Here is a 72,089-nt window from a genome sequence, read left to right as displayed (position 1 = left end):
GAGCATACAGGTCGCAGTGGTGGGTAGTATATGGGGCTTTGGTGACAAAATGGATGGCACTGTGATAGACTGCATCCAATTTACTGAGTAGAGAGTTGGAGGCTATTTTGTAAATGACATCGCTGAAGACAAGAATCGGTAGGATAGTCAGTTGTACGAGGGTATGTTTGACAGATTGAGTGAAGGATGCTTTGTTGCGAAGTAGGAAGCCAATTCTAGATGTAATTTTGGATTGGAGATGCTTAATATGAGTCTGGAAGGAGAGTTTACAGTCTAACCAGACACCTAGGTATTTGTAGTTGTCCACATATTCTAAGTCAGAACCGTCCAGAGTAGTGATGCTGGACGGGTGGTCGGGCAGGTGTGTGTAGCGATCGGTAGAATGGCATGCATTTATTTTTACTAGCATTTAAGAGCAGTTGGAGGCCACGGAAGGAGAGTTGTATGGCATTGAAGCTCGTTAGGAAACACAGAGTCCAAAGAAGGGCCAGAAGTATACAGAATGGTGTCGTCTGCGTAGAGGTGGATCAGATAATCCCCAGCAGCGAAAGCAACATCATTAATGATATTCAGAGAAGAGAGTCGGCCCGAGAATTGAACCCTGTGGCACCCCCATAGAGACTGCCAGAGGTCCCGACAACACACCCTCCGATTTGACACACTGAACTCTGTCTGAGAAGTAGTTGGTGAACCTGGGGAGGCAGTCATTTGAGAAACCAAGGCTGTTGAGTCTGCCTATAAGAATGTGGTGATTGACAGAGTCGAAAGCCTTGGCCAGGCCGATGAATACAGCTGCACAGTATTATCTCTTATCGATGGAGGTTATGATATCGTTTAGGACCTTGAGCGTGGCTGAGGTGCACCCATGACCAGCTCGGAAACCAGATTGCATAGCGGAGAAGGTACGGTGGGATTCAAAATGGTCATTGATCTGTTTGTTAACTTGGCTTTTGAAGACCTTAGAAAGGCAGGGTAGGATGGATATAGGTCTGTAGCAGTTTGGTTCTAGAGTGTCTCCCCCTTTGAAGTATGGACCATATCCTGGTGGCTCTGTGTGTCCTGACTAGCTACTCTATTATGATGGCTAGCTTCGTGATCTACGAGGTCCATGAGCACCACAGCGGCATCAAGAGACAACAGCACATATCTGGGATAGGAGAACCCTTCCACTGAGCTATCAACTTCTTCAACGACATGGTAGGACTACGCTAACACATCATGCACAGTTAGCTGATACAATACATTTCCTCTAGCTTTGCTACATTGTCCAAAAATTGATAGCCAGGAGGATTTCTACGTTGCTCATCCTGCACCTCCTTTATACAGTCAATGACAGAACTATGAAAATTTAGCACATAACCCTAATTGCTCCTGTAAGTCACTCTGGGTAAGAGTGTCTGTTAGATCACTAAAATGTAAATGTTAACTGAAACCATGTTCAAAAGATATTTCCCCTGAAAATATATGTTGTTCAGACTGTTGTTCTGATTGCCTTTTTATATTGAAGAGGTTTCTGATTCCATTACTCTTTAGGCTTGATAAACATTGCACTTCTTAGGTAAACAATGAAGTGTTTTGAAAGGCAACTTCCTTTCAATATTGTTCAATAATTAGACTATTTCGTTGTTTACCTATTTGACATCCCATGGATTGAGACATACTGTAGATATTTAAACTCCTGCATGAAGTGCTGACCCCTCTCTTTCTCTCTCTCAAAAAACACAAATACATTTTTTTTGATGAAACATTGAATTTGGCCTTACTGCTATTAGGCCATAGAAATGCTTTTAATAACATATTTATACATGGAAGAACAGATAGTCAAAAATGTAATCAAAAGGAAGTATGTCTGACAGATAGAAGAAAGCTCAGAAAAAAATATATAAGAATTCTCTATACACTTACACTACATTACCAAAAGTTTGTGGAAACCTGCTCATCAAACATCTCATTCCAAAATCATGCGCATTAATATGAAATTGGTCTCCCTTTGCTGCTATAACAGCCACCACTCTTCTGGGAAGGCTTTCCACTAGATGTTGGAACATTGCTGCAGGCACTTCCTTCGATTCAGCCACAAGAGCATTAGTGAGATCGGGCTCTGATGTTGGGCGACTAGGCCTGGCTCACAGTTGGCTTTTCCCCTTCCTCCCAAAGAAGTTTGATGGGGTTGAAGTCAGGGCTTCCACACCGATCTGGACAAACCATTTCTGTATGGACCTTGCTTGGTGCGCGGGGGCATTGTCGCGCTGAAACAGGAATGTACCTTCCCCAAACTGTTGCCACAAATTTGAAAGCACAGATTCATCTACAATGTTATCGTATGCCGTAGCGGTAAGATTTCCCTTCACTGGAACTAAGGGGGACTAGTCCTAACCATGAAAAACAGCCCCAGACTATTATTTATCCTCTATCAAACTTTACAGTTGGTACTATGCATTGGGGCAGGTATTGTTCTCCTGGCATCCGGCAAACCCAGATTAGTTCTTCGGACTGCCAGATGGTGAAGCTTGATTCATCACTCCAGAGAAAGCGTGTTATTGCAAATGGTGATATTAGGCTTGTGTGCGGCTGCTCGGTCATGGAAACCCATTTCATGAAGCTCCCGACAAATAGTTATTGTGCTAACATTGCTTCCAGAGGCAGTGTTGCAAGTGAGGACAGATGATTTTTACACGCTTCAGCACAGTGGCATCCTATGATGGTGCCACGTTGAAAGTCACTGGGCTCTTCGGCAAGGCCATTCTACTGCCAATGTTTGTCTATGGATATTGCATGGCTGTATGCTCGATTTTATACACCTGCCAGAAATGGGTATGGCTGAAATAGCCAAATCCACTCATTTGAAGGGGTGTCCAGATACTTTTGCATATATAGTGTGTGTGTGTATTGTCGTATATACTGTAGATTATGATACCTAAGGATCCATTTTCCCTCTATAACCTCTACTGTGTGTGTTGCAGTATGAAGGAATGTGAGGCTCTGTGTACACTCTGGTCATCACGGCGATGGGCCAGTTCAGGTGTCTGGGCTCCCTGCAGCACATCAAGAACCTGACAGTGGATTCTCCCACCTCCCCCCTCTCCTCCCTCTCCCATTCCCCTCACCATCTCCTTCCCCTCCCACTCTCATTCCCTTTCAGCTAGTCATTAGTCAGTCTGGGATGCTTGAAGATTTGTTTGTGCTGCTTTTCCAACTCCTATGATGGTTGTTGTTTGGCATGACAATGGCCAAATGAGATCTGAAACCAGACTATTTCTATTGTTCTCTGACTCACCTTTTGTTCCATGTACCCTATGCCTATACATACAATTCTCCAGTGTTAATAACATTTAAAAAATGAACACAGAGTTTTAAATCATATAGACACCGGAACAGTGTTAAATTAACACAATGCGTAGTGTAAAGCGTTTTTCAGTTGTGCAAGTTCTCCCACTTAAAAAGATGAGAGAGGCCTGTAATTTTCATAATAGGTACACTTCAACTATGACAGACAAAATGAGAAAAACATCCAGAAAATCACATTGTAGGATTTTTTTTCCTACCAAATACTTATTTTCCACCGTATTTGCAATTAAATTCAATAAAAATCCTACAATGTGATTTTCTGGATTTTCTTTTCTCATTTTGTCTGTCATAGTTGAAGTGTACCTATGAAGAAAATTACAGGCCTCTCTCATCTCTTTAAGTTGGAGAACTTGCACAATTTGTGGCTGACTAAATACTTTTTTGCCCCACTGTATTTCTCAGAGTGCCTTGCTTTTCAAGTATACTGAACAAAAATATAAACACAACATCCAGCAATTTCAACTATTTTAATGAGTTGCAGTTCATATAAGGAAATCAATCAATTGAAATAAATTCATTAGGCCCTAATCTATGGATTTCCCATGACTGAGAAGGCATTTGTTTGTCACAGATAATAAAAGATAGGGGCTTTGATCAGAAAACCAGTAAGTATCTGGTGTGACCATCATTTGCCTCATGCAGTGCGATATGGCAGGTAGCCTAGTGGTTGTGGTTAGAGCTTTGGACGAGTAACCTAAAGGTTGCTAAATCGAATCCCCAAGCTGACAAGGTAAAAATATGTTGTTCTTCTCCTGATCAAGGCAGTTAATCCACTTTTCCTAGGCCGTCATTGAAAGTAAGAATTTGTTCTTAACTGACTTGCTTAGGGCTAGGGTGTATTTTTCTGAAATTCAGCCTGACTGATGTGTCCAGTGCAAACTGCCTGTTACTCAGGCCCAGAAGCCAGGATATGCATATAATTGGTAGTGTTGGATAGAAAACACTTTGAAATTTTAGAAATGTTAAAATAATGTATGAGACTATAACACAATTTATATGGTAGGCAAAAATCCAAAGAAAAACCAAACAGAATTAGTAATTGTTTTGAGATCCCAGGCTCTTATAATGGAAAACTATGGGTTCTATGCAAGTCTAGCTCCCATATTGCAATTCCTATGGCTTCCACTAGATGTCAACAGTCTTTGTTCAAGGTTTCAGGCTTGTTTCTTCCAAAATGAGGAAGAATTTGGAGTTTTGGTACAAAGAGTCACAGTGGAAAATCAGTCTGTTGGCGGGCCTGCATTTTTGTTTCTATTGAACATACTTCTTTCCATATGAAATATTATAGTTGAATTACATTTTAGGGTACCTGAGGCTTAAATAGAAACGTAGTTTGACTTGTCTGACCAGAGTTTAGCGGTAGCTTTTTGGATTCCTTTGTCTGCACGTTGAACGAGTGGAACTAAACTGACTTTTTCGGAGCATTGAAGGTGACTTCCGGGTTGGAGCGAGCGGTCGCATCTGCACTCGGTCCGCAGGTAGTATTACATTTCATTACATTTCATTATAGTACAACGGTTTGATTTGTCTAATGTTAGCAATTTCTTCTTAGCTAGCTACATAGCCGTCTTTGTATCATAGATAATTGCGTAATTATCGTATTTCGTCGTCCTAACGCAGTCTACACTGCCCTGCAGCTAGCCAGCTAGCTAACGTCCACCATTAGCTAGTCCACCGTCTACCGATTAGCAACGGTTTGATTTGTCTAATCTTAGCAATTTCTTCTTAGCTAGCTACATAGCCGTCTTTGTATCATAGATAATTGCGTAATTATCGTATTTCGTCGTCCTAACGCAGTCTACACTGCCCTGCAGCTAGCCAGCTAGCTAAAGTCCACCGTTAGCTAGTCCACCGTCTACCGATTAGCAGCACAACTATTACACTCAACTGAACGACTTGATTAGTGTAGTGTTAGCTAGCTACATAGTTGTCTTTGCTGTCTTCGTATCCAAGATAATTGTGTAGTTTAGAGTGTGTAGTTTTAGAGTGATTATCTTAATTTACCGAGGTTAGCTAGCCAGCTATTTGAAGTCCTTAACGTAGGAGACACTGCTAGCTAGCCAACAGCTAGCCAACGTCTACCGAACAGAACTTCCGCACTCAACAATCCGGTCGCATTTCGCTTCGCTCCACAGGTAGTATCACATTTTTCATTTCATTTCATTACAGTACAACGGCTTGATTTGTTTGATCGTAGCTAGCTACATAGCTAGCTACATAGCCGTCTTTGTACCAAAGATAATTGTGTAGTCTTGAGCGATTTCCTAGGTTAGCTAGCCAGCTATTGTCGTTCTTTTAACGCAACGTAACGTAATCAACACTGCTAGCTAGCCAGCTAGCCCAGAATAGCAGCACAGTAGCACAGTAGAAACTATTACACTCAACGGAACGACTTGATTAGTGTAGTGTCAACAACGCAGACACTGCCAGCTAGCCTACTTCAGCAGTACTGTATCATTTTAATCATTTTAGTCAATAAGATTCTTGCTACGTAAGCTTAACTTTCTGAACACTCGAGACGTGTAGTCCACTTGTCATTCCAATCTCCTTTGCATTAGCGTAGCCTCTTGTTTGGCCTGTCAACTATGTGTCTGTCTATCCCTGTTCTCTCCTCTCTGCACAGACCATACAAACGCTCCACACCGCGTGGCCGCGGCCACCCTAATCTGGTGGTCCCAGCGCGCACGACCCACGTGGAGTTCCAGGTCTCCGGTAGCCTCTGGAACTGCCGATCTGCGGCCAACAAGGCAGAGTTCATCTCAGCCTATGCCTCCCTCCAGTCCCTCGACTTCTTGGCACTGACGGAAACATGGATCACCACAGACAACACTGCTACTCCTACTGCTCTCTCTTCGTCTGCCCACGTGTTCTCGCACACCCCGAGAGCTTCTGGTCAGCGGGGTGGTGGCACCGGGATCCTCATCTCTCCCAAGTGGTCATTCTCTCTTTCTCCCCTTACCCATCTGTCTATCGCCTCCTTTGAATTCCATGCTGTCACAGTTACCAGCCCTTTCAAGCTTAACATCCTTATCATTTATCGCCCTCCAGGTTCCCTCGGAGAGTTCATCAATGAGCTTGATGCCTTGATAAGCTCCTTTCCTGAGGACGGCTCACCTCTCACAGTTCTGGGCGACTTTAACCTCCCCACGTCTACCTTTGACTCATTCCTCTCTGCCTCCTTCTTTCCACTCCTCTCCTCTTTTGACCTCACCCTCTCACCTTCCCCCTACTCACAAGGCAGGAAATACGCTCGACCTCATCTTTACTAGATGCTGTTCTTCCACTAACCTCATTGCAACTCCCCTCCAAGTCTCCGACCACTACCTTGTATCCTTTTCCCTCTCGCTCTCATCCAACATTTCCCACACTGCCCCTACTCGGATGGTATCGCGCCGTCCCAACCTTCGCTCTCTCTCCCCGCTACTCTCTCCTCTTCCATCCTATCATCTCTTCCCTCTGCTCAAACCTTCTCCAACCTATCTCCTGATTCTGCCTCCTCAACCCTCCTCTCCTCCCTTTCTGCATCCTTTGACTCTCTATGTCCCCTATCCTCCAGGCCGGCTCGGTCCTCCCCTCCCGCTCCGTGGCTCGACGACTCATTGCGAGCTCACAGAACAGGGCTCCGGGCAGCCGAGCGGAAATGGAGGAAAACTCGCCTCCTGCGGACCTGACATCCTTTCACTCCCTCCTCTCTACATTTTCCTCTTCTCTCTCTGCTGCTAAAGCCACTTTCTACCACTCTAAATTCCAAGCATCTGCCTCTAACCCTAGGAAGCTCTTTGCAACCTTCTCCTCCCTCCTGAATCCTCCTCCCCTCCCCCTCCTCCCTCTCTGCAGATGACTTCGTCAACCATTTTGAAAAGAAGGTCGACGACATCCGATCCTCGTCAAACGACACCGCTGGTTCTGCTCACACTGCCCTACCCTGTGCTCTGACCTCTTTCTCCCCTCTCTCTCCAGATGAAATCTCGCGTCTTGTGACGGCCGGCCGCCCAACAACCTGCCCGCTTGACCCTATCCCCTCCTCTCTTCTCCAGACCATTTCCGGAGACCTTCTCCCTTACCTCACCTCGCTCATCAACTCATCCCTGACCGCTGGCTACGTCCCTTCCGTCTTCAAGAGAGCGAGAGTTGCACCCCTTCTGAAAAAACCTACACTCGATCCCTCCGATGTCAACAACTACAGACCAGTATCCCTTCTTTCTTTTCTCTCCAAAACTCTTGAACGTGCCGTCCTTGGCCAGCTCTCCCGCTATCTCTCTCAGAATGACCTTCTTGATCCAAATCAGTCAGGTTTCAAGACTAGTCATTCAACTGAGACTGCTCTTCTCTGTATCACGGAGGCGCTCCGCACTGCTAAAGCTAACTCTCTCTCCTCTGCTCTCATCCTTCTAGACCTATCGGCTGCCTTCGATACTGTGAACCATCAGATCCTCCTCTCCACCCTCTCCGAGTTGGGCATCTCCGGCGCGGCCCACGCTTGGATTGCGTCCTACCTGACAGGTCGCTCCTACCAGGTGGCGTGGCGAGAATCCGTCTCCACACCACGTGCTCTCACCACTGGTGTCCCCCAGGGCTCTGTTCTAGGCCCTCTCCTATTCTCGCTATACTCCAAGTCACTTGGCTCTGTCATAACCTCACATGGTCTCTCCTATCATTGCTATGCAGACGACACACAATTAATCTTCTCCTTTCCCCCTTCTGATGACCAGGTGGCGAATCGCATCTCTGCATGTCTGGCAGACATATCAGTGTGGATGACGGATCACCACCTCAAGCTGAACCTCGGCAAGACGGAGCTGCTCTTCCTCCCGGGGAAGGACTGCCCGTTCCATGATCTCGCCATCACGGTTGACAACTCCATTGTGTCCTCCTCCCAGAGCGCTAAGAACCTTGGCGTGATCCTGGACAACACCCTGTCGTTCTCAACTAACATCAAGGCGGTGGCCCGTTCCTGTAGGTTCATGCTCTACAACATCCGCAGAGTACGACCCTGCCTCACACAGGAAGCGGCGCAGGTCCTAATCCAGGCACTTGTCATCTCCCGTCTGGATTACTGCAACTCGCTGTTGGCTGGGCTCCCTGCCTGTGCCATTAAACCCCTACAACTCATCCAGAACGCCGCAGCCCGTCTGGTGTTCAACCTTCCCAAGTTCTCTCACGTCACCCCGCTCCTCCGCTCTCTCTACTGGCTTCCAGTTGAAGCTCGCATCCGCTACAAGACCATGGTGCTTGCCTACGGAGCTGTGAGGGGAACGGCACCTCAGTACCTCCAGGCTCTGATCAGGCCCTACATCCAAACAAGGGCACTGCGTTCATCCACCTCTGGCCTGCTCGCCTCCCTACCACTGAGGAAGTACAGTTCCCGCTCAGCCCAGTCAAAACTGTTCGCTGCTCTGGCCCCCCAATGGTGGAACAAACTCCCTCACGACGCCAGGACAGCGGAGTCAATCACCACCTTCCGGAGACACCTGAAACCCCACCTCTTTAAGGAATACCTAGGATAGGATAAAGTAATCCCTCTCATCCCCCCCCCCCCCCTAAAAATATTTAGATGCACTACTGTTCCACTGGATGTCATAAGGTGAATGCACCAATTTGTAAGTCGCTCTGGATAAGAGCGTCTGCTAAATGACTTAAATGTAAATATAATCGAACAAAACGACCATTCATGTTGTAGCTGGGACCCTTGGGATTGCAAACAGAGGAAGATTTTCAAAAGTAAGTGATTTATTTAATCACTATTTGTGATTTTATGTAGCCTGTGCTGGTTGAAAAATATGTTGATGTGGGGCGCCGTCAAACAGTTGCATGGTATGCTTTCGCTGTAACAATAATTAAGCTTTTAATCGATTTAAGCTACTTGTATGTTCATAAATGTTTAATATAACGATTATTTATTTGAATTGCGCACCCTCCAATTTCACCAGATGATTCGACAGGTGTCCCGCTGATGGGACGTCTATCCCTATTCAAAAAAATAAAAATACATTTCATTCACATTGAGTTGATCAGGCTGTTGATTGTGGCTGTCGTACACGCTGATCCAGAGCATTCGAAACATGCTCACTGGGTGGCATGTCTGGTGAGTATACAGGCCATGGAAAAACTGGGACATTTTCAGCTTCCAGGAATTGTGTACAGACCCTTGCAACATGGGGCTGTGCATTCTCATACTGAAACATGAGGTGATGGCAGTGGATGAATGGCACGACAATGGCCTCACTATCTCATCACGGTATCTCTGTGCATTCAAATTGCCATTGAGAAAATGCAATTGTGTTTGTTGTTCATAGCTTTTGCCTGCCCATACCATAATCACCTTCACCATGGGGCACTCTGTTTACAATGTTTACATCAGCAAATCACTCACCCACATGACACCATACACATGGTCTGCAATTGTGTGGCTGGTTGGACGTACTGCCAGATTCTGGAGACGGCTTATGGTAGAGAAATTAACATTCAATTATCTGGCAACAGCTCTGGTGGACATTCCTGCAGTCAGCATGCCAATTGCACGCTCCCTCAAAACTTGCGACATCTGTGGCATTGTGTTGTGTGACAAAACGGCACATTTTATTGTCCCCAGCACAAGGTGCACCTGTGTAATTATCATGCTGTTTAATCAGCTTCTTGCTATGCCACACATGTCAGGTGGATGGATTGTCTTGGCAAAGGAGAAATGCTCACTAACAGGGATGTCAACAAATTGATGGCCAAAATTGGAGAGAAATTAGCTTTTTGTGTGAATAAGAAATTTCAGGGATCTTTTATTTCAGCTCATGAAACATGGGACCAACACGTAACATGTTGCATATATTTTTGTTCAATGTAAATTGAAGTGACCACCCATGACTGAATTTGTTAGTGATAGAGACATGGTTGTTGCTGTCATGCCTTTTATTTTTATTTAGTTTTTTTTAAACAATATATAACATACACATACAAAGAACAACAACATCATCACACAAACATCAACTACTTCATACCTGCCCAGACCTACGTGCTCACACCCCCATCTCCAGCGCCCCGTCACTCTTCGCCACCTGGCCTAAAACTGCACCATTTTGTTTCTCTCCGTCGCCCACGGAGAGATAATAAAGAATCTTAACTTTCCATTGTGCTAATGAGTACAGACGTGTAAAATGATAAAGATGTGTAAAAATGGTGCCGATAGAGATGGTCTCCTCGCTTCGCGTTCTAAGGACACTATGCAGTATTTTTTAAATGTATTATTTACAAGCATTTCGCTACAATCGCATTAACATCTGCTAACCATGTGTATGTGACCAATAGCATTTGATTTGATGACGGATGATTGGTTGATTTCCAGTTTTTAATAAGTATACGTTTTTGCACGATGATTGACGAGAGAAGCATCGTCCAACCCATAGGATATCTAACTGTACCCTCACTTGCCATGTCCTGAAATATGCAGGCAGATAAATGTACAGAAATGTACATTGTAATACTTCTGACCGGCAACTTTCTAACTCTGCTCCAAAACTTTAGGACTTTGCAACATTCCCAGAGGACATGCATTATTGAGTCATTGTTAGTTTTAGACTTAAGACATGACTCTGCCGTTGTGCTGTAGAATTTGTGAATTTAGTCTCTTGTATAATAAATTATATACATTTGTTTATACTGGATTAAGTGTACATTTGTTCCAACATTCCCTCCATCTTGTGCCAATATCAGTTATTTTTAGGTCTTGGATCCAATAGTTGATCTTTTTTTCTTAGATAGGCTCTCTGCAAGGTTTACTAGAAAGGAATATGAATATCCTTTCCTGACTCAAATAGGATTCCCTCAAGATTGCTCTGATGCCCAAAACATTTCAAAAAAACATTTCGTAATATAAAACTTTTAAGTTGCATGTATTTGAAAATATCTACGTTGGTCAATCTCCCAGAATGCCTTGCCTTTCTAGTAAATTGTAGAGTTACCACCGATGACTGAATTTGCTAGTGACAGAGACATGGTTGTTGCGTTCATTCATTGTAAGTCACTGAGATCTTAAGTGAATGTGTCATTGTGAAAGAGGAAAATATATTTAAAGTTTCTGAACAGTTAAAATCATGTTTTTCATGAAATGGGATGATGTTTGAAGGACACCAGATCAAGGTATGATGATTAAAGTATGACAAATGACTGTGGCGTCTACATTGATAAAGTTTGGTCATAATGTCAAGCACTTGGATTCCGTATTAAGGGGACAAGGTGACATCACTTTAACTCTCATTTTAATACACCAATGGTGACGTGATATTCTCTTGCCTGATTTAAATAAGTACCGCCTTGTAACCAACTTTGGAGAAATTGTGTGTTTGCAGAGGGGCGTGGTTAATATAGCTAGATAGCTACTCTACTTTATCTATTGCAAAGATACTTATATGTTTCCAGTATTGCGGCGTAACTGACTAAGTTACCAGCAAAAATATTGGAATCAGAATAGATGATCACTTCGAGGACATTTAGATTCAGGAAGAATGTTTGCAAAAAAAACTTTGACACTTCTCTGTTTTCTCAATGACATTCAAATCAGCATTTAAAAAAAAGCTCAAGTTTAAGTTTGTCTGACCATAAGTCAGAGATCACTATGATCTCTAAAACAACAAGAATAAGCTTTCATAGACTCAAATCATCAAATCTAATTTTATTGGTTACATACAAGTGTTTAGCAGATGTTAATGTGGGTGTAGCGAAATGCTTGTAAAACTACAGTCCAAACTATGTCTTCCAATGGTTCGACTGCTGTCGACATCCAACGATTATCCAATTTGAATAAACGCTTGGAGGTAAGGATGACAGCAGTGGTGTAGTCTACGGCGATATAGATATCACTTATTGTTGATATCTACATAGCGCATTGTTGTGAATCACACTGTGGTTGTTGTGGATGGCTGTTCACAAGTGTAAATGAGTATTTGAACTCCTCTGTCAGGAGGAATGGGCCAAAATTCACCCAACTTCTTGTGGGAAGCTTGTGGAAGGCTACCCGAAACGTTTGACCCAAGTTAAACAATGTTAAAGGCAATACCACCAAATACTAATTGAGTGTATGTAAAATTATGACCCACTGGGAATGTGATGAAAGAAATAAAAGCTCAAATAAATCATTCTCTCTACTATTATTCTGACATTTCACATTCTTAAAATAAAGTGGTGATCCTAACTGACCTAAGACAGGACAGGGAATTTTTACTAGGATTAAATGTCAGGAATTGTGAAAAACTGAGTTGAAATGTATTTGGCTAAGGTGAATGTAAACTTCCGACTTCAACTTTGTCCAGTATGACTCAAACGTTTGGACACATCTACTCATTCAAGGGTTTTTCTTTATTTTACTATTTTCTACATTGTATAATAATAGTGAAGACATCAAAACTATGAAATGACACATATTATTCGAGCTATTCTTTTAACAAATAGGGCTATCTTCTGTATACCAACCCTACCGTATCACAACACAACGCATTAAGATTGAAAGAAATTCTGCAAATGATCTTTTAACAAGGCACACCTGTTAATTAAAATGCACTCATGGAGCTGATTGAGAGAATGCAAAATGTGTGCAAATTTGTCATCAAGGCAAAGGGTGGCTACTTTGAAGAATCTCAAATGTAAAATATATTTAGATTTGTTTAACACTTTTTGGCTAACTACATGATTCCATATGTGTTATTTATTAGTTGTGATATCTTCACAATTATTCTACAATGTAGAAAATATTAAAAATATTAAAAACCCTGGAATGAGTAGGGGTGTTTAAACATTTTACTGGCACATTGATTCTTGAAGAATATGAATAATACATGCCTCACTGTCACACTCCATGAGAACCCAAAATATAAGATTATTTTTATCTGTCACGCCTTGGTCATTGTATTTTGTGTTTTGTTAATAGTTTGGGTAGGCCAGGGTGTGACATGGGTATATATGTTGTGTTTCGTATTGGGGTTTGTATTATTTGGGATTGCGGCTGATTAGGGGTGTGGTATAGGTTTGGCTGCCTGAGGCGGTTCTCAATGAGAGTCAGGTGCTTCTCTTTGTCTCTGATTGGGAACCGTATTTAGGTAGCTTGAGTTCGCGTTGTATTTCGTGGGTGATTGTACCTGTCTTTGTGTATTCACCAGATAGGCTGTATAGTTTCACGGTCCGTTTGTTGTTTTGTATTCTCACAGTTATTTCATGTATCGCTATTTCCTTTATTAAAGCACATGAGTAACCTACACGCTGCATTTCGGTCCGACTCTCTTTCAACAGACGAACGCCGTTACATTATCCAATGTTTGTAAACATTGTAAATGCAAACAAACACTCTGTAACCTCATAACATGGTTAAAACAATCCTTTTGATAACATTTCTCCAGACCCATTCCTCAGTTTTTGATTAAGGCAGCCCCCTGCAACTCTCTGATTCGGGGGTTGGGTTAAATGCGGAAGACACATTTCAGTTGAAGGCAGTCAGTTGTACAACTGCCTAGGTATCCCCCTTTCCCTTTACCCTTTACTTTAATCAAATTGTATTGGTCACATACACATGGCTTGCAGATGTTATTGTGAGTGTAGCGAAATGCTTGTCATCTGCTAACCATGTGTATGTGACCAATACAATTTGATTTGAAAGGGTTGATGTAAATTTATGAAAGTTGATGGAATTTCAATGTTTGAGTTGCTTTGTGTATCAACATTTTATTGAGATTATTGTACTGTTCTGTATACAGGTTGCAAGTGTTGATGATGGGATATGTAGATAGGGCGAGTCGGTCAAGGATCGATTCGGACAAGGTGGTAAATTGTATGACAAGCGACAGTTTGTTCAGAGTAAAGATATCTGGTACAACGTATACGGGCTCATTCATTTGGCTCACAAGGAACCAGCAGAAAGAAGCCCCGATAACAGATTGCAAGCATGTTATGTACAGTACAGAAAGTGGGTTGAGTCTGGAAGTCCCGGTCTTTTGGTTGGCCACAGTTGAGGTGTTGTCTTCTTGGATTGGTCCTGTTGAGCCGTCCGTCATTCCTCTGGGTCTCGTCGTGCCGTTCTCAGTCACACAATGTTCGGCTAGGAAGGAGATTGTGTGTGTGTGCGTTTGTCTCTGTCTCAAGGCTGTGTGTCCTCCTCCCAATGTGTGGGTGTATGTCTTATCTGTGTGTCCTCGGCAGTTAGTGTGTGTATGTGTGTGTGTGTGGGTGTGGGAGCTATCCTGTATGGGACCTAACATGTTTTACTGTGAAAATACGTTGTCTCAGTTATAGCAATGTAATAGCAGTAAGCTGGTCATTTGCATAAGAAATAGCACTTCCTTACACAAGTGATACAAATATTCTAACAGTTGGGTATCCTAACTCTGGCCAGATTCCAAAAGGAATTAACGTCACTTTATAAGCCAGTTTAACGTGATTTGCAGGTAGAGTTGCATAATTCTGGTAAAATTGCCAGTTTTTCCAGGAAGCTTGGTTGGAAGTTTCCTGGAAACAGAAAAAGGAAATTGATACATGTATCGGCACACTGCTTTGAAATAAACTGCTCAGCCATTTCAACGCATGCATCGGAGCTCTGGTATAAAACGTAACATCACGAGGTACCACTATAGTGTCAAATGTTTGTACCACTTTATGAACAAATCTAAACCTTTTTTTCTGACAGCATAATACAATGGCCTGGAACTCACAGTTTATAGGCAATATCAGGCCTGCAAGTCACATTATGCTGGCATGCAAGATGATGTGTAATTCGTATTGGAATCCAGACAGTTTGGGGAAAACCAATTTTAGGATTTTTTTTTATCACCCGCAACCTGTATTCAGAATGAATGCCAGGGTTGGGAAGACTAAGCTATGAGACTACCTAAAAATCTAAACCTGAACAACCATTTCATTAATCGGTGCAATAAATCCAAGTAGCATAATGGATTAGTAATCAAATCAAAGTTTATTTGTCACGTGCGCCGACCTTACAGTGAAATGATTACTTACAGGCTCTAACCAATAGTGCAAAAAAGGTATTAGGTGAAGAATAGGCAAGTAAAGAAATAAAAACAACTGTCACGACCTGGCCATAGAGAGGGTTTTATTCTCTATTTTGGTTAGGCCAGAGTGTGACTAGGGTGGGCATTCTAGTTTATTTATTGATATGTTTTCTATTTCTTTCTGTTTGGCCGGGTGTGGTTCTCAATCAGACGCAGCTGTCTATCGTTGTCTCTGATTGAGAATCATACTTAGGCAGCTTTTTCCCACCTGTGTTTTGTGGGTAGTTGTTTTCTGTTTTGAGTCTGCACCAGACATAACTGTTTAGTTTTGTTCCAGTTTGTTATTTTGTCTCAGTGTTCAGTTTAAATAAATTATCATGAACACGTGCCACGCTACGCTTTGGTCCACTCCTTCTTCATGCAACGACGAGCATTACAACAACAGTAAAAAGACAGTGAAAAATAACAGTAGCGAGGCTGTATACAATAGCGAGGCTATAAAAGTAGCGATGCTACTTACAGACACCGGTTAGTCGGGCTGATTGAGATAGTATGTAGATAAGGTTAAAGTGACTATGCATATATGATGAACAGAGAGTAGCAGTAGTGTAAAAGAGGGGTTGACGAGTGGTGGGTGGCGGGACTCAATTCAGATAGCCCGGTTAGCCAATGTGCGGGAGCACTGGTTGGTCGGACCAAATGAGGTAGTATGTACATGCATGTATAGAATGTATAACTTGGGGGTAAAAACTGTTCAGAAGCCTTTTTGTCCTATACTTGGCACTCTGGTACTGCTTGCCATGTGGTAGTAGAGAGAACAGTCTAAGACTGGGGTGGCTGGGGTCTTTGACACTTTTTATGGCCTTTCTCTGACACCGCCTGGTGTAGAGGTCCTGGATGGCAGGCAGCTTAGCCCCAGTGATGTACTGGGCCGTGCTTTGTAGTGCCTTGTGGTCGGAGGCCGAGCAATTGCTGTACCAGGCAGTGATGCAACCTCTCGATGTTGCAGCCCTTTGAGAACCTTTTGAGGACCTTTTGAGGATCTCAGGATCCATGCCAATTTTTTTTAGTTTCTTGAGGAGGAATAGGCTTTGTTGTGCCCTCTTCACGACTGTCTTGGTGTGTTTGGACCATTCTAGTTGGTTGGTGATGTGGACACTAAGGAATTTGAAACTCTCAACCTGCTCCAATACAGCCCTGTCGATGAGAACGGGGGCGTGCTCGGTCCTCTTTTTCCTGTAGTCCACAATCATCTCCTTTTGTCTTGGTTACCTTGAGGGATAGGTTGTTATTCTGGCACCACCGTTCACACCACACCCGGGGGGCTCCAATGTTGAGGATCAGCGTGGCAGATGTCTTGCTACCTACCCTCACCACCTGAGGGGCGGCCCTTCAGGAAGTCCAGGATCCAGTTGCAGAGGGAGGTGTTTAGTCCCAGGATCCTTAGCTTAGTGAGGAGCTTTGAGGGCACCATGGTGTTGAACGCTGAGCTGTAGTCAATGAATAGAATTCTCACATAGGTGTTCCTTTTGTCCAGGTGGGAAAGGGCTGTGTGAAGTGCAATATTGATTGCATCATCTGTGGATCTGTTTGGGCAGTATGCAAATTGGAGTGGGTCTAGGGTTTCTGGGATAATGGTGTTGATGTGAGCAATTACCAGCCTTTCAAAGCACTTCATGGCTACAGACTTGAGTGCTACGGGTCTGTAGTCAGTTAGACAGGTTGCCTTCATGTTCTTGGGCACAGGACCTATGCTGGTCTGCTTGAAACATGTTGGTTTTACAGACTCAATCAGGGACATGTCAAAAATGTCAGTGAAGACACCTGCCCCGCAGCCTTTTGAAAGTTGACCTGTTTAAATGTCTTATTCACGTCGGCTACGAAGAGCGTGATCACACAGTCTTCCGGTACAGCTGATGCTCTCATGCATGCCTCAGTGTTGCTTGCCTCGAAACGATCATAGAAGTGATTTAGCTTGTCTGGTAGGCTCGTGTCACTGGGCAGCTTGCTGCTGTGTTTCCCTTCGTAGTCTGTAATAGTTTGCAAGCCCTGCCACATAAGACGAGGTTCGGAGCCGGTGTAGTATGATTCAATCTCAGCCCTGTATTGATGCTTTGACTGTTCGCTTGTTCGTCGCAGGACAGAGCAGGATTTCTTACAAGTGTCCGGGTTTTAGTTGCATAAAGTTAATGAATCAATCAATCAATGTACATGCACAAACAGATATTGAAACAACCTGAAATACAGCCTGTTGGGAAATATGATAATGATGGGCATTGTTTTGGTTTGCGTTTCTGGGCTTTGTATTAGGGTAAAACTAGGCCATCAAAATAATGCTTTATGTTGTATTGTGTTAAATAATTGATACTTTTAATAATAAAATATATTCACTTAGGATCTCACTTGAAGTCCAGGACCAAAAAATAGGCGAATGCAACATGTCATGGAAAGGCAAGGAACTTTCTGAAAAGGCAAGGAACTCTGGAAAATATATGAATATGGCTTTACACTAAGCAGTGTGGTAATTTAACAATATTCCAGTGTCTTTCTGGGTCCACAGACTCAACACTTTACGTGCTGAATTAACACTGTGTTAATTTCATGTTTTTTTTTTACACTGAAGATTTTGCTGTGTAGCATTCTCCCATATATGTATTATGTGCTGCCTTGCCAACTCATATGGTCATTGTTTCTCGTGACAACGGCCATAGGCAGCACAAACAGATCTAGGACCAGGCAATTCCTACTGTGCCCTGACTGATTTGATGTTTGTTTCCTGTGCCCTAAGCTAGCTTGTTCCCAGATCTATTTGTGTTGTATAGCCAGCTATTGCACCATGACAACACAAAAAGATCTGGGACAAGGCTAACTGTACGCTATGGCTATAAACTAATATTCCCCCTTCTGACAGATAATAACATCGACTCTGATTGGTAATAAAATATATACATTCCTTTGTGGTTGAGTGTGTGTCTCTCAGCTTTGACAGTGGCTTCACAGTGAAGACGTATCTGGCAGTGTCTTCCTGTGAGGTGGAGTTTATTACCAACTTCATTCAACACCACTTCCCCACATTTCTCCCAGCACATTCCCAAAGCACATTCACACAGTTTATGATGTATGGCACCTGATTGATGATTGATTGATTGACATGTGCCCTCCTGTCTCCTCACAGGACCAACACTCTTTCATTGTGGAGTATCATGTTCCTGTGGCACCTGGAGGTATGGTAGACATCTTTGACCAGCTGGAGTCCAACAAAGCCACTTTGCAGATCAAGCACTTCTCCGTCAGCCAGACTACCCTGGATGAGGTGAGCGAGAGAGACAGGGAGAGGAAGGGAGATGGAGAAAGTGAGATATGGGGTGTGAGAAAAGAGAGACAGACAGAGATGGTGGGGGGAGTCTATCAGAGACTTAAAAGGCCATTATGTCTTCACACTTCAAAAATCAAGGTGCAAAATATGTTTTGAATCCTACCTATGCTGCATCCCAAAATGGCACCCTATTCCCTTTATAGGTCAAAAGTAGTGCACTAGGGAATAGGGTGCCATTTGGGGCATAACCCTACAGTATGTAAAGCAGTCTGAATAACAAACCCAGTCACTGATCCTTCCAGGTCTTCATGAACTTTGCCATGGGAAAGGTTGGCATGGAGACAATCCCAAGCACACAGCATAAGCCTCGAATACATTGAGGCTTCAGATACATAGCTTTTGCGGCTATCTTGTTCACAATACAATGTGTCTGTCTGTCTGAGGACACCCACTGTGAAGGAAGAAGAGCAACATTCAATCTGAGCTGGAACTGAATAAATGGATCTGCATGTACGTTGAATAATAATACAAATATGAAATCAAATCAAATCAAATTAATTTATATAGCCCTTCGTACATCAGCTGATATCTCAAAGTGCTGTACAGAAACCCAGCCTAAAACCCCAAACAGCAAGCAATGCAGGTGTAGAAGCACGGTGTCTAGGAAAAACTCCCTAGAAAGGCCAAAACCTAGGAAGAAACCTAGAGAGGAACCAGGCTATGAATTCTTCTTGTAATTAATTTACTTTATTTTAATTGTATAATTTTGCTTTTGGTACTGTAATCACTGTATCACATATACCTTATAAAGGATCACTTATGAAGTCACTTTGTGGCCACTTTGGACTGTTCAATTGAACCGGGTTGCTCTATTGATGGTTCATCATGTAATGAGAATCAAAGAGATGTTAACATGCTTCTATCATGTTTCTTCACTAATATGGGTTGAAGTCCTAAAAATGTAATGGCCATCCTTCCTCACCTGTAGGCTAGAACCAATTAACAAAAGTACAATTACATATTTACAATTACAATCACATCTAAGAGCAAATAAATGGTATTGTCATGTTATTATCATTCCAAATCGAAGTACTGTGGTGGAAGCACTGCTCTTCACCAACAGTTATAACCTTAGAGAAATCAGTATTCCCCATGTTTAACCATTCTCTGCATTCCAATGGTGAAACTCTTATATTTTGTTGATTAAATGATATTTATTTGGCCCAATGGTTAAGCAGAAAAAGTTCTGAAAAAATACTTGAAAATGTACGACCTACTATATGTGCAGAGACTGTACTTATGGTGACGATAATATCATCAAAGCTTCTGAGATAGATGTAAGTCAATAGAAAAAAACTTTTTGCCACCCAGAGATACAAATGTTCTCAATATCTCTTCGTTTCTCCTTACGACTTCCTCTGAGGGCATATCTAAATATTTTATTGGCACCTCCAAATGCTTTAAAGCGGCAATCAGCAGTTGACAAATCGTTCTCCCCGCCACTGTTTCTCTAGAAAGCTGAGGTATGGGGCAGGAGAAATGTAACCACTCTCAAATTCATAGACATAGCTATGGGTGCAAGGGCTGACCATCCATAATATCAAAATGATAGTTTTAATCATGTTTTGAGGCTATATTGTTTGTTTACATTTATTGTTTACAAACATTGTAGTAAAACAAGCTTATATTTTTAGTTCTGATGAGGTATAACAGTTGAACTAAACTCATAAGTTATATTCTTCAAGAATCAATGGGAATATGTTATTCATTTATAAGTGCAACAATTTATGTAGCTACTGTATATTGCCCCTTTAAGCACAGTTCCACATAAACATGAATGCACAGAACTTATTTTTGTACATTTAATAACGCTATTTTTCAAAGCATTTGTTGCTGTTGGTGTGCTCATTATATGATAGCAAGTGTTGGTTCCTTATTACAACAATGTGTCATAAAACATTACTTTGTCCATTAGGCTTATCTATTGCATTTCACCATGTGCATGCAAATGATCTTCCTCCATTCCAGTATGAGTAAAGATAGTTGCTAGCTACCGTCATTTTCATTATAATTATAAGTATATTCAATGCATAATGAATGAGTATAACGTTGAGATGGTAGATACAGTATCTACTTGTTAAGGCTTTTTTCGTTTATGGAAGAGGGGAAGAAATGTGCCATACACAGTCAGGAAGGCACAGGAAGCGATTGATGAGGTAGAGCAGTGGGCATTAATGTGGGGATTCAGGTTCTCTGTAGAGAAAACTCAGACAGTGTTCTTTACCAGGAAGGTGAGAGATGAGGTACACTTGAGGTTATATGGGAGAAACTTGGAGAGGGTGAGGCTTTCAGGTTCCTTGGGGTATGTTTTGACACTAGACTGACCTGCGAGAGAGAGAGTCGTGGTGAAAGTGTAAGAAGGTGCTAAATGTGATGTGCTGTCTGACGGGGAAGGAGTGGGGTGGCTGGGCGTTCCTCATTGAGGACCATGTATGTTACATTGATCCGGTCTGACGGGGAAGGAGTGGGGTGGCTGGGCGTTCCTCATTGAGGACCATGTATGTTACATTGATCCGGTCTGACGGGGAAGGAGTGGGGTGGCTGGGCGTTCTCATTGAGGACCATGTATGTTACATTGATCCGGTCTGACGGGAAGGAGTGGGGTGGCTGGGCGTTCCTCATTGAGGACCATGTATGTTACATTGATCCGGTCTGACGGGGAAGGAGTGGGGTGGCTGGGCGTTCCTCATTGAGGACCATGTATGTTACATTGATCCGGTCTGACGGGGAAGGAGTGGGGTGGCTGGGCGTTCCTCATTGAGGACCATGTATGTTACATTGATCCGGTCTGACGGGGAAGGGGTGGGGTGGCTGGGCGTTCCTCATTGAGGACCATGTATGTTACATTGATCCGGTCTGACGGGGAAGGAGTGGGGTGGCTGGCGTTCCTCATTGAGGACCATGTATGTTACATTGATCCGGTCTGACGGGAAGGAGTGGGGTGGCTGGGCGTTCTCATTGAGGACCATGTATGTTACATTGATCCGGTCTGACGGGAAGGAGTGGGGTGGCTGGGCGTTCCTCATTGAGGACCATGTATGTTACATTGATCCGGTCTGACGGGGAAGGAGTGGGGTGGCTGGGCGTTCCTCATTGAGGACCATGTATGTTACATTGATCCGGTCTGACGGGGAAGGAGTGGGGGGGCTGGGCGTTCCTCATTGAGGACCATATATGTTACATTGATCCGATCTGTAATAAACTATGGCCAGTATAGGGTATGGTTTGGCAGCCCCAACCTCATTGGACAGGCTAGATGTCACACTGGGGAAAGGACTCAGAATATGTAGTGGGGCATTTCAGACCTCACTAGTGGCTGCACTACAGGTGGAGATGGGGGATATGCCATTGCAGAATAGGAGACAGCAGCTGCCAATTAATTATTGGGTCAACCTACAGGGACATGCAGGGTCTCATCCTGTGAAAGGGATGGGTGGGTAATACCCCGGCGAAAGAGATGGGACTGTATGGAAGGGAGTTTAGTAGAACGGGAGCTATTCCTGTAAATCCACCATGGCTAATCCTGCCTCAAGAAGTTGATCTAGAAGTGTTGGAGAGACTACAGAAAGATGTCTGGATACTGTGTATCAGGATTTTGTGGCCATTTACACAGATGGTTCAAAAGATCCAGGGACAGGATGTACTGGGTCAGCATTTGTAGTGAAGGAATGTTGGGTGGCATTCAGGAAACGTATTACAGATCATCTGGCTGTATATACGGCGGAGCTGATGGCCATACTGTTGGCCTTGCAATGGGTGGAGGAAGACAAACCAGACAGAGTGGTTATTTGCTCTTATTCATATGCAGTGTTGTGAGTCTGCAGTCCTTTAGCTCATGTAGCAGACAAGACCTGCTTTATGACGCGCTACAAACCCATGGCAGGATTAGACAGATGGGTATGCAGATAAGATTTACTTGGGTCCCAGCACATGTGGGGGTGGAGGGGAACGAGGTAGTTGATGTACTGGCTAAACAACACATAGTAGTGGGGATGTTGATGTTGTGGTTTCAATGAGCAAGTCAGTGGCAAAAAGCCTGATATAAACACCAATGGTGCAGAGATGGCAGGAGCAGTGAAATAGATAAACTAAGAGTAGGCATTTATTTCAAGTACAGAGGAAAGTCGGGACGGGAGGGTGGCAGGAAGGGACAGAAGAGAGTAGGCTATTTTCGCAAGATTAAGGGTGGGACACAGCCGGTTGAAAAGCATCTAACATGAAAGTGGGATTTTCATCAGGAAACAGAGACCACGGACCATACATTGATACAGTGTGGGCAGTAGAGAGAAAGAGAGAGGCTGAGAGTATGGGGGAGAAGGGTGTACAGGAAATTTGTTTAAAGATTATATTGAGTAGCCTTCTTATTTGGTGAGGTTTATCGGCGGTTGGCAACGGGGCTGACAGGTAGGATTTAGTTTCTCAATGTCTCTGGCCCATACTCCAATACAGTAGGGGGTGGTAATGCACCATAACTTTGGATGCCAAACGCCAATAAACCCCACCAAAGAAGAAAAAGGCTGCTTTCGATGGAGCTGAAAAGGGAGGGAGGAAGGGAAGGAGGGGATACGAGGCCCAGCTATGAGCGGCGACTAGCAGAGGTTCGAAAGGTGTCTGCTTCATCAGCAGAAAAAAAGATGGTGGAAGCGGATGATGAAGTGGATTCTGAATACAATTACGGGAGAATCAAGGATAATTTGAGTATTGTCCAAAATAATGGAAAACGGAGCAAAGTAGCGTACAGTGATAAGAATGACCCTTTGTATCAAGTAGGAGTATGTTTTGTTAATGAGGAACAGCTGAGCAGAGTACCAGTCTTGAAGAAACCATTTGAGTTATCCAAACTGATGGCAAGAGTGCTGGGCAAAGTGAAGGCTGTGAGAATTGTTAAGATTTTTTGTGCTTCTGCGGATCAGAAGGAACGTGCGTTGTGTCTTAACCGATTTTATAAGTTTGAAGTGTCATGTGTGTCTCTTTGGAACAGGGCACACCTCAAGGGGGTTATATCTGGCATCTCGTGGGAAGTAGATTTTGAAGAGTTGAAAAATATTCCTGGAGTGATTGAAGCACGTCGGATGAATCGTGTGGTGAAAAAGTGAAGTCTATCTGTTCTTTTGTTTTTTGATATAGAGTCTCTCCCTACTCAAGTGCAGTTGGGGTATATAAACTACACAGTTAGAGCATTTATCCCAAGACCAATGCAGTGTGACCATTGTAAAGTTTGTGGTCATGTTTCAAGTGTTTGCAGAAGGGAGAAGCCAAGATGTCCAAGTTGTGGAAAAGATCATATCATGTGTTATAAAAGTGATGAAAATGTGAAATGTTGCAATTGTGGTGGGAACCATGAAGCCACAGCTTTCGAATGCCCCACAAGAGTGAAAGAGAATGAGGTGGCCAAAGTCAGGGCTGTCCAGAGCATTTCAAATGCAGCAGCTGTTAAAAGGGTTGAGGGTTGGAATGGTGCACCTGAAGAGTCCATGGTGGTGGAAAGGCCTTCACTGCCAGACATTTCAAATCAAATCAAATTTTATTGGTCACATACACATGGTTAGCAGATGTTATTGCGAGTGTAGCAACATGCTTGTGCTTCTAGTTCTGACAGTGCAGCAATATCTAGCAAGTCATATCTAACAATTCCACAACAAATACCTAATAGACACAAATCTAAGTAAAGGAATGGAATAAGAATATATAAATATATGGATGAGCAATGACAGAGCGGCATAAGCGAAAATGCAATAGATGGTATAGAATGCAGTATATACACTACATATGAGATGAGTAATGCAAGATAACTGGCATTATTAAAGTTACTAATGTTCCATTTACGAAAGTGGCCAATGATTTCAAGTCTGTATGTAGGCAGCAGCCTATCTGTGTTAGAGATGACTGTTTAACAGTCTGATGGCCTTGAGATAGAAGCTGTTTTTCAGTCTCTAGGTCCCAGCTTTGATGCACCTGTACTGACCTTGCCTTCTGGATGGTAGTGTGGTGAACAGGCAATGGCTCGGGTGTTTAAATTTAATGTATTTATTATTATTTCACCTTTTTTTTAACCAGGTAGGCCAGTCGAGAACAAGTCCTCATTTACAACTGCTATCTGGCCAAGATAAGGCAAAGCAGTGCAACAAAAAACAACAACACAGAGTTACACATGGGATAAACAAACTTACAGTCAATAACACAATAGAAAAATCTGTATACAGTGTGTCCAAATGAAGTAAGGAGGGAAGGCAATAAATAGGCCAATAGTGGCGAAGTAATTACAATTTGTCAATTTACACTGGAGTGATATATGTGCAGATGAGGATGTGCAAGTAGGGATACTGGTGTGCAAAAGAGCAGAAAATCAAAAACAAATATGGGGATGAGGTAGGTAGTTGGTTGGATGGGCTATTTACAGATGGGCTATGTACAGCTGCAGCGATCAGTAAGCTGCTCTGACAGCTGACGCTTAAAGTTAGTGAGGGAGATATAAGTCTCCAACTTCAGTGATTTTTGCAATTCGTTTCATTCATTGGCAGCAGAGAACTGGAAAAAAGGCAGCCAAAGGAGGGGTTGGCTATGGGGATGACCAGTGAAATATACCTGCTGGAGCATGTGCTACGGGTGGGTGTTGCTATGGTGACTAGTGAGCCGAGATAAGTTGGAGCTTTACCTGGCAAAGATAACCTGGAGCCAGTGGGTTTGGCGACGAATATGTAGCGAGGACCAGCCAACAAGAGCATACAGGTTGCAGTGCTGGGTAGTATATGGGGCTTTGGTGACAAAAGGGATGGCACTGTGATAGACCACATCCAATTTGCTGAGTAGAGTGTTGGAGGCTATTTTGTAAATGATAGGCCTTGATGCGAAATAGGAAGCCGATTCTAGATGTAACTTTGGATTGGAGATGCTTAATGTGAGTCTGAAAGGAGAGTTTACAGTTTAGACAGACACCTAGGTATTTGTAGTTGTCCACTGATAAGGGAATTATATGCTGAAAGGTAATGACTGAACAAATTCCACCCTGAAACGTAATTATTACATGATGTAACAGATATAATGAATAATTAGACAAATGTAACTATTAGTAATCATTTGATTCTGTAACATGTATAATGAATTAGAATGGTAAACTTCAGTGTGACTAAGGAGAGACCGAGACCCAAAGAAGAACTCTGAGAAACTTACGATAGGACAGGACTACCTGGCATGATGACTCCTTGCTGTCCCCAGTCCACCTGGCCGTGCTGCTGCTCCAGTTTCAACTGTTCTGCCTGCGGCTATGGAATCCTGACCTGTTCACCGGACGTGCTACCTGTCCCAGACCTATTATTTGACCATGCTGGTCATTTATGAACATTTGAACAACTTGGCCATGTTCTGTTATAATCTCCACCCGGCACAGCCAGAAGAGGACTGGCCACCCCTCATAGCCTGGTTCCTCTCTATGTATCTTCCTAGGTTTTGGCCTTTCTTGGGAGTTTTTCCTAGCCAACGTGCTTCAACACCTGCATTGCTTGCTGTTTGGGGTTTTAGGCTGGGTTTCTGTACAGCACTTTGAGATATCAACTGAGGTACAAAGGGCTATATAAATACATTTGATTTGATTTGACAGGGAGTCTTTTCAAGGTTCCTCTAATCTCTGGGGAATGGAACTGCCGGCTTGGAGGTGATAAACAGTGGATACAACTCACCTACTGTTTGTGTGTATGTATGTGCGTAGCATATCTACTGTTTGTGTGTATGTATGTGCGGAAGTAGGGAGTGAACTATAAAATGGATGTCTTTGTATTATAGACTTCAGAACGTTCTCTGAATAAACTGTACGGACCTTTTGCATAAGCTGAGTCTTTGCCTAATTATTATTAAACCCAGGGTCTTACAAACCTCTGGAATTAGTCAAAGCTTTAATAATCGTTAATTATTATCATTTGGATTGAAAATTCTCGTGACACCACCTATTCTAAATCATAACCGTCCAGAGTAGTGATGCTAGTCAGACGGGCGGATGCTTGCAGCGAACGGTTGAAGAGCATGCATTTAGTTTTACTAGCATTTAAGAGCAGTAGGAGGAGACGGAAGGAGTGTTGTATGGCATTGAAGCTCGTTGGAAGTTTGTTAAGACAGTGTCCAAAGAAGGGCCAGATGTATACAGAATGGTGTCGTCTTTGTAGAGGTGGATCAAAGAATCATCCGCAGCAAGAGCGACATCATTGATATATACAGAGAAAAGTGTCGGCCCGAGAACTGAACCCTGTGGCACCCCCATAGACACTGCCAGAGGTCCGGACAACAGGCCCTCTGATTTGACACACTGAACTCTATCTGAAAAGTAGTTAGTGAACCAGGCGACGCAGTCATTAGAGAAACCAAAGCTGTTGAGTCTGCCGATAAGAATACGGTGATTGACAGAGTTGAAAGCCTTGGCCAGGTTGATGAAGACGGCTGCACAGTAATGTCTTTTATCAATGGTGGTTATGATATTGTTTAGGACCTCGAGTGTGGCTGAGGTGCACCCGTGACCAGCTCGGAAACCAGATTGCCTAGCGGAGAAGGTACGGTGGGATTCGAAATGGTCAGTGATCTGTTTGCTCACTTGGCTTTCGAAGACTTTAGAAAGGCAGGGCAGAATGGATATAGGTCTGTAACAGTTTGAGTCTAGAGTGTTTCCCCCTTTGAAGAGGGGGATGAACGAGTCCGCTTTTCAATCTTTAGGAATCTCAGACGATACGAAAGAGAGGTTGAACAGACTAGTAATAGGGGTTGCAACAATTGCAGCAGATAATTTCATGAAGAGAGGGTCCAGATTGTCTAGCCCAGCTGATTTGTAGGGGTCCAGATTTTGCAGCTGTCTGGATTTGGGTGAAGGGGAAATTGGGAGGGGATTAGACCAGTTGCTGGGGGGGGAAGGGGGGGGGGGTGCAGAGCTGTTGGCCGGGGTTGGTGTAGCCAGGTGGAAAACATGGCCAGCCATTGTTGGCCAGCCAAATGCTTATTGAAATGTTTGATTATCGTGGATTTATCAGTGGTGACAGTGTTTCCTTGTCTCAGTGCAGTGGGCAGCTGGGAGGAGGTACTTTTATTCTCCATGTATTTAACAGTGTCCCAAAACATTTTGGAATTAGTGCTGCAGGATGCAAATTTCTGTTTGAAAAAGCTAGCCTTTGTTTTCCTAACTGACTGTGTGTATTGGTTCCTGACTTCCCTGAAAAGTTGCATATCGCGGGACTATTCCACAGGCTGTTTTTGTGCTGATCAAGGGCAGTCAAGTATGGCGTAAACCACGGGCTATATCTGTTCTTAGTTCTACATTTTTTAAAAGGAGCATGCTTATTTAAGATGGTGAGGAAAGCACTTTTAAAGAACAGACAGGCATCCTCTACTGACAGGATGAGGTCAAAATCCTTCCAGGATACCCGGGTCAGGTCGATTAGAAAGGCCTGCTTGCAGGAGTGTTTTAGGGAGTGTTTGACAGTGATGAGGTGTGGTCGTTTGACCGCGGACCCATAACGGACTCAGGCAATGAGGCAGTGAACGCTGAGATCCTGGCTGAAAACAGCAGAGGTGTATTTAGAGGGCAAGTTGGTCAGGATGATATCTATGACGGTGCCCATGTTTACGGATTTGGGGTTGTACCTGGTAGGTTCCTTGATAATTGGTGTGAGATTGAGGGCTTCTAGCTTAGAATGTAGGATGGCCGGGGTGTTAAGCATATCCCAATTTAGGTCACCTAGCAGTACGAACCCTGGCGATAGATGGGGGGCAATCAATTCACATATGGTGTCCAGGGCACAGCTGGGAGCTGAGGGGGGTCTATAACAAGCGGCAACAGTGAGGGCGGCAGGGTAGCCTAGTGGTTAGAGTGTTGGACTAGTAACCAGAAGGTTGCGAGTTCAAACCCCCGAGCTGACAAGGTACAAATCTGTCGTTCTGCCCCTGAACAGGCAGTTAACCCACTGTTCCCAGGCCATCATTGAAAATAAGAATTTGTTCTTAACTGACTTGCCTGGTTAAATAAAGGTTAAAAAAATAAAAAAAAAATTCTGGAGAGATGGATCTTAATAGTAGACGTGGATAGTATGACAGAACTCTGCAGGCTATCTTTACAGTAAATTGCAATTTCACCGCCTTTAGCAGTTCTGTCTTGACAGAAAATGTTGTAATTGGGGATGGAAGCCAGGATTCAGACATGGCTAGGACAGCAGAGTTGGCAGAGTGTGCTAAAGCAGTGAATAAAGCAAACTTAGGGAGGAGGCTTCAGAAGTTAACTAGTTGCGACGAGCAAACCCGTATCCGGGAGCGTAATCATAGCCTCAAACGCATTAGCATAACGCAACGGACATAAATACTCCTAGAAACTTTTCCTATTAATGAAAATCGCAAATGAAATGAAATAAATATATTCAAACACAAGTTTAGCCTTTTGTTAACAACACTGTCATCTCAGATTTTCAAAATATGCGTTACAGCCAACGCTAGACAAGCATTTGTGTAAGTTTATCATGGCATAATGCTATGCTAGGCTCTGCTGGCAGCAGGCAACATTTTCACAAAAATAAGAAAAGCAACCAAATTAAATAATTTACCTTTGAAGAACTTTGGATGCTTTCACTCAGGAGACTCCCAGTTAGATAGCAAATGTTCCTTTTTTCCCAAAATATTATTTTTGTAGGCGAAAAAGCTCCCGTTTCTTCACCATGCTTGGCTGAGAAATCGACCGAAAAATGCTACAACTATAAACTTTTTTCAAAATTAGCTACATAATATCGACAGAAACACGGCAAACGTTGTTTAGGATCCATCCTCAAGGTGTTTTTAACAAATATATTCGATAATATATCCATCGAGGCAGTTGGTTTCTCATAAGAAGCGATTGGAAAAATGGCTACATCAGTATTTTACGCAAGGTTTTCTGCGGGAGACACCATGTGACCACATGCCATATATGGTCCCTTACAGCCATTCTTCAAGGGAAATGCCTAAAAAGACGTCACAATGCTGTAGACACCTTGGGGAAAACGTGGAAAACGTAAGCTCATTCACAGCCATATAAGGAGTCATTGGCATGAGGCGGTTTCAAAAAATGCGGCACTTCCTGGTTGGATTTTTATCTGGGTTTCGCCTGTAACATCAGTTCTGTGGCACTCACAGACAATAGCTGTGCAGTTTTGGAAACGTCAGAGTGTCTTCTTTCCAAAGCTGTCAATTATATGCATAGTCGAGCATCTTTTCGTGTCAAAATATCTTGTTTAAAACGGGAAAGTTTTTCATCCAAAATTTAAAATAGCGCCCCCTAAATCCAACTGGTTAACATGCATATGAATTGGTCTGGACCCTTTGTCGGGGCGGCAGGGTAGCCTAGTGGTTAGAGCGTTGGACTAGTAACCGGAAGGTTGCAAGTTCAAACCCCCGAGCTGACAAGGTACAAATCTGTCGTTCTGCCCCTGTTCCTAGGCCGTCATTGAAAATAAGAATTTGTTCTTAACTGACTTGCCTGGTTAAATAAAGGTAAAAAAAAAATGAACGCAAGGCTTTTACGGTTTCAGAAGTCAACAAATGAGAACGCCTGGGGACACACAGGGCCTGGCTTAGCCTCTACATCACCAGAGGAAGAGGGGAGGAGTAGGATGAGGGCATGGATAAAGGCTGTAAGAACTGGTCGTCTAGTGCTTTGGAAACAGAGAATAAAAGGAGCAGATTTCTGGGCGTGGTAGGATAGATTCAGGGCATAGTGTACAGACAAGGGTATGGTAGGGTGCGAGTACAGTGGGGGGAAACCTAGGAATTGAGTGAAGATGAGAGAGGTTGCACCTCTGGAGGACCCAGTTAAGCTAGGTGCGGTCTCCGCATGTGTGTGGGGTGGGACAAAGGGGCTATCTGAGGCATGTTGAGCAGGACTAGGGGCTCCGCAGTAAAATAAAACAATTAGAGCTGACCTAAACAACAGTATACAAGGTATATTGACACTAGAGAAAGGCATAAAGCAATCACAGGTGTTGATTGGGAGAGCTAAGACAACAACGGGTGAGACAACAACGGGTAAACAGCTAGGACAACAATGGGTAATGAATGGGCAGAGTTCGAGGCTGGGGCAGACAGATAAACAAAATGAAGTACCGTGTTAATGAACAGTCCAGCAGGCATCAGCTGTGTAACTGAGTGATCATAGGGTCCAATGAGCAGCAATAGATGAAACAGGGAGCTGTTCAGTAGTCAATTACTACACTAGGCGAGCGGGAGACACAGCGTTCAGGAAGCTAGTGGGCTGGGGATAGCAGATGGATCATCACCAACATCCATGGCGTTGAGAGCACATCGGCCGAATTATGTCAGCAAACCAGCAGTGATGGATCGGCGGGGCTCCATGTCGACAGAGGGTCCAGGCCAATTGGCAAGAGAGGTATTGTAGTTGGTGTACTTCGTTTGCTAGCTGGGAGATGGGCCTTGCTTGAGGCTAACTGGTGCATGTTTCTGGACAAGGGCGTTAGCCACAATAGCCACTCGGTAGCAACTAGCTAGCTGAAAAGATTCGGTGTAATGGTTCAGAGCTTGCGGCATGAATCCGGTGATGTAGTGGGGAAAAAAGCAATCCGATATGCTCAGGGCTGATATCGCGCTGCACAGACTGGCAGGTGTCTTGTTTTGCACACTTCGTACAAAATAATAAAATGCAGTACTACAGGATATTTCTTAACGTAGCTCCTTATTAGCTAGCTATAACTGGCATGTTCACGTATCGCCAACCAGGATCAAAATGACCATGACCTAACCAATCATAGCACAGTATCATATGGCGGTAAAATGCATCCAATTACAATTCAGTATGTTTACACATATGCATATTACATCCCCCCCCTTCTTTTAAAACAAAATAAATGTTTCCATATTCTAAGGGTTTCTTTTGAATACATGCTCTGTTGTTTGAACTCAAGGTAAGTAACCATTTATATTGCATACTATACCAACTGAATCAACATAGACTCTGAAACAATGAGCCAACATACTGCTACTTTTCAAACAAGGGATTCTCAGCAACTCAGCTTTCACTGTAGAAATAACATCTTAACATTTCAAACAAATACAATACCAAAGCATTTCAAGCACTTTCAATAACAAGTTTACAGTCTGGAACTCTTTTAGGGCAGCGATCCGCCTACACCCTTTGACATTTCACAAGTCTAGGACAGCTCTGGGCTTGACCTCTCTTCCTGACCTTGTGCGATATGATGCTGAGCCTGCTTCTGTGTCAGACAACAGTTATTGTGGTGTTGCAGGTGAGTATGGTGTATGTTGTACTGTGTGTGTGTTTAGTCCATCACGTTCTCTTTCAGAGGAACAGTTCATCCCATCGGGGTATTGTTCTTTTGTGTCCGTAGGTGACGACGATTGCGGCGGTACACCGCTCCTTCTGCGGTGAAGACGTGATATGAACGTTCAGTGTCAGCTGGCTGGATGACGACTGCTGGCTTCCAGAGGCCATGCTCCTGGATTCTAACTGACTCTCTGTCGATCAGTGGTGGCAGTGGTCTAGCTGACTTGTCGTAGTATTGCTTTTGTTGTTATTGTCTCTGCATGTTTTCCATGCATTTCCTTGTAGCTGACGACCTCAGGTTGCAGCTGCTGGTTGGTGCTGGGAAGGATTGGGCGAAGACTGCAGCTCATCAACAGCTGGGCTGGTGATTTGAAGATGTCAACTGGAGTGTTGCGGTATTCAAGGAGACTGAGGTAGGGGTCTCTCTTGTCTGCTTTTGCTTTATCCATGAGTGATTTAGCAATCTGCACAGATTTTTCAGCAAGGCCATTACTTTGAGGGTAATGTGGGCTTGTGGTGACATGTGTAAACTCCCATGAATTTGTGAAGGATTCAAACTCATTTGATTTGTAACAGGACCCATTGTCAGATATTAACGTCTCTTTTCCACCAGGGGTGGAAAAACCTTGGATCATTGTTACTCTAACTTCCGCGACGCATATAAGGCCCTGCCCCGCCCTCCTTTCGGAAAAGCTGACCACGACTCCATTTTGTTGATCCCTGCCTACAGACAGAAACTAAAAAAAGAAGCCCCCACGCTGAGGTCTGTCCAACGCTGGTCCGACCAAGCTGACTCCACACTCCAAGACTGCTTCCATCACGTGGACTGGGATATGTTTCGTATTGCGTCAGATAACAACATTGACGAATACGCTGATTCGGTGTGCGAGTTCATTAGAACGTGCGTTGAAGATGTCGTTCCCATAGCAACGATTAAAACATTCCCTAACCAGAAACCGTGGATTGATGGCAGCATTCGCGTGAAACTGAAAGGGCGAACCACTGCTTTTAATCAGGGCAAGGTGACTGGTAACATGACCGAATACAAACAGTGCAGCTATTCCCTCCGCAAGGCTATCAAACAAGCTAAGCGTCAGTACAGAGACAAAGTAGAATCTCAATTCAACGGCTCAGACACAAGAGGTATGTGGCAGGGTCTACAGTCAATCACGGACTACAAGAAGAAAACCAGCCCAGTCACGGACCAGGATGTCTTGCTCCCAGGCAGACTAAATAACTTTTTTTGCCCGCTTTGAGGACAATACAGTGCCACTGACACGGCCTGCAACGAAAACATGCGGACTCTCCGTCACTGCAGCCGAGGTGAGTAAGACATTTAAACGTGTTAACCCTCGCAAGGCTGCAGGCCCAGACGGCATCCCCAGCTGCGCCCTCAGAGCATGCGCAGATCAGCTGGCCGGTGTGTTTACGGACATATTCAATCAATCCCTATACCAGTCTGCTGTTCCCACATGCTTCAAGAGGGCCACCATTGTTCCTGTTCCCAAGAAAGCTAAGGTAGCTGAGCTAAACGACTACCGCCCCGTAGCACTCACTTCCGTCATCATGAAGTGCTTTGAGAGACTAGTCAAGGACCATATCACCTCCACCCTACCTGACACCCTAGACCCACTCCAATTTGCTTACCGCCCAAATAGGTCCACAGACGATGCAATCTGTGAGAATGCTGTTCATCGACTACAGCTCGGCATTCAACACTCATAGTACCCTCCAAGCTCGTCATCAAGCTCGAGACCCTGGGTCTCGACCCCGCCCTGTGCAACTGGGTACTGGACTTCCTGACGGGCCGCCCCCAGGTGGTGAGGGTAGGCAACAACATCTCCACCCCGCTGATCCTCAACACTGGGGCCCCACAAGGGTGCGTTCTGAGCCCTCTCCTGTACTCCCTGTTCACCCACGACTGCGTGGCCACGCACGCCTCCAACTCAATCATCAAGTTTGCGGACGACACAACAGTGGTAGGCTTGATTACCAACAACGACGAGACAGCCTACAGGGAGGAGGTGAGGGCCCTCGGAGTGTGGTGTCAGGAAAATAACCTCACACTCAATGTCAACAAAACTAAGGAGATGATTGTGGACTTCAGGAAACAGCAGAGGGAACACGCCCCTATCCACATCGATGGAACAGTAGTGGAGAGGGTAGCAAGTTTTAAGTTCCTCGGCATACACATCACAGACAAACTGAATTGGTCCACCCACACAGACAGCATCGTGAAGAAGGCGCAGCAGCGCCTCTTCAACCTCAGGAGGCTGAAGAAATTTGGCTTGTCACCAAAAGCACTCACAAACTTCTACAGATGCACAATCGAGAGCATCCTGGCGGGCTGCATCACCGCCTGGTACGGCAACTGCTCCGCCCACAACCGTAAGGCTCTCCAGAGGGTAGTGAGGTCTGCACAACGCATCACTGGGGGCAAACTTCCTGCCCTCCAGGACACCTACACCACCCGATGTTACAGGAATGCCATAAAGATCATCAAGGACAACAACCACCCGAGCCACTGCCTGTTCACCCCGCTATCATCCAGAAGGCGAGGTCAGTACAGGTGCATCAAAGCTGGGACCAAGAGACTGAAAAACAGCTTCTATCTCAAGGCCATCAGACTGTTAAACAGCCACCACTAACATTGAGTGGCTGCTGCCAACACACTGACACTGACTCAACTCCAGCCACTTTAATAATGGGAATTGATGGGAAATGATGTAAAATATATCACTAGCCACTTTAAACAATGCTACCTAATTTAATGTTACATACCCTACATTATTCATCTCATATGCATACGTATATACTGTACTCTATATCATCTACTGCATCCTCATGTAATACATGTATCACTAGCCACTTTGTTTACATACTCATCTCATATGTATATACTGTACTCGATACCATCTACTGTATCTTGCCTATACTGCTCTGTACCATCACTCATTCATATATCTTTATGTACATATTCTTTATCCCCTTACACTGTGTATAAGGCAGTAGTTTTAGAATTGTTAGTTAGATTACTTGTTGGTTATTACTGCATTGTCGGAACTAGAAGCACAAGCATTTCGCTACACTCGCATTAACATCTGCTAACCATGTGTATGTGACAAATAAAATTTGATTTGATTTGATTTACAATGCCATGCCTGGCAAAGGCTGCTTTCAGCTTGTGTATCACAGCTGCAGATGTGGTGCTGTGAAGCTTGTCAAGTTCGAAGTATCTGCTGTAGTAGTCTACTGCTACGATGTAGTCCTCGCTGTTCCAGGTGAACAGATCGGTTGCCACGATCTGCCAGGGTCGGTCTGGGATACAGTGAGGTAACATTGGCTCTTTGGTGTTTGAGGGGTGTCGTTCAAGACATATGGTGCATTTACCAACAATGTTTGCACATTCCGGGCCAAAACAAAATGTCCCATGCTCTCTGTTTGCATTTTTCCATGTCCATGTGTCCAGCATGGATCATTGTCAAAATCTCTTCTCTGAGACTGGTAGGAATATTTATTTTCTCTCCTTTGAAAATGATTCCGTTGATCTGTGATAGTTCATCACGATGGTTCCAGAATTCTGAGACGCTCTGAGGACATTTTCTCTTCTCCTCAGATAATCCATCCTGTATGACTTTCCTCAGCTGTGTGAGTTGTGTCCTGTTCTGTTTCTGCTTGGATCTCCTTCAGTTTTGTGTCACTAACTGGTAAGTTACTGTACACAGTGTGCACTTGCATGTCCATGCCTTCACTAAGGCTGCTGTCCTTATAGGTAAGAAACTTCCTGGAGAGTGTGTCTGCGACAGGGATGTCTTTGCCTGGACGGTGAGTGATTGTGAAGTCGTATTTTTATAGTTGAAGGATCATTCTCTGTAGCCTTGGCGGGGCTGCGGCTAGTGGTTTCCTCATAATTGACTCAAGGGGCTTGTGGTCGGATTCTACAATGACTTGTCGTCCATATATGTACTGATGGAAACGTTTACATCCGAACAGAATGGCGTAGAGCTCTTTTTCGATTTGAGCGTAGTTGATTTCACAGTCTGTGAGAGATTTGGAAGTGTAGCCGATGGACTTTCCTTCTTGCAGTAGCACTGCACCTAGTCCATACTTCGATGCGTCCACTTGGAGTCTGAGCTCTTTGTCGGGGTCGTAGTAGGCAAGGATTGATCCTTGTTCTCTCGTGATCAAGTCTTTCACATTCTGGAAAGCATTGTCGTATTGCTTGTCCCAAAGAAACTCACTGGACTGCTTTAGCAGTTGACGCAGGGGTGCATTAGCATTGAAGAGGCTGGGTGTGAACTTGGCTAAGTAGTTGACCATGCCAAGCACTGTTTCCAGCTCTGCACGGTTCTTTGGTGGCTCCATTTCTTTTATGTCTAAGATCTTCTGTGGATCTGGCTTGAATCCAGTCGCTGTGAGAAGATGTCCGAAGTAGCTGACCTCTGTAGCGCCGACTGTGCTCTTCTCAGGGTTGAGCCGGACTCCTCTCTCGTGGGACCTTTGCAGCATCGAGAGGAGGTTTCGGTCGTGCTCCTCTTTGGTTCGGCCATAGACAAGGATGTCGTCCACAACTGCCACAACTCCGCCGAGGCCTTCGTACACTTCGTCGATCTTTCGCTGAAACTCGTCTTGGGCTGAGTTAAGAAATACAACAATCGTACAAAATAATAAAATGCAGTGCTACAGGATATTTCTTAACGTAGCTCTTTATTAGCTAGCTATAACTGGCATGTTCACGTATCGCCAACCAGGTTCAAAATGACCATGACCTAACCATTTGGGTGGTCTTAACCAATCATAGCACAGTATGATATGGCGGTAAAATGCATCCAATTACAATTCAGTATGTTTACACATATGAATATTACTGCAGTTATTATCCGGCCTGTCCGGGCTAAAGCGGCTGGAATCCGAGCTAAAGACCGCTAGCAGTGGCTAACAATGACTAAATAGCTAGTAGCTAATTAGCTGGCTAGCTTCTGATGGATGTTCCAGTTATAAGGTCTAAAAAATAGCAGATCTGTACCACATTGGTTGAGGCAGGTTACAGGAAGGTATATTTAATTCAAAAATTGAAAAAAGAGAGATTGAAATATTATGAAATGTATATAACCCCCCTACATGGGACATAAACAAACAAGAAGTTGGATTTTGTGGCCTATATACCTATGGGGATAAAGGGCACTGCCAAGGTGGAGTGCCCTTTATTGGCGAAGGAGTTGTCACAAGCCCTCTCAGGCCCTACAGCCTGAGAAGGGAGACATGGAGATTTGAAGGAAGAACTGGGATTTTTGTTTTGTCAATGTATTATTTTTATTTGGGTGGATTAAGTTAGTTTCCCTATTACGTATGGATTTTCTTTTAACCTTGTTTTGGTTTCAACCGGTCCAGTTGGTGGCAGCAATACACCCTTCTCGGTTGTGAAATCCAAAGAAGAAGAAAAAGAGGGCGGGAGGGAGGTATACGCAGTTACATCACGGGCAGGCCCTTGTCCCTGATGCTTTGGCGGGAGAAGCGAAAAAACTAAGAAGTGAAGCTACCGCAGCAAAACTCAGCTTTAGCGTCATTTCAAGATATCAAACGTGTACGAATATAATTTCGAAATAGTGGAAAACGTAGCTACATTTCGTTAAATGGATCCTGATCTTTGCACCGACGAAGGCTGGACGAAAACGAAGGAGGCTGTCGCGCATTTTCGAAAACTTCTGCTGTGCTCAAAATGGTAAACACGCTACATTTAACTTGACTTATTTATTATGAAACTGGGCATGCTTGGCATGCTTGTTGCTAACTAGTTTAGGAGTTGAGGTAATTTATAATACTATCGAGATCTAACTTACATGATTATGGTCATGTCTTTGATATACTTTGTCATTCCAGTTCAAAACTGATGAACGAACCTGTGTGCCTCGGGGTTTGTGAACATATGCTTTGCAGGTGAGTGGATGCTGTCCCTCTTAGAGTGGCTAACTTGGTAGAAGCAGATTGTTGTACTTTACTTGGCTTGTTATTTTACTATCCTGAGGTTATCAATGACTTGTGATTCTTTGTACTAACTACTAGGTCGTGTGCTGGTCCTCAGGCTGGAGAGGGATGTGTGGTGTGTCACAGTCCTGCCTGGGTGAAAGACATTCGGATCAACAGACAACTCAGCAATATCACAGAACTCTATGGCAACCTAGACTCACTGCTCAATCCCACTGGCTCCGATTACTCCGGTATGTTATTATTAGAAAATAAAAACAACTGTATTGTCCTTTGGTTAGAATGGAAATGTTTCTACTGCTTTTCCCAACACCCCCAGATTATTATATTATAAGGACTGTGCCTGTCACTGACCATGATAATTAGGATACGGACACACCGCTAGTGTTTGCTGGCCGAGAGTACTTATAACCCCTGAACAGAGTGCAGGCTGTAATTTGTGAAAGAGTGCTGACCAATTTCATAGAATGGAATCGGGTGAAAATGTTGGCAGTCAGACGTCTACAGCGGGTGGTTCTTAAAACACAGCAGACTAACGCTAGATCCACATTCAGTGTGATGTGCACAAGCCTTAAGATAAAGGAATTACAGACAGCACTGAACTCTTCCACAACCTAGATTCACTGTTTATTCCCCCGAACGTTTGTGACTGTTCACTCAACATGATAGTTATGACTATGCTTTCACTTTGTTTCCCCTGTAGGTAGGTACAACTTGTAGGATATTAATGATAGTATTCCTTGAAGAAGACGAGTAGGCGGCATGTAGCCTAGTGGTTAGAGCGTTGGACTTGTAACCAAAAGTTTGCAAGATCAAATCTCCAGGTAAATATCTGTTGTTCTGCCCCTGAACCAGGCAGTTAACCCACTGTTCCTAGGCTGCCATTGAAAATAATAATTTGTTCTTAACTACTTGGCTAGTTAAATAAATAAATAGGCGGCCAGTGTGGTGCAATACACTTTAGTAAACTATGAACAAAATATACCGTATTTACAAAATAATACATACAGGAGCAGTCAGAATTGTACGTCAGGATGCACAACTGCAACGGGTTGTCCACGCTGATGTACAATTCTGACTGCTCCCATATGTATTCCTTTGTAAATATATTCAATTTTATTACCTGCCATTTAGGGGCCTACCTTTCCACTGCCCTCATCTCACCTGTGATATTATTCCTTAACAAAGGTAGGCCTGTATCCCTTAGCATTAAGCACAAATGGAAGTATTACCATGTATTCCCCCCCCCCCCCCTCCCATCATAATCCCTGTTAATGACAGTAATGATGCAATGCCATTATGTATGGTGGTGTTTAGCTTCTATACTTGAGCTCTAACAAACGGGTGATGTTCATGTTGCCGCAGTGGTAGAGGAACACTGATGGGCAGCTACATGCCCCTCTGGGTCACCAAATTAGATACTAGCTAGCTTGCTAGGCAGAACAGGCTGGATGTGTGACAAGCAAGGTCGCGTGAATGAATGCAGCGCAGACAACCAAACACAACCACGGGTGAATCTAGTGGAATACAAATTGTGCCGTGACAAGGAAAGAAAACATTATAGTGCTACCTTACCGCTTGCTTTCACATATGCCATTATAGTCTCTGTCCTTAGCTTAGGTGAGACGTTTTGATGTGTGGTTTCAGTTTGTCCTACCAGTATTTTTCTCTTTCCTGTACTATTTTCAGATGCCCTTCCCATTACACCACCAGCACAGTCTGATAAATCTGTCTTAAAGCACAAGAAGAACTTCAAGATCTGGTTTAGTCCCCGCAGCCGCAAGGTGCGCTGCCGGGTAGAGAAGCCTGCGGTTGTGCCTCTCCCGGAGGTTGGGAGTGGGACTGTGAAAGCTGCTCCAAGACATCCTGAGACACTACCTGAGTCTAAAGGCAAAGACCTGTCTGTCTTCAACTTCAACTCCTCCTCCCAAGACTCTGGCTCCTCCTCTCCTCAAAGGGCGACTAACTATGAAAAGAAGAAAGCGACTAAGAAGACGAGAAATGGTGGTGGTGTCAGGAAGCCTGCAGCTGGGGGTGGGCAGAAACCAACCAAGCATGAAGAAACCAAGCAGAATGTCAAGACACAGAGGCTGGAGGCAATCAACCAGCAGTGGGGCTTTGCCGGAGCGAGAGAAGGAGATGTCGGAGAGGAAGAAGAGCAGGTCACTGCAGAGGAAGGAGAGCACAGGTCTAGTAAAAGAGTTTCCTTCCAAAGTCCAGCCACCTTGCCTGCCACTGCGGAGCCTCAGACGGAGGATCTCCCTCAGGGGAACACCATAATCCTCAGCCCCAGCAGAAGCATCCTGAAGGTGGTTCAGCCAGGAGAGAACGTCCCACTCTCTGAGGACCAGGACGGTCCAAGCCCACACACCACCCCTTCTCAGCTGGATAAGATATCTGCAAAGCAGCACTCCAAACCAAATGAAGAAATTACTAAAAAGCCTGACCTGCCCTCCCCTCCTAAGCGCACTCCCAAAAGATTCTGTGTGGAAGATAAAAACATCTCACAGTGTACCCCAAAGAAACCCAAGACATCTCCTGGCCAGGGTAGACGTCCGGCAGTGGACAGGGTTGCACTCCCAGCCATGCATACCTCGCCCTCCCCCGCTGCCTGCCCCAGACCGGGTCGAACCTCCACCAGCACCAGGATATCCAGAGAAGGAGAGCAGCAGTGGGGCAGTAGTCCGTGTTCCCCCGCCCCCCTGGGGAAGAGATCCCCGGGCAGACTGTCACAGAACAGCCCAGCGGTAGTGAAGAGAAACCACAAGGGGGAGACACCCCTACACCTGGCAGCAATAAAGGTGAGATAAACATGACTTGGGTCACAGGCTCAGGGTCAGTTGTTAGAGACATGTCAAATTGTAGCAGCTGATCCCAGACCTGCTGCTATTATCAATCATTCACAGCGTTGGGACATTGATTACCTCGGGAGGATCCATGCAGGGATTACAGCAGTGTTTACAGGGCTTATGTTAAGCTCCCTGCTATTCTCCCAGGGCTGGGAAGGGAATGCTTGTCTGATCAGTAAAGAGTCGTGCTATGGTCCATGAGAGAACCACACCGCACAACCAGGTAGATTTAGAAATTCCGATTTAAGCTATATTCACAACAAGGCACCCAGAACCTTAAACTACAATAGTAACATAACCTTAAACTACAATAGTAACATAACCTTAAACTACAGTAACAATAGTAGTAACAACCTGGGGAGACTATCTCTTTGATTGTATTACTGTCTGCTTCCCAAATGGCACCCTATACCTATGTAAAAGTACTGAACTATATAGGGCTTAGGTTGCCATTTGGGACACACTGGTTGTGTGAAGTGCATCTTCTCATGTCTCTAGTAACTGACTCTGTACCTGTGAACCTGATTGATGATCACTGCAGGCCCCATGATGCCTGTGTAGGATCAGATGCTGTGTTTGGAGTACATGTTGACATGTCTCTAACACCTGACCCTAGACATGTGGCCTGATGCATCTTTGTGAACCTCACAGAGTAATTGATTGATCATAGCAGCTGGTCTAAGATGATTTTGGATCAGCCAATGTGTTTGAATGGCATGTTCATATCTTTTACAACTGACCCTAAACCCGTGGCCTGTCTCCTCTCTCTGTCACCCCTGCAGGGTGATGTGGAGACAGTGAAGGAGCTCCTAGACCAAGGGGCTGACCCCAACCTGAAAGACAATGCTGGATGGACACCGCTGGTGAGTGAAGCCTTGTCTCCTCAGTCTCTCCTGGTCTAGATAGCAAATGCATCCAATCATATACATCAAGGGACAGATAGGAATACAGGGCAGGGGTGTCAAACTCATTTTGTCCCGGGGGCTGCATTCGGTCCGGAAGGCCTCATTGAAAACTGGTTGTATTTCCTTGCCGTCCAAATTTGATTTCGAAATTTCCGATGCTCCCTGACTATCTAGCTTTCATTTCAGTGATTTTTAGCGGGCTTGACACAAACTTTATGAATGTAGCTCCATTGTCATTTCTACACAGTTTTAATTTGGTTTTAGTCATTTTAAAGTATATTGTGTTTGTTCCTCCCCAACACCTTTTGTACAAATTTTTACTCAAACTACCCTCGGCCGGATTAAACCCCTTCATACGGGCTTCATGTTTGACACCCCTGATTTACATGTTGGTAGAGCATGCCAGTCTTTAACTTTGCCCTGCCCGATAGAAGCGCTGTTATACGTATGCATACAGTATTACAAATCTATGACTTTTGGCATTTTTAAAGGGATACTTAGACATTTTTGCAAAACGCCCAATTATCTACTTTTCCAGTGTCCAATCAACTTGTGGAAACCATTTTTGTTTTTCTGTGTTCAATTTGAAGGAAGTTAAGAGGTAATTTCGTGAGCCAATGCTAACTAGCGTTAGCGTAATGATGAAGTCTATGGGTATCTTATTGCGCTAGTGCTAGTTAACAAGTTCCTTCAAACTGCATGCAGAGACACAGAATTGGTATCCACGAGTTCCACTGACTCAAAATTCTGAAGTATCCCTCAAACAGCCTCATTAAATATTCAATGTCATCAGTGCTAGTATGTATTACATAGTAATAGAAGACCGTATGCAAGAGGAAGGATGCAGTTACTGTATAATATATGTAATAACGGTGCTCCTGTGTTACAGCATGAGGCATGTAACCTGGGCCACCTGGGTGTAGTGGAGGTGTTGGTGGAGAGGGGAGGCGTGCTGTTGAACACACCAGGCTACAAGAACGATTCTCCTCTACACGACGCTGTCAGGAACGGACATACTGGCATCGCCATGCTACTGCTGCATCACGGGGCTTCACAGAGCGTCTTGTGAGTATGATTGAATTTATGTATTATTTCTTTAGCCACTCTTGTGGCCCATCCCACATGGCATTATACACATTAATATGGTAGAGCATATTGTGAGTATGGAAGAATGCACACTGATATCCACATACAGTGGGGCAAAAAAGTATTTAGTCAGCCACCAATTATGCATGTTCTCTCACTTAAAAAGATGAGAGAGGCCTGTAATTTTCATCATAGGTACACTTCAACTATGACGGACAAAATGAAGAAAAAAAATCCAGAAAATCACATTGTAGGATTTTTAATGAATTTATTTGCAAATTATGGTGGAAAATAAGTATTTGGTCAATAACAAAAGTTTATCTCAATACTTTGTTATATACCCTTTGTTGGCAATGACAGAGGTCAAACGTTTCACAAGGTTTTCACACACTGTTGCTGGTCTTTTGGCCCATTCCTCCATGCAGATCTCCTCTAGAGCAGTGATGTTTTGGGGCTGTTGCTGGGCAACACGGACTTTCAACTCCCTCCAAAGATTTTCTATGGGGTTGAGATCTGGAGGCTGGCTAGGCCACTCCAGGACCTTGAAATGCTTCTTACGAAGCCACTCCTTCGTTGCCCGGGCGGTGTGTTTGGGATCATTGTCATGCTGAAAGACCTAGCCACGTTTCATCTTCAATGCCCTTGCTGATGGAAGGAGGTTTTCACTCAAAATCTCACGATACATGGCCCCATTCATTCTTTCCTTTACACGGATCAGTCGTCCTGGTCCCTTTGCAGAAAAACAGCCCCAAAGCATGATGTTTCCATCTCCATGCTTCACAGTAGGTATGGTGTTCTTTGGATGCAACTCAGCATTCTTTGTCCTCCAAACACCAAAAAGTTATATTTTGGTTTCATCTGACCATATGACAAATGCTCTCTAGCATACTTCAGACGGGCCTGGACATGTACTGGCTAAAGCAGGGGGACACGTCTGGCACTACAGGATTTGAGTCCCTGGCGGCGTAGTGCGTTACTGATGGTAGGCTTTGTTACTTTGGTCCCAGCTCTCTGCAGGTCATTCACTAGGTCCCCCCGTGTGGTACTGGGATTTTTGCTCACCGTTCTTGTGATCATTTTGACCCCACAGGGGTGACATCTTGCGTGGAGCCCCAGATCGAGGGAGATTATCAGTGGTCTTGTATGTCTTCCATTTCCTAATAATTGCTCCCACAGTTGATTTCTTCAAACCAAGCTGCTTACCTACTGCAGATTCAGTCTTCCCAGCCTGGTGCAGGTCTACAATTTTGTTTCTGGTGTCCTTTGACAGCTCTTTGGTCTTGGCCATAGTGGAGTTTGGAGTGTAACTGTTTGAGGTTGTGGACAGGCGTCTTTCATACAGATAACAAGTTCAAACAGGTGCCATTAATACAGGTAACGAGTGGAGGACAGATGAGCCTCTTAAAGAAGAAGTTACAGGTCTGTGAGAGCCAGAAATCTTGTTTGTTTGTAGGTGACCAAATACTTATTTTCTACCATAATTTGCAAATAAATTCATAAAAAATCCTACAATGTGATTTTCTGGATTTTGTTTTCTCATTTTGTCTGTCATAGTTGAAATGGTACCTATCTCATCTTTTTAATTGGGAGAACTTGCACAATTGGTGACTGACTAAATAGTTTTTTGCCCCACTGTATGTGACTGGTTACAGGATCTGAGGCATTTGTCGCCTCAGATGCCATTGCCCCAACTGTAGACCAGGTGTTTTTAGAGCTGCATTCTGTTTTTGTTACCTTACAAAAATGTTTAGTTTCAAACTTATACTTAATGTCAGGAACACTAAATATATGTTCTCTAAAATAGAGATGGTCTACATATTTATGAATCGATTGATATTCCCAACGATGAGTTTCCCGCCTATAAAGATCTGGGCTTTTTGATTGTCGATTAAAAAAACATGCTGGTGAGCTATAGTACAATAATCGGTACCGGTGTTGAAAAATCATAATCGGTCGACCTCTAGTCTTAACATCAGACAGGATGGCATTGTCTCCTTCAATCCTTGCAATGGCTACTGCTATAGGTTTCAGGAGTTTCAGGCTGCTTACCACTCTCCCAAAATACATCATCCAGGAGGATCCTCTTGATGGGGCAGACTGTGATATGGCCATTTCTTGGTGAGACTCCTTCCCCTCCAGGAGACCACCCCAACAGGTGTTGCTGGGCAGCTTCAATGTGGTGCTCTTATTTTTCTCACTTTGCTTGGTGAGGTAGTGCTATAAATTGATGACATACTTAATAATTTCCTTGGCTCTCTTGTAGAGTGTATCCATTGTTTTCAGTGGCATGCTGTCCTTGAGGAGCAGATTCAATGCATGAGCAACACAGCCAAAGGGTGTGATGTGAGGATAGGACTCCTCCACTTTAGACCATGGCAGCCTTCATGTTCGCAGCATTGTCTGTCACCAGTGCAAATACCTTCTGTGGTCCAAGGTCATTGATGACTGCCTTCAGCTCATCTGCAATGTAGAGACCGGTGTGTCTGTTGTCCCTTGTGTCTGTGCTCTTGTAGAATACTGGTTGAGGGGTGGAGATAATGTAGTTACTTATTTCTTGCCCACGAACATTAGACCACCCATCAGAGATGATTGCAATATAGTCTGCTTTCTCTATGATTTTCTACACCTTCACTTAAACTCTGAACTCTACATCCAGCAAATTAGTAGATAAAGCATGTCTGGTTGGAGGGGTGTATGCTGGGCAAAGAACATTCAGAAATCTCTTCCAATACTCATTGCCTGTGAGCATCAGAGGTGAACCATTTGCATACATTCATCAGCATTTCTCTGACTACGTTCCTCCATTGAGTAAAAATCCTTCTGATTCCAGAAGTACCATGAGCTGTTGCTATCGATAAGGTGTCCGATTCATCATTTTCACTTCGAATAGAAGTAGAGGGACTTTTGTCAGAGGCTGCTTGTTATGAGCGCTGAGGGAACTTTATGCTCTTGGCCAGATGATTCTGCATCTTTGTTGCATTCTTCACATATTATTTTGAACATTATTTGCAAATGTACACAGCTTTTCCTTCTACATTAGCTGCAGTGAAATCTTTCCAAACATCAGATAGTGCCTGTGGCATTTTCCTGTTAAGATTTTTTTTAAATGAGTAAAACAAATACAATTCCATGAACAGATAAATGGTTAAGCAGTTAGATTAAACAACTCCTTTGTAAGATAAATGTTTTTAAAATGAAACATGTATGGAAACAGGAGAATTAACACTCCTCAGTTAGCAGACTCAAGCAAGCTAAAAACCCACATGGTAGCAAAAACTATCAGAAATTTATAAAAGTTTGAAATGATTTAAACATACTTTGCTGTAGGCTACTATTTACTAGTTTAAAAAAAATATATAATCTCATATAAAATATATTCACCCCACCTGGTATTGTAATAAAAACATGTACTCCTTGGCGCAGTCCATGTAGTAGTGTGGGCTCCATAGTATCTCATTAGTGTGCAAGTCCTAGAGAATCAGCTGTACATATGATGGAAGAATGCACTGTGCATGCAGAGGGTTGCAATTCCATTGAATTGGGGATAGTGTAGCCTAAATATGCCGTAATACCTAGAATTGCCTTGTGTATCCTACAAAAAAAGGTTCTCTGCTATAAGCTAAACTTTTTGATGAATTTAAGCAAAGTTCCCAAATTCCAGGGCTTAACTTCCCGACCCTTTGCCACCCTATTTACCAGTCACAAATACCATGAGTTAATTTTTCATGATCTGCGGTAGCGGACAGCCGGAGTCACAATTCTAGTTGGACAGTCTGACACTGATTGGTTGTTTGATGGTCAAGTGGTTTGACCTCATTGGGCAGGTAGGCTTAGAATACATCAGCCAGTGGGGTGGGAAGGGGCTGGTGTGTGTGTGTGTGTGGACACTCGCATATTATTTGATGCTGATTAGGTGGCGGTCGTTAACTGAGTGTTGAAGGAACAATTGCCTATATATTCTCCCCTTCTATCTTCTCTCTCCTTCCATTTCTTTTTTCGCCCTCTGTCTTTTCTCTCTCACCTTCCCTTCTGTCTTCCCCGCTGCTCAGCATGTTGATGCGCTGTAGTGGGTGGCGCCCGGGGCCTTGGCGACGGAGGTTAGCAACAGCAGATTTACTCAGGTTCACCCTGCCTGCCTGCTAGTCGTCTGCAAGGCAAAAGAGACAATCTGTCATGATGCCACAAGACAAGTGCAACCCTTCCCCGTCACACACTATCAATGAATTTAGTCTACACAAACACACACACAGGGATGATCACACGCTGCCTCAGTCTTGTATAACTAATCTTTTGGGGACAGACCCACAATTCAGTCCCACTCAAAATCCTGTTTTCCCTAACCATTGCCCTAACTCTATCATTAACCCAAAAACAAAATTCTACCCTAAATCCGCAGAAAAATAATTTGACCTTGTGTGGACTAACAAAATATCCCCAGTTAGTCCAATTTTTGTTAATTTACTTCTGGTCCCCACAAGTATAGTTAAACACGTCCACAAACACACACCCTGGTCCTCCAAGTCCGAAATAATTTCCCTGAAGGCTGTGCCGGAGTCAGACAGAGAGCCAGTGCCATCCCTAATGGATTGATTGGCACACAGAGCTGCACGGTGAGAGAAAGAAAGAGGATTTCTCTGTGGCCATGTCCACTGAAATCATCCATCTCGATAGCCTCAACCCAGCTCTGCATCTGCAACAATGGACCAGCTGTCTCTTTTGTTTGTGGATTTAGACTACATGAGAAGTGTTTGTGTTTCAACTGAAAGTTTTATTTGTCACATGCAGTAGCACAGTGAAATGCATAAAGGTCTCATGCAGCCTTTAAAAAAAAAATCTCAATATCAAATATTTTCTGTGTGACAATTAAGTACCTTACTGTCATAGTTTTCAATTAAAATCGTCAAAAATTAACAAAAATAGCTTCTTAGCAAAGAGCAATTTCTCAAGCAAGAATTTTGTGAGTGGGGAGGGGAAAACAGAAAACTAGCTGTTATGGGCAGAGGTTTGGGAACTCTTTCTTATTGGTCTAACTAATTTACCACCTGGTGATGTCACCACTCAACTCAAACCAACTCAAACAGGCAGTAATGTTAGGCAGTTATTTCAAACTGCTATTACACTAAAATGGTATTATCCTAATATTTCACAGTATTATTCCAACCTCATAGTGTAGACAGGCAGAGATGCATACAGTTGAAGTTGGAAGTTTACATACACTTAGGTTGGAGTCATTAAAGCTTGTTTTACAACCACTCCACAAATTTATTGTTAACAAACTAGTTTTGGCAAGTCTGTTTAGACATCTACTTTGCATGAAACAAGTAATTTTTCCAACAATTGTTTACAGACCGATAATTTCACTTATAATTCACTGCATCACAATTCCAGTGGGTCAGAAGTTACCATACACTAAGTTGACTGTGCCTTTAAACAGCTTGGAAAATTCCAGAAAATGATGTCATGGCGTTAGAAGCTTCTGATAGGCTAAATGAGATAATTTGAGTCAATTGGAGGTGTACTTGTGGATGTATTTCAAGGCCTTCCTTCAAACTCCGTGCCTCTGCTTGACATAATGGGGAAATCAGCCAAGACCTCAGGAAAAACAATTGTAGACCTCTACAGTCTGGTTCATCCTTGGGAGCAAGTTCATCTGTACAAAAAACAGTACGCAAGTATAAACACCATGGGACCACGCAGCCGTCATACCGCTCAGGAAGGAGATGCATTCTGTCTCCTCGAGATGAACGTACTTTGGTGTGAAAAGTGCAAATCATTTCCAGAACAACAGCAAAGGACCTTGTGAAGATGACCAAGGAAATAAGTCTTATATCGACATAACCTGAAAGGCCTCTCCGCAAGGAAGAAGCCACTGCTCCAAAACCGCCATAGAAAAGACAGACTACGGTTTGCAACTGCGCATGGGGACAAAGATCGTACTTTTTGGAGAAATGTCCTCTGGTCTGATGAAACAAAAATAGAACTGTTTGGCCATAATGATCATTGTGTTTGGAGGAAAAATGGGGAGGCTTGGAAGCCGAAGAACACCATCCCAACCATGAAGGACAGTGCTCTTCACAAAATAGATGGCTGCATGAGGAAGTAAAATTATGTGGATATATTGAAGCAACATCTCAAGACATCAGTCAGGTAGTTCAAGCTTGGTTGCAAATGGGTCTTCCAAATGGACAATGACCCCAAGCATCCTTACAAAGTTGTGGCAAAATGGCTTAAGGACAACAAAGTCAAGGTATTGGAGTGGCCATCACAAAGCCCTGACCTTAATCCTATAGAAAATTTGTGGGCAGAACTGAAAAAGTATGTGCGAGCAAGGAGTCCAACAAACCTGACTCAGTTACACCAGCTCTGTCAGGAGGAATGGGCCAAAAGTCAGCCAACTTATTGTGGGAAGCTTGTGGAAGGCTACCCGAAACGTTTGACCCAAGTTAAACAATTTAAAGGCAATGCTACCAAATACTAATTGAGTGTATGTAAACTTCTGACCCACTGGGAATTGGATTAAATAAATAAAAGCTGAAATAAATAATTCTCTACTATTATTCTGACATTTCACATTCTTAAAATAAAGTGGTGATCCTAACTGACGTAAAACACGGCATTTTTACTCGGATTAAATGTCAGAAGTTGTGAAACTGAGTTTTAAATGTATTTGGCTAAGGTGTATGTAAACTTCCCACTTCATACATACATGCATACATGCAGTGGCAAGAAAAAGTATTTGAACCCTTTGGAATATTTCTGCATTAATTGGTCATCAAATTTGATCTGATCTTCATCTAGGTCACAACAGCAGACAAACACATTCTGCTTAAACTAATAAAACACAAACGATGATACGTTTTCATGTCTTAAATTGAACACACCGTGTAAACATTCACAGTGCAGGGTGGGAAAAGTATGTGAGTCCTTGGATTTATAACTGGTTGACCCTCCTTTGGCAACAATAACCTCAACCAAATGTTTTCTGTAGTTGCGAATCAGACCTTCACAACGGTCAGGAGGAGTTTTGTACCATTCCTCTTTTCAAAACTGTTTCAGTTCAGCAATATTCTCTTGGTGTCTGGTGTGAACTGCTCTCTTGAGGTCATGCCACAGCATCTCAACCGGGTTGAGGTCAGGAATCTGACTGGGCCACTCCAGAAGGTCTATTTTCTTCTGTTGAAGCCATTCTGTTGATTTTCTTCTGTGTTTTGGGTCGTTGTCTTGTTGACCTTCAATTGGCGGACAGATAGCCCAACATTCTCCTGCAAAATGTCTTGATAAACTTGGGAAATCATTTTTCTGTTGACGATAACAAGCAGTCCAGGCCCTGAGGCAGCAAAGCAGCCCCAAAACATGATGCTCCCTCCACCATACTTTACAGTTGGGATGAGGTTTTGATGTTGGTGTGCTTTGCCTTTTTTTTTCACACAGTGTTGTGTGTTCCTTCCAAACAACTCAACTGTAGTTTTTAAATATTTTGCTAGTAGCACTGTGTACGTACGTATGTACATACATACATACATACATACATACATAAACTCAGCAAAAAAAAGAAATGTCCCTGTCAACTGCTTTTATTTTTAGCAAATTTAACATTTGTATGAACATAACAAGATTCAACAACTGAGACAAACTGAACAAGTTCCACAGACATGTGACTAACAGAAATTGAATAATGTGTCCCTGAACAAAGGAGGGGTCCAAATTAAAAGTAATAGTATCTGGTGTGGCCACAAGCTGCATTAAGTACTGCGGTGCATCTCCTCCTCATGGACTGCACCAGATTTGCCAGTTCTTGCTGTGTGATGTTACCCCACTCTTCCACCAAGGCACCTGCAAGTTCCCGGACATTTCTGGGGGGAATGGCCCTAGCCCTCACCCGCCGATCCAAAAGGTCCCAGACGTGCTCACTGGGATTGAGATCCGGGCTCTTTGCTGGCCATGGCAGAACAGACATTCCTGTCTTGCAGGAAATCATGCACAGAACGAGCAGTATGGCTGGTGGCATTGTCATGCTGGAGGGTCATGTAAAGATGAGCCTGCAGGAAGGGTACTACATGAGGGAGTAGGGTGTCTTCCCTGTAACGCACAGCGTTGAGATTGCCTGCAGTGACAACAAACTCAGTCCGATGATGCTGTGATGGCCCCTCCACCTCCAAATCGATCCCTCTCCAGACTACAGGCCTCGGTGTAACGCTCATTCCTTCAACGAAAACCGCGACTTGTCAGTGAAGAACACTTTTTGACAGTCCTGTCTGGTCCAGTGACGGTGGGTTTGTGCCCATAGACAATGTTGTTGCTGGTGTAATAGCCTTTCTCAGCCTATTGCGGACAGTCTGAGCACTGGCGGAGAGATTTTGCGTTCCTGGTGTAACTTTGGCAATTGTTGTTTCCATCTTGTACCTGTCCCGCAGATGTGATGTTCGGATGTACCTGATCCTGTGCAGGTGTTGTTACACGTGGTCTGCCACTGCGAGGACAATCAGCTGTCCGTCCTGTCTCACAGTACGGACATTGCAATTTATTGCCCAGGCCACATCTGCAGTCCTCATGCCTCCTTGCAGCATGCCTAAGGCACGTTCACGCAGATGAGCAAGGACCCTGGGCATCTTTCTTTTGGTGTTTTTCAGAATCAGTGGAAAGGCCTCTTTATTGTCCTAAGTTTTCATAACTGTGACCTTAATTGCCTCTGTAAGCTGTTAGTGTCTTAACGACCGTTCCACAGGTACATGTTCATTAATTGTTTATGGTTCATTGAACAAGCATGGGAAACAGTGTTTAAACTCTTTGCAATGAAGATCTGTGAAGTTATTTGGATTTTTACGAATTATCTTTGAAAGACCGGCTCCTGAAAAAGGGATTTAATTTTTTTATTTTTATGAGTTTACATGCATACATTACCAGTGAAACGTTTGGGGACACCTTCTCATTCAAGAGTTTTTCTTTATTTTTACTATTGTGGAATAATAGTGAAGACATCAAAACCATGAAATAACACATACGGAATCATATAGTAACCAAATAAGTGTTAAACAAATATATTTGAGATTCTTTAAAGTAGCCACTCTTTGCCTTGACAGCTTTGCACACTCTTGGCATTCTCTCAACCAGCTTCATGAGGAATGTTTTAACAATAGTCTTGAATGAGTACTCCCATATGCTGAGCACTTGTTTGCTGCTTTTCCTTCACTCTGCGCTCCAACTCCTCCCAAACCATCTCAATTGGGTTGAGGTCAGGTCTTTTGATGCAGCACTCCCTCACTCTCCTTGGTCAAATAGCCCTTACACAGCCTGGAGGTGTGTTCTGGGTCATTGTCCCGTTGACAAACAAATGATACTCCCACTAAGCACAAACCAGATGGGATGGCATATCGCTGCAGAATGTTGTGGTTGCCATGCTGGTTAAGTGTGCCTTGATTTCTAAATAGATCACTGACAATTTCACCCGCAAAGCACCATCACACTACCTCCATGCTTCATGGTGGGAACCACACATGCAGAGATCATCCGTTCACCAAATCTGTCTCACAAAGACGTGGCGGTTGGAACCAAAAATCTCAAATTTGGACTCATCAGACCAAAGGACAGATTAAACAGACCGCTCAACATTCAGCTTGTCAATTCTTCTTACAAAAACAAGTTGTGATGAAGTCAATCTCTCTTCTACTTTGAGCCATGAGAGATTGACATGCATATCATTGTTAGCTTCCGGTATACTTTTAATGGCCAGCCGTGCTGCCCTGCTCTGAGCCAATTATATAATTTTCCTAAATCCCTCTTTGTGGCACCTTACAACATGACTGAACAGTAGTCCAGGTGCGTCAAAACTAGGGCCTGTATGACCTGCCTTGTTGATAGCGTTAAGAAGGCAGAGAAGCGGTTTATTATGGACAAACTTCTCCCAATCTTAGCTAATGTTGTATCAATATGTTTTGACCATGACAGTTTACAATCCAGGGATACTCCAAGAAGTTTAGTCACCTCAACTTGCTCAATTTCCACATTATTCATGACAAGATTTAGTTGATGTTTAGGGTTTAGTGAATGGTTTGTCCCAAATTACAATGCTTTTAGTTTTTGATTGCATTCTGGGTTAAACTTGCAAGCCCTACACAGCAGGGCAGTATTCAATATATAAAGGTATAACCAAAACAAAACACGAGAGATGTATATTTTTTTGGTGCAGAAAAATGTGAGAAACGAGGCACTCCCAGAGAGACACAAGGTGTTTTTGGGCTTTCACAGCTGATCGCTTCGCTTTCCCAGCTGCACTGAGAACTGCACAGAGCCATGCATCGGGTGTTTCTGGTTCCTCTTCTGTATGTCATCGTCTTGGCTTGGATCCTCATACATCATATATGTATCATGATCAATAAAAGATGATCTCAATGGGGTATTTACTTACAGATATAACAACTGACAAAACATCTGGCCTATTCATTTATAGCAAGGTTTGTCTTATGTAGATGGAGGAAGTTTAAGAATTCATTTTTATAAAAAGTAAAAATAAAATGGACAACACTGTGCAACTACTGTACTCTGCATTCAGATCTGAATTGATAAATTAATGCATTTTCCCTTATCAGTATGAAAGGCTTGGTTTCAGTGGTTACCCACACCCCTTAGATAAACACACTACACCACCTACCCAAAGCAATTTTCCATGCTTTTCATATCCTTTCACTGGGAATGTGTGTGTGTGTTTTTGTACATGTTCGCGTCTGCAGTATTTGTGTGTCTATCTGTGTGTTGGGGGGGTTATGAATCCAATTGAAATATTTTATGGACCAGTGGACCTATTAATTGTCCCCCAGGTGTTATCTTTGCTGACGCCTAATCTTTATGCACCAACCTGTTCTGCTTCTCCTCCCTCTTCCCCTCCCTTTTCTCATCCCTTCCTTCCCCTCCTCCAGGAATGTGCTGTTTCACTTTGTCTTCTGTGTCTCAGTGTATCGCGCTGCATTGCTGTTCACTGGATCCACATAGCCCTATGTCAATCCATGCACTAATATATATTGTATCATATTGTCACCGATGAGTGACTTTGTTACCATCCATGTCTGTATAACCCAAACAGTTTTGACATGGTTCAGGTTTGTGACGGAGACCGTCTGTATCTCTATCTAACAGGAATATGTTTGGCCTTCGCCCTGTGGACTATGCCGTGAGCCCAGAGATGCAGGCAATCCTTCTGGCAGCCTCTGAAGGACCCCACCCAGTCAACTCACCTCTGTCCTTCACCCAGCCTCAATAAGGTATGCCCATCAGCCCATCATTGTTCTCACACAAAAGCAATGTTACATCAACCATTACCTTCTAGCTCTGCGTTAACTTATTCCAAATTATACGACTACGGAAAGAGCAGGAAGTTGTTTTATTTTATACCTTTTTTATTTATTATATACAGTAAGTTGCAAGAGGGCAACAACATATAAAATCTGTCATTTAAAACTCATGGCGTGTGTCTATGTTCTGTTACAGGCCAGTGAAGGTGTGAGACTGGAGGAACAGGCAATTGTACTGGGCAGTAAACTGTCCCAGTCTCAACAGACCCGGCTGGCCAAACTGGGACATCTCCTGGGAGGAAAGAGGGCAGACGCCTTCTCCTGCTCTGGTAACTTACCTGTCCACTATACCTGTACCCATCAACCTGTACACTGCCACCTGCTACAACACATTTGATACTAGCCTGCTCCCAGATCTGTTAGTTCTGTCGTGCCAAATCCTATGGCAAACATTTGTTTGGCATGTCAACGACCAAATAGGAGTTGGCAATGCAGCACAAAGAGATTTGGGTCCAGGCACATTTTGGGACTTAATTCCTGGTTATTCCCAACCACTCTAGGTTTGATTAAGAAACAGAAGACTCACATTTGTCGTATTGTGAAAGGGTTGCAACATCACTTATTACATACAAGTAGCTACCTTTTTGGAGCTTTGCAAATCTTAGTGATACAGAGTAACAGGGAAGGCAGTTTGTTAGTTCTTTGGTAATGGCAGTTGGAACAGAGGACAGGGCTGGAAAGTAAGTGAAGTAATTCCTCATAAGGTGTTTGTGACTTCTGTTGTGATGAGCGTTAGACTACAGGGCTTTGGGTAGTAAAGACTTCAGTGTCTCATATTATTTAAAGTGAAGGCAGAGCAAAGCTCCACAGCATGTAAACCACAGAGTTTAGCCCCGAGATACAATTAAGGTCATTTTGCAGCCTGTCAGCCACAGAGCCTTGTTGACTGCAGAGACAACAAGAATGTCTAAAAAATATATATATATACATAAGTCTCATTGTCTAAGCCTGGTGTGAATGAGGCTGATTCCAGTGCCGGTGTTGCAATCATTCACAACAAAGACATTGCCATTATTTTATTCAAGTAATATTTTGGAGAAGACTATTCTATTAAAATTGTATTCAACTGTCTATTTATTTAGTAGGCCTAAATTGATATTACTTTTTCATAACTAGGCCTAATTATCAGATTGTAACTGTTATAAACAGATACGAAACCAATTGAATGCACTGGCATGCATTTGATGTGTACTAACCCAACCCATGAAATGGCAGACATTAGTTGATATGTGCTGTATCCATCACTACCCATGCACTAAAATAGCTCTTTGGATGACCTCCCGTTTTTCTTCTCCCATTCCTCTAGTCACTCATGTGGTGGTACCAGACGGGCCGATGCCCACCACGCTGTCCACTCTCCTTGGCCTCCTGAACGGCTGCTGGGTCCTCAACTTTAGCTGTAAGAAACGTTCACCTCTGCCTCCTAGGCCTACAGTAGCCTGGCCTACAACTTTGCCTCTTACCATACCTTCAGCCTCTATGAACTTATGTCTAAGTATCTTATTATTCTTCTACAGGCTGCATCCCAAATGGCACTCGTTTCCCTCATACATTAACTTTGACCTTGGTTCTGTACATACATTTAACATTTAAGTCATTTAGCAGACGCTCTTATCCAGAGCGACTTACAAATTGGTGCATTCACCTTATGACCTCCAGTGGAACAGTAGTGCATCTAAATCTTTTCAGGGGGAGGGGGGGTGAGAGGGATTACTTTATCCTATCCTAGGTATTCCTTAAAGAGGTGGGGTTTCAGGTGTCTCCGGAAGGTGCTGATTGACTCCGCTGTCCTGGCGTCGTGAGGGAGTTTGTTCCACCATTGGGGGGCCAGAGCAGCGAACAGTTTTGACTGGGCTGAGCGGGAACTGTACTTCCTCAGTGGTAGGGAGGCGAGCAGGCCAGAGGTGGATGAACGCAGTGCCCTTGTTTGGGTGTAGGGCCTGATCAGAGCCTGGAGGTACTGAGGTGCCGTTCCCCTCACAGCTCCGTAGGCAAGCACCATGGTCTTGTAGCGGATGCGAGCTTCAACTGGAAGCCAGTGGAGGGAGCGGAGGAGCGGGGTGACGTGAGAGAACTTGGGAAGGTTGAACACCAGACGGGCTGCGGCGTTCTGGATGAGTTGTAGGGGTTTAATGGCACAGGCAGGGAGCCCAGCCAACAGCGAGTTGCAGTAATCCAGACGGGAGATGACAAGTGCCTGGATTAGGACCTGCGCCGCTTCCTGTGTGAGGCAGGGTCGTACTCTGCGGATGTTGTAGAGCATGAACCTACAGGAACGGGCCACCGCCTTGATGTTAGTTGAGAACGACAGGGTGTTGTCCAGGATCACGCCAAGGTTCTTAGCGCTCTGGGAGGAGGACACAATGGAGTTGTCAACCGTGATGGCGAGATCATGGAACGGGCAGTCCTTCCCGGGAGGAAGAGCAGCTCCGTCTTGCCGAGGTTCAGCTTGAGGTGGTGATCCGTCATCCACACGGATATGTCTGCCAGACATGCAGAGATGCGATTCGCCACCTGGTCATCAGAAGGGGGAAAGGAGAAGATTAATTGTGTGTCGTCTGCATAGCAATGATAGGAGAGACCATGTGAGGTTATGACAGAGCCAAGTGACTTGGTGTATAGCGAGAATAGGAGAGGGCCTAGAACAGAGCCCTGGGGGACACCAGTGGTGAGAGCACGTGGTGTGGAGACGGATTCTCGCCACGCCACCTGGTAGGAGCGACCTGTCAGGTAGGACGCAATCAAGCGTGGGCCGCGCCGGAGATGCCCAACTCGGAGAGGGTGGAGAGGAGGATCTGATGGTTCACAGTATCGAAGGCAGCCGATAGGTCTAGAAGGATGAGAGCAGAGGAGAGAGAGTTAGCTTTAGCAGTGCGGAGCGCCTCCGTGATACAGAGAAGAGCAGTCTCAGTTGAATGACTAGTCTTGAAACCTGACTGATTTGGATCAAGAAGGTCATTCTGAGAGAGATAGCGGAGAGCTGGCCAAGGACGGCACGTTCAAGAGTTTTGGAGAGAAAAGAAAGAAGGGATACTGGTCTGTAGTTGTTGACATCGGAGGGATCGAGTGTAGGTTTTTCAGAAGGGGTGCAACTCTCGCTCTCTTGAAGACGGAAGGGACGTAGCCAGCGGTCAGGGATGAGTTGATGAGCGAGGTGAGGTAAGGGAGGAGGTCTCCGGAAATGGTCTGGAGAAGAGAGGAGGGGATAGGGTCAAGCGGGCAGGTTGTAGGGCGGCCGGCCGTCACAAGACGCGAGATTTCATCTGGAGAGAGGGGAGAAAGAGGTCAGAGCACAGGGTAGGGCAGTGTGAGCAGAACCAGCGGTGTCGTTTGACTTAGCAAACGAGGATCGGATGTCGTCGACCTTCTTTTCAAAATGGTTGACGAAGTCATCTGCAGAGAGGGAGGAGGGGGGAGGGGGAGGAGGATTCAGGAGGGAGGAGAAGGTTGCAAAGAGCTTCCTAGGGTTAGAGGCAGATGCTTGGAATTTAGAGTGGTAGAAAGTGGCTTTAGCAGCAGAGAGAGAAGAGGAAAATGTAGAGAGGAGGGAGTGAAAGGATGTCAGGTCCGCAGGGAGGCGAGTTTTCCTCCATTTCCGCTCGGCTGCCCGGAGCCCTGTTCTGTGAGCTCGCAATGAGTCGTCGAGCCACGGAGCGGGAGGGGAGGACCGAGCCGGCCTGGAGGATAGGGGACATAGAGAGTCAAAGGATGCAGAAAGGGAGGAGAGGAGGGTTGAGGAGGCAGAATCAGGAGATAGGTTGGAGAAGGTTTGAGCAGAGGGAAGAGATGATAGGATGGAAGAGGAGAGAGTAGCGGGGAGAGAGAGCGAAGGTTGGGACGGCGCGATACCATCCGAGTAGGGGCAGTGTGGGAAGTGTTGGATGAGAGCGAGAGGGAAAAGGATACAAGGTAGTGGTCGGAGACTTGGAGGGGAGTTGCAACGAGGTTAGTGGAAGAACAGCATCTAGTAAAGATGAGGTCGAGCGTATTTCCTGCCTTGTGAGTAGGGGGAAGGTGAGAGGGTGAGGTCAAAAGAGGAGAGGAGTGGAAAGAAGGAGGCAGAGAGGAATGAGTCAAAGGTAGGCGTGGGGAGGTTAAAGTCGCCCAGAACTGTGAGAGGTGAGCCGTCCTCAGGAAAGGAGCTTATCAAGGCATCAAGCTCATTGATGAACTCTCCGAGGAACCTGGAGGGCGATAAATGATAAGGATGTTAAGCTTGAAAGGGCTGGTAACTGTGACAGCATGGAATTCAAAGGAGGCGATAGACAGATGGGTAAGGGGAGAAAGAGAGAATGACCACTTGGGAGAGATGAGGATCCCGGTGCCACCACCCCGCTGACCAGAAGCTCTCGGGGTGTGCGAGAACACGTGGGCAGACGAAGAGAGAGCAGTAGGAGTAGCAGTGTTGTCTGTGGTGATCCATGTTTCCGTCAGTGCCAAGAAGTCGAGGGACTGGAGGGAGACATAGGCGGAGATGAACTCTGCCTTGTTGGCCGCAGATCGGCAGTTCCAGAGGCTACCGGAGACCTGGAACTCCACGTGGGTCGTGCGCGCTGGGACCACCAGATTAGGTGGCGCGACCACGCGGTGTGGAGCGTTTGTATGGTCTGTGCAGAGAGGAGAGAACAGGGATAGACAGACACATCGTTGACAGGCTACACAAGAGGCTACGCTAATGCAAAGGAGATTGGAATGACAAGTGGACTACACGTCACGAGTGTTCAGAGAGTTAAGCTTACGTAGCAAGAATCTTATTGACTAAAATGATTAAAATGATACAGTACTGCTGAAGTAGGCTAGCTGGCAGAGGCTGCGTTGTTGACTAAGTAGGCTAGTTGGCATTGGCTGCGTTGTTGACACTACACTAATCAAGTCGTTCCGTTGAGTGTAATAGTTTCTACTGTGCTGCTATTCGGGGCTAGCTGGCTAGCTAGCAGTGTTGATTACGTTACGTTGCGTTAAAAGAACGACAATAGCTGGCTAACTAACCTAGGAAATCGCTCTAGGCTACACAATTATCTTTGATACAAAGACGGCTGTGTAGCTAGCTATGTAGCTAGCTACGATCAAACAAATCAAGCCGTTGTACTGTAATGAAATGAAATGAAAAATGTGATACTACCTGTGGAGCGAAGCGAAATGCGACCGGATTGTTGAGTGCAGAAGTTCTGTTCGGTAGACGTTGGCTAGCTGTTGGCTAGCTAGCAGAGTCTCCTATGTTAAGGACGACAAAAAACTACACACTCTAAACTACACAATTATCTTGGGTACGAAGACAGCAAAGACAACTATGTAGCTAGCTAACACTACACTAATCAAGTCGTTCAGTTGAGTGTAATAGTTGTGCTGCTAATCGGTAGACGGTGGACTAGCTAACGGTGGACGTTAGCTAGCTGGCTAGCTGCAGGGCAGTGTAGACTGCGTTAGGACGACGAAATACGATAATTACGCAATTATCTATGATACAAAGACGGCTGTGTAGCTAGCTAAGAAGAAATTGATAAGATTAGACAAATCAAACCGTTGTACTATAATGAAATGTAATGAAATGTAATACTACCTGCGGACCGAGTGCAGATGCGACCGCTCGCTCCAACCCGAGCGGTCGCATCTGTGTCTATGTATGGTTTATGTATTCTAATGAGAAATATAATTATACTGTAAAACTGTCCATATGTTGTGTAATATACTGTACATGGATACATTGGGCATTAATAATATATCATTTCAAACCCTTACATTTTTACATGATCGATGTCAGGCATTCAGAGTTATCCTCTACCCTCTGTTTCAAGTATGCTTTAAAGCAGTATGGATTTATTTATACTCTATAATAATCTAGATGGAGAAAAAGCCTACTTTTTATTAATCTTCCCTTGTATTATCTGCTGTTTCCTTGCTTTTGGAAGAAATGCATTTGCTTTTGTACTTTGTCTTTTATCTTCTTTATTCTATGTCATGCAGTGTCCTGAGAGGCATGAAGTGTTTGTTCAACAGGATATTGTAGATATTATGTGTCGGGCATACAGGCAAATACAGTGGATTGAAATAGGGGGGTTTGAGAATTGTCAGTGGACCTAGATGTCAAAATTGGTAGAAATCAAAGAAAGAAACTCTCTTCTCTTGTGTTTGTTTCCTACAGAGGTGAATTTATAAGTGGAAACTTTAGAATATCCATGCAGTTTTTTTTTTTTTTTATCTATTCCTAGCGGCAACCATAAAATATACTAGATATTCACAGGCAGTCTACCTCAAAAAGGAAAAAGGTGACTGTCATCAAGGTGTCTGATGCCTTGGGGTATGTGTGTGTGTCTTGTCTTTTTAGGATTGAGAACATTCTTATTATTCCCAACACCTCTCTCTCCTCCACGGAGGATGAACACTTGACACAGCCTGTCTACCCTCAACAACAAGTGTGCCACGCTCCATCCCTCTGTCTGTCCCTCTTTCCATGAACCCCAGTCTCTGGTGGTGGGGCTAACTAGCTGGCCCCATCTTCCGAAGCAGAGTGGAGTGGGAGCCTGGATTAACCCCGGTATCTCTTTCCCCCCGCCAAGGCCTCGCAGGGTCTCTCGAAATGAAAGCTGCAATTAAGGGGGATTAGTAAATGTAATTATGCTTGATGACTGCTTTGGACACTGTTTGTGTGTGTCAGACAGTGTTGTGTGACTGTGTAGTATGGTCACATGGGAAGTGCCCTCATGAGAAAATACATTGTAGCTGCCACTGCCGCGGTTAGGCAGTGATCAACATGGCACTGTTGTATTGATAGCATATATCATCATGCCAAGCACAATGGCATCATGAGACATTCAAATGGAAAACACTTGGTTACCTCGCAGATTGTCATTAAGCTTTAGGCCATGTTATTTGCATGTAGTAACTAATGTCCATAAATTACCCCAACTAACAGAAAAGTGTAATGCAACCCTTCATCACCTTGAAAGCCTTATTTTACTGGAGTAAGGGTTGTCTGAAATTGTATTTTATATAGTGCGATATGTAGGGGATAGAGTGCCATTTCAGATGCAGCCAATGGAAAAGTTTAAAGCAACCCTCACTCCCATCCCCTTGAAATGCTTCTTATTTTAGCCATGACTGCTGTTCATCTGTCATCCGAACCTCTCTCGGCACAAAGAGGTCTCCCAGTGCTGAGCAACACAACAACCCAAATATTGTTTTTACAATTGATAATGTAATAATGGAGCATTTACCTAGTCCCAGACAGTACTATTAAAGTTCTGTTGTCTGGTACCGTTGGAGAAAACCTTCCTCTTGTCTGTTGCACCACAGGGAGGGGGAAAACGTCTGCTTCCCAAATGGCACCCTCTAACCTACTGCATATAGTGCAGTATTTTTGCCCAGGATCCTACAGTCAAAATAAGTGCACTATGTAGGGAATAGGGTCCAATTTGGGATCAATCCTAGGGCCTTTTCATCTCTATGAAACTTCTCCCGTTTTAAAAAAATAATTGTGACATATTAAGAAATGAAAGGGGGCGCTAGATTAGAGTGAAGTGAAGAGAGGATTAAGGTGGATGTGTGTATTGAACTCCTGCCACTGGGGGGCCATATGTCGTCAGTGGTTAGAAGCACGACTAGACCAGATCCGGGTACTCAATTTATTCAAGTGCTATGTGGGAAAAATCACTGCTTTTTGTAAACGGTTCATTTCTTACACGTGGAGAGAAGGAGATACTACGTTAAAGCTTGCCGTATTTCATTCTGTGTTGCATCATTCGCCTATAGGGCAAGTGTGTTGAGGGCATTCTACTCTTCATCACACCTTAATTTTTCAAATGGTTTCTTCAAATCAAATTTTGAAGCTGTACTGACCACGCCTTCTGGATGGTAGTGGGGTAAATGGGCAGTGGTTGTTGTCCTTGATGATCTTTTTGGCATTCCTATTACATCGGGGGCTGTAGGTATCCTGGAGGGTAGGTATTTTGCCCCCGTTGATGCATTTTGCAGACCGCCCCACCCTCTGGAGAGCCCTGCGGTTGTGGGCGATGCAGTTGGCGTACCCGACAGGATGCTCTTGATTGTGCAACTGTAAAAGTTTGGGTTTTCGGTGACAAGCCTCCTGAGGTTGAAGAGGCGCTGTTGTGCCGCCTTCTCCGCACTGTCTGGGTGGACCATTTTCAGTTTGTCTGTGATGCGTATGCCGAGGAACTTAATTTTCCACCTTCACTGCTGTCCCGTCGATGTGGATAGGGGGGGTGCCCCCTCTGCTGTTTCCACGATCATCTCCTTTGTTTTGTTGACGTTAATTGAGAGGTTGTTTTCCTAACACCACACTTCCAGAGCCCTCACCTCCTCCCTGTAGATTGTCTCGTCATATGATCCTTGACTAGTATCTCAAAGCACTACATGATGACAGAAGTGAGTGCAATGGGGCGATAATAATTTAGTTCAGTTACCTTTGCTTTCTTGGGTACAGGAACAATGGTGGCCATCTTGAAATATGTGGGGACAGCAGATAGGTATAGGGATTCATTGAATATGTCCGTAAACACACCAGCCAGCTGGTCTGCACATGCTCTGAGGACGTGGCTAGGGATTCCGTCTGGGCTGGCAGCAAGGGCACTGTTATCCTCAAAGCGGGCATAGAACATGTTCCTTTCCGGAAGCAAGACGTCTGTGTCCGCGACGTGGATGGTTTTCCTTTTGTAGTCCGTGATTGTCTGTAGTCTGTGCCACATACGTCTCATGTCTGAGCCGTTGAATTGCAACTCCAATTTGTCTCTATACTGACGTTTTGCTTGTTTGATTGCCATGCGGAGGGAATGACTACTGTGTTCTGCCATGTTCCCAGTCACCTTTCCATGTTTAAATGCGGGTACATAGGACATGTTCATGGTTATATACTGTAGCTATGATATGTAAGTGTATGGTAGGGATTTGACAAATGGAAATCAGTTTTCTGTCTACTCCCATTTCTGAGTGTCAAGATTTGATTCAGTATTGTTGGACCGGAGGAGACTGAATAGTTGCCGTACTTTCGAGAACACAACTCAAATTTTTCATAGCGAGCTAGCAAGGGACAGGACGAGAGAGGAGGGGCACAGTATAGGCAGGTTGGTCACCTGGCAGATAGTCCGAATGATGCACTAGGATTATCTATCTGCAATGATTGGCTTGCAATGTCTCGCAACTTCAGTAAAGCAGGGGCCGTGCCATCATCAATGAATAGGCTAGACTATTTCTCTCTCTCTTGGAGGACCTGAGCCCTAGGACCATGCCCCAGGACTACCTGACATGATGACTCCTTGCTGTCCCCAGTCCACCTGGCCGTGCTGCTGCTCCAGTTTCAACTGTTCTGCCTTATTATTATTCGACCATGCTGGTCATTTATGAACATTTGAACATCTTGGCCATGTTCTGTTATAATCTCCACCCGGCACAGCCAGAAGAGGACTGGCCACCCCACATACCCTGGTTCCTCTCTAGGTTTCTTCCTAGGTTTTGGCCTTTCTAGGGAGTTTTTCCTAGCCACCGTGCTTCTACACCTGCATTGCTTGCTGTTTGGGGTTTTAGGCTGGGTTTCTGTACAGCACTTTGAGATATCAGCTGATGTACGAATGGCTATATAAATCAATTTGATTTGATTTGACTATTGAGATGAGCGAAATTCAACACTTGGCTCACATATTATTGGCACATGTGCACAGGTTCGCTTCACTCTATCTACAGCGTGGTAGCTAGGGCACCAGAGCCTTGCGCTTCAGAGCTCTTTAGTTTTTGTGGAAATTGACCCACTGCTGTTTACTTTCTGTGTATCTACTTCATATAACCAAGTCTACATTCAAATTGTATTTTTCTAATTAGGCTATAACACAAATATTTTGTGATAACTACACTGATTAAAACGTTTTTGAGTTAGGGATTTTTCTTAACTTGAAGGATCCCAATTTTGTTTTTATATGTTCACAACCCTGGTGTGTGGTACTAACAGCCAATTTCGTGGGTTCATTTTAGAGGTCGACCGATTATGATTTTTCAACGCCGATACCGATTTATTGGAGGACCAAAAAATGCCGATACCGATCAATTGGACGATTTTTTTTATTTATCTATTTATTTGTAATAATGACAATTACAACAATACTGAATGAAGACTTATTTTAACTTAATATAATACATAAATAAAAATCAATTTAGCCTCAAATAAATAATGAAACATGTTCAATTTGGTTTAAATAATGCAAAAACAAAGTGTTGGAGAAGAAAGTAAAAGTGCAATATGCGCCATGTAAAAAAGCTAACGTTTAAGTTCCTTGCTCAGAACATGAGAACATATGAAAGTTGGTGGTTCATTTTAACATGAGTCTTCAATATTCCAAGGTAAGAGGTTTTAGATTGTAGTTAATATAGTATTTATAGGACTATTTCTCTCTATACCATTTGAATTTCATTAACCTTTTACTATTGGATGTTCTTATAGGCACTATTGCCAGTGTAACAGTATAGCTTCCGTCCCTCTCCTCGCCCCTACCTGGGCTCGAACCAGGAATACGTCGACAACAGCCACCCTCGAGGGCATCGTTACCCATCGCTCCACAAAATCGGCTGCCCTTGCAGAGCAAGGGGAGCAACTACTCACATCGGTTACACCAGCCTAATCTCGGGAGTTGATAGGCTTGAAGTCATAAACAGCTCAATGCTTGAAGCATTGCGAAGAGCTGCTGACAAAATGCACTAAAGTGCTGTTTGAATAAATGCTTACGAACCTGCTGCTGCCTACCATCGCTCAGACTGCTCTATCAAATATCAAATCATAGACTTAATTATAACATAACACACAAATACAAGCCTTTCGTCATTAATATGGTCAAATCCGGAAACCATCATAAACAAAACGTTTATTTCAGTGAAATACGGAACCGTTCTGTATTTTATCTAATGGGTGGCATCCCTAAGTCTAAATATTGCTGTTACATTGTACAACCTTCAATGTTCTGTCATAATTACGTAAAATTCTGGCAAATTGGTTCACAGCGAGCCAGGCGGCCCAAACTGTTGCATATACCCTGACTCTGCGTGCAATGAACGCAAGAGAAGTGACACAATTTTACCTGGTTAATATTGCCTGCTAACCTGGATTTCTTTTAGCTAAATATGCAGGTTTAAAAATATATACTTCTGTGTATTTATTTTAAGAAAGGCATTGATGTTTATGGTTAGGTACAGTCGTGCAACGATTGTGCTTTTTTCGCAAATGCGCTTTTGTTAAATCATCCCCCGTTTGGCGAAGTTGGCTGTCTTTGTTAGGAAGAAATAGTCTTCACACAGTTTGCAACGAGCCAGGCGGCTAAACGGCTGCATATACCCTGACTCTGTTGCAAGAGAAGTGACATAATTTCCCTAGTTAACCTCTCTAGGGTACGTGAGACTGTTGCGTCCCACCTATTCAACAGCCAGTGAAACTGCAGGGCGCCAAATTCAAAACAACAGATATCCCATCATTAAAATTCCTCAAACATACATGTATTTTACACCATTTTAAAGCTACACTTGTTGTAAATCCAGCCACATTGTCTGATTTCAAAAAGGCTTTACGACGAAAGCAAAGCAAACTAAACGATTATGTTAGGGGAGTGCCTATTCACAGAATAACACAGCCATTTTCCAGCCAAAGTATAGATATATGAATCACTAACCTTTCATTATCTTCATGAGATGACACTCATAGGACTTCATGGTACACAATACATGTATGTTTTGTTCGGTAAAGTTCATATTTCTATCCAAACATCTGAGTTTACATTGGCGCGTTATGTTCAGTAGTTCCAAAAACTGGTGATTTTGCAGAGAGCCACATCAATTTACAGGAATAATCATAATAAACATTGCTAAAAGATACAAGATACTTCTCCTTAATGCAACCACTGTTTCAGATTTCAAAAAAGCTTTACGGAAAAAGCAAACCATGCAATAATCTGAGTCGGCGCTCAGAGCCCAATCAAGACACACATATATCCACCATATTATGCCGTCAACAAAAGTCATAAATAGCATTTTTAATCTTTACTTTGCTGATCTTCGTCGGAATTCACTCCCAGGACTCCCACTTCCACAAGAAATGTTTGTTTTGTTCGGTAATGTCCATCATTTATGTCCAAATAGTTACTTTTGTTAGCGCGTTTGGTTAACAAATCCAAAGTCACGAAGCGCGTTCACTAAAAATATGTCAAACAATATTTTGAATCAATCTTTTGGATGTTTTTAACATAAATCTTCAATAATGTTCCAACCGGAGAATTCCATTGTCTTTAGAAGTGCGATGTAACAGAGCTCCCTCTCATGTGAACGCGCATGGTCAGCTCATGGCAGACCTTACTCATTCCCTTCTCCTTCGGCCCCACTTCACAGTAGAAGCACCAGACAAGGTTCTAAAGACTGTTGACATCTAGTGGAAGCCTTAGGAAGTGCAACATTACCAATATCCCACTGTATCTTCAATATGAGCGGAGTTGAAAATCAACCAACCTCAGATTTCCCACTTCCTGGTTGGATTTTTTTCCTCAGCTTTTTGCCTGCCATATGAGTTCTGTTATACTCAGACATCATTCAAACAGTTTTAGAAACTTCAGAGTGTTTTCTATCCAAATCTACTAATAATAATATGCATATTCTAGCCTTTATGGCTTTGTAGCAGGCCGTTTACTCTGGGCATGCTTTTCATCCGTATGTGAAAATACTGCACCCTACCCCAAAGAAATTCATGTTAGCAGGCAATATTAACTAAATACGCAGATTTAAAAAATATATACTTATGTATTGATTTTAAGATAGGCATTGATGTTTATGGTTAGGTACACGTTGGAGCAACGACAGTCCTTTTTCCGCGAATGCGCACCGCATCGATTATATGCAACGTGTACCTAACCATAAACTGTAAGGTTGCAAGATTGAATCCCCGAGCTGACAAGGTAAAAATCTATCGTTCTGCCCCTGAACAAGGCAGTTAACCCACCGTTCCTAGGCTGTCATTGAAAATAAGAATGTGTTCTTAACTGACTTGCCTTGTTAAATAAAGGTGTAAAAAATATATATATATTAAAAAAATACCGATTTCCGATTGTTATGAAAACTTGAAATCGGCCCTAATTAATCGGCTATTCCGATTAATCGGTCGACCTCTAGTTCATTTGACTGCAGGGATCTCCTCATCTAGCTATAAAATAGGTTTTCAAGTTCTCTCCTCTCATCTAAACTTCTGCTGTCCCCTTCTTGTCCCTGTCTCTTTCTCTCCTCATACAGGGGTAGAGGCGTGCCTGCAGGCAGATAGCTGGATCTCCGAGAGTGACCATGAAGCAGGAGCAGGACCGCAACGCAGCCGCATTAACAGACACAGCCTGGTAGGTAACGCGCACACACGCACACACACACACACACACACACACACACACACACACACCCCTGCAAACAAGAAACAAAACAACATGGAGGCAATGAACCGGCTTTCTCTAAAACTCTGGAGAGTACCAGTTTACAGCAGGAAACAATTGAGTGCATTGATGCATTCAGTGGAGGGGCCTTCTGGCACCTGAATACACAGCCACTAAACTGATAAGAGTTTTGGTTTAAAAAAAAAAAGCTACAATGGAGTCTGACTCTTGGGTTGGAAAGCAACGTCATTACAATGCAATCCCAATGGAATAGAATGCAATGGAATGGAATGGAATACAATACAGGAGTACAATGCAATAGGGCTGGGTGATCTATGGAATTCATTTGATTAATTCAAATGCATGTTTCTGCAAATACCAGAATTGCAGAATAGTTTATGTCCGCTTGTACTCATGTCTTTTTGGTCTTGTCTCATTCGCTCCTTCTGAGATGCTCCTGTCTCCGCTCTAACAATGGGAGTCGTTGTCCCAAAGGCAGGTGGGCAGGCGACCAGCTAAGGTTCAAAATAAGCAGATTTTGGCGGGAGTAAAACCTCTCGCTTTGCCACTTTCTCCTACACCCCTCCCCCTACCACTCACAACAACAAAGATGAGAGATCACTTTTTCTTCTCTGATAAATGTTTTAAACGGCGATTTGCATTTTGAGGTTTGGTCCAACAGAATTGGTCATATGGACACCGAAACACATGGAGACGTTATTTTACTGTGACACTGAAGTTAACCTTTGAACCATACCCTGCTTATGTTTGATCTTTTTGAGCAGACACTACTAAAACGGATGTACCAATGAACATTCATTCTGGAAATGTAGGCTCAGTTTGTTGCGTGCGCATTACGGTACCATGTATCGCTAGCAGCATTTTAGTCAAATAAGGATTGTTATACTAGCTGTTTAGTCTCTCTATTTATAAATGTGCAATAAGCGTAAAACAAATAAGGATTTGACATCTCATTCTGAGAAATAAGGTAGGCCACTTGATTTCAACATCTGGCAAGCCTGCTGTTCAAACAGTTGGAGATGGACAGAAAGCTGTGTTCATAACAATTCACCTGTTCTGCCTTGTTAGCTGAATTCAGAGATTATGAAATTATACCTAATGCCAAGTTGGCTAAACTTGAAATATAAATATTAGCTGGCTACTCACTAGCACGTGGGCTTGTGTTTGAGCAATTGTTTGAGACCAGTTTGAATTTTCTATAATGCCTGCTACATTATTAGTGAATGTGCATTAAGAATGGTTCTGGTGATTAAATTTGTAACAAAAATGACATTTCTATAGACAGACCTGAAATCCAGATCAGTGATTATTGCAACAAAAAATAAAGCAGGTACAACTATTTTGATGAAATGATTAGTGGGTCGTATGGTTGTTGGAAGGTATGTATTCAGCCTCTGTATCATTACACAAGCTTTGAAATCAATAGATTATTGCTGACTGTTTTTTTTTTTTTAATGTGGTGTGTTTGAACTTTTTAATTGTGCAACAAAGAGAAAATAAAACAAATCGAGATGTATATCATAAATCGCCCATAAGTTTGAAATAACCAAGGTATGAGTTTTAGTCCATATCACCCAACCCTGGAGTGGAGTATTTGGTATTTTATTAGGAGTGGAGTAGAGGCTGCGGTTATGTAAAAACTTAAATGTTGTGTCTGTGATGCAGCAGTGATTCAGCAGCATTTCAACTCATTAACTACAGAACAATCTCTGTTGTCTGGACACTTTGTCCAGACACTCGGCTATTCTTAGTGGGACTTGATTTTATCCCGAGGCACTAGAGTGGTTAGCATCGTTTAGGATCAAGGAAGAAGATACATTCTTTGTTCTCTTTTTTTCTCCCTCTGTATGTGCACGGCTTTGATGAATTTGTAAGGGCTTGTCTACCGTAATTTACAAAATTCATGAAACATCCTCACTTTTCCTTGTTAGAGGACAACAAATGATTTGTTTAGTTCTCCTTGCAGTCTACAGACGACGTGTTTTTGTCTTAACAAGCCTTATCTCATTTCTGTCCCCTCTTTCTATTTGACTCTACTCTGTTTAACTATACTCTTTTTGACTACTGTATTTTACTTGATTTTATTCTTCAATACTCCACTCATCTCTACTCTACCCCAGCTGCCCCCGCTGTTGGACGGTTGTTTCTTCTACCTCATGGGCTCCTTCAAGAAGCCCCCCAGGGACGAGCTCCTCCAGCTGGTGAGAGAGGCAGGGGGCCAGATTCTTACCCGACAGCCCAAACCAGACAGTGATGTGACCCAGACCCTGTCTGCTGCAGCCTACCACGCCTCTCTGGGCTCAGACCAGGCCCTGTGTACCCAGTACATCATCTATGATCCCCAGGGCTCTTACAGGCCACCCAGGGTGAGGTTAGGAAAGGTGTGGTCAGCTCCATCTACATGGGTTGTAAACTGTATATCGGCCTTCCAGCTACTGCCAGTGCCTGAGCTTGAATCAGACACACCTGGTGTGTAATCAGTGAGGTGAAACATTCGCAACATTTCTGATAGAAATGTAATAAATAGGGTTGTCATGATTGCCTATTCGACATGACAGACAATCATATTTGTTCTACACAATATGTTTCTATGTAAATGTTCCGTAACATTGCACCCTCTTTAACAGGCCCATGGTCTTTCCGTCTCCCACCTGAATATCAAGGTCTAATCAGAACACAGACAGCTGTGGTTGTAAAACTATAACCTTGACATAATAGAGATTGTACGGCCACAGTCAGTCCCCAATCTCTGATGTCTCTGGATTTGGCCTTAAATACGACTTGTTTTTCTTAAAGTTTTGTACCTGTAGCTCAATGATAAGCTAGGGAAGTGTTTAATTTTATCCCCGCTCAATGACGATAGAAGATTATAAAAATGTTAGCACTTTTCACTATTTTGAATGAAGGAGTGAAAAATCGAACTGCTTTCTCCTACTGAGACTCTTTATAACGTCTGTGCTTTTGAGAATAACCTTTTCTTTGAAACTGAATTGTGACTGCCTCTTCTCCATTTGTATGACTTAAAAAAGAAAAATTATGAAACACTGCCTTTTATTAATACCAACGTCACCTGCTGCTGCTGCACACAGTTTTCTGTTTGGGCTTTTGAGAACGAATGGTATTCTACAAAATAAACGTTGTTGCAGCAACACAATTACTGACTCATATGCATCTTAATTATATACACTGAGTGTCCAAAACATTAAGAACATCTGCTTTTTCCATGAGACTGACCAGGTGAATCCAGTTGAACGCTATGATCCCTTATTGATGTCACTTGTTAAATCCACTTCAATCAGTGTAGATGAAGGGGAGGAGACAGGCTAAAGTTATTTTTTTAATGCTTTGAGATGATTGAGGATGAATGGGCAAGACAAAATATTTGAATGGGGTATGGTAGTAGGTGCCATTCTTGATAAACACGGGAAACTGTTGAATGTGAAACCCAGTAGCGTTGCAGTTCTTGACACACTCCAACCAGTGCGTTTGTGTCAAGAACAGCAACGCTGCTGGGTTTTTCACATTCAACAGTTTCCCGAGTGGTCCACCACCCAAAGGACATCCAGCCAACTTGACACAACTGTGGAAAGCATTGGAGTCAACATGGGCCAGCATCCCTGTGGAACGCTTTCGACCCAATGTAGTCTATGCTCTGACGAATTGAGGCTGTTCTGAGGGCAAAGGAGGGTGCAACTCAATATTAGGAATTTTATGGCTAGAAGGTGGACATATAGTGGCTAATGCATAGGAATGCTAGTCCTGGATGTTGGGTATCGTATTCAGCCAATCGGGTTGCAGCATTCCCTGGCTGAACGTTGGGGTGTAACATCAGAAAGTAGCATTAGCCATAATGGTGGAAAATTGTGTTTCATAAAGTATATATTTATATTCCCGTTTTTTTCCCCGCCTTCTCTCCATTAAACCGAGTTAAGGAGGAAAGAAACACCTTTGCAGCCTGAATTGAGAATGTTTTTATTTATTTTTGTTTAATTTATTATTATTTTTATATACGAACCGGTCCACAGGGATACAAGTGTATAACTGGCTGCATTACAATGCCTTTGGACAGTAAGATGAAATGACTCAATATCGCAATCTGCCAGCCTTTAAAGTAGGACACAGCCATTCTCTCTTCCATATCCCAGGATGCCCCTCTCCTTCTCAATAGCATTAGTCAGGGATAGGTCTAATTGCTATTGATTGCAGCGTGCCACATTAAATTACCTCTTCCTGTTCTTGCGTAGGGGGGCAATTAATGGTGCAGACAGACAGAACCTCAGCTCAGCCTCGTAGTTAATAGGAATGTGGAATAGAACCAGAGTGTTTAAGCAGATGCTGTGTTTAAGCAGATGCTGTCTATCCCAAATTGCATCCTATTTCCTGCATAGTGCGCTACTGTTGACTAGAGCCATATAGGACCTGGTCAAATGTAGTGCACTATATAGGGAATAGGGTGCCATTTGTGAGAAAGACAGAGGAAAGCCCTGGGTCACTTCCTCTAGTAGACC

The 72,089-nt window shown here is 43.7% G+C and overlaps 1 protein-coding gene across 1 annotated transcript; it reads left to right on the top strand.

The window, feature by feature from the left end:
* The first annotated feature begins 37,460 nt into the window (after positions 1–37,460).
* On the top strand, positions 37,461–70,735 carry LOC115129751 (BRCA1-associated RING domain protein 1). The gene is given in 12 exon segments (XM_029660445.2): positions 37,461–37,721; positions 37,880–37,936; positions 38,063–38,217; positions 39,674–40,785; positions 41,616–41,696; positions 42,628–42,803; positions 53,955–54,056; positions 54,058–54,079; positions 54,306–54,438; positions 55,476–55,568; positions 67,433–67,530; positions 69,702–70,735. Coding segments are annotated over 12 exon segments (2,475 nt in total). The 5' UTR covers positions 37,461–37,632; the 3' UTR covers positions 70,059–70,735.
* Positions 70,736–72,089: the final 1,354 nt, after the last annotated feature.

Source organism: Oncorhynchus nerka, linkage group LG1, assembly GCF_034236695.1.
Source record: "Oncorhynchus nerka isolate Pitt River linkage group LG1, Oner_Uvic_2.0, whole genome shotgun sequence".
Lineage (NCBI taxonomy): Eukaryota > Metazoa > Chordata > Actinopteri > Salmoniformes > Salmonidae > Oncorhynchus > Oncorhynchus nerka.
The sequence above is the reverse complement of the archived record's forward strand: the minus strand, read 5'-3'. Positions and strand labels throughout refer to the sequence as shown.